The following is a 60,948-nucleotide window of genomic DNA, read 5'->3' on the forward strand; positions in this document are numbered from 1 at the left end:
TGGGAACACACACGGGATCCCTGGCACATCTGGGTGTGGTTTGTACTACATTGCCTAAGCTTGGCCATGACAGAAGGTGGGTTACATCACTCGCTAAAGCTCCCATCAGCACGTGACATCCCCATGAAATATGATTAATATACGTCACTGGTCTCTGAGCCAGCACTAATCCCCTTGAGAAAGTGTATGTGTGTCACCATTGACTTTCTTCAACAAGCAGTACATTTTCTTCAACGAGTCATGATCTAGGAAGCACACTGAATCATCTTTGTCGTCCTCATCAAAAGGCAATGGAGAAAAACACACAATCAAAATTGGATCCAACTACAGGCTTATGTAGCTAAACAAATGTTGCATGCGTGCATTTGGGTGTGTGCAGTAAGCTATCTTTATTCCTGCAAATATATACATCTTTGAATACGTACACTAATGTGTACAGTAGAGCGTGTGTTTATAAGTATCATTTAAGTGTTGTGTGTGCATGTGGGTTTATCTGTGCAAGCGTATGGTATATCCTAATTTCTCACACACACATGGTGATTGAATAGTACACCACTGGCGGGATAGTACACCACTGGCGGGATAGTACACCACTGGCGGGATAGTACAGCACTGGCGGGATAGTACAGCACTGGTGGGATAGTACACCACTGGCGGGATAGTACACCACTGGCGGGATAGTACACCACTGGCATAGTACAGCACTGGCGGGATAGTACAGCACTGGTGGGATAGTACACCACTGGGGGATAGTACACCACTGGTGGGACAGTACACCACTGGCGGGATAGTACAGCACTGGCGGGATGGTACACCACTGGCAGGATAGTACACCACTGGTGGGATAGTACACCACTGGCGGGATAGTACACCACTGGCAGGATAGTACACCACTGGTGGGATAGTACACCACTGGCGGGATAGTACACCACTGGCAGGATAGTACACCACTGGTGGGATAGTACACCACTGGCGGGATAGTACACCACTGGCAGGATAGTACACCACTGGCGGGATAGTACACCACTGGCGGGATAGTACACCACTGGCGGGATAGTACACCACTGGCGGGATAGTACACCACTGGCGGGATAGTACACCACTGGCGGGATAGTACACCACTGGCGGGATAGTACACCACTGGCGGGATAGTACACCACTGGCGCTCTGCTCTAGGCAGAGTTTACTGATAATGCTTTTCTTCTCAACTGGCCCAAAATAAATGGAGCAAAAAGTCAATGCTGATGTTGAGTGATTTCATGTAAATAGCAATAAGATTCCCTGTAAGACATTTGTATGTAGTGACATCAAGACATTTTGCTGCTTTTGTATCGGTGATGAATGCTGTTCAAAAATCAATATTATGAAGGTGAATTATTTTTCCTCTATTGTATTTGGAACAAAGCCATGTGTTGGCTTGGAATAATGCCAACATGGTCTGTAATAAGCACTTGTCACCTGTGCATTGTTCCCTCTATTGACAGAAGTAATAGATGATCTGACTACTAACCACTGTGTGTTGTTCTCTGTATTGACAAAAGGAATGGCTGTGTCTGAACTGCCAGACACAGAGAGCTCTGTCGGGTCAGCTGGGAGACATGGGGATGATGGCCCAGCCACAACTCACAATGACTGGTGCCCAGCCCACACCAGAGCCTGTAGCCACATCCACCAGGACAGAGCCCCTGTTTCCAGCAGCAACCACAACCGAGGACCCGGCTGTTCCTCCCATGTCAGAGCCCATTCCACCTACACTAACACCTGCTCTTGCACAAAAGGAGCTGGAGCCAACGGTGAAAGTCTCTGAGGCTGAAGCTCCCAATGCGGTCGCAAAGGCTGAGGCTCCAAAGACAGAAGTTCTCAAGGTGAAGATCGCCAAGACAGAGGCACCAAAAATGGAGTCTTCTGTGGCAGAAGTTCCTACAAATGAGCTGCCTAAACCAGTGCCACCTAAATCTGAACCACCCAAGACTCCAGTGGTAGCTGCTCCTGTTGTCTCTGTCCCAATGACTGAGGCCATGACTGCTCCTGCTCCTCTACCCACCACAGTCGCTACTGCCATTGCTGTCACTCCAGCCACTGTGAAGGCTAAGGCTCAACCAGCAGAGCTACGTAAACCAGCAGAGGAGAAGGTTGAGAAGCCATCAGAGAAGGTTGAGAAGCCACTGAAGCAACAGAAACCAGTACCTGTCACAGTGCCTGAGAGGGTAACTCCACAACCAGTCCCAACAGCTGATACTATCAAGAAAGAGGCCGCTCCATTGGTTGAAAAGGTGGATGATGTCCTTCCTGAACCTCAGCAGATTCTCACTGAGAAGGAGACTGTGGAGGCAAGCATTTGTTGAACAGTTTGAATCAATGTATTGTTGTTTGTGTTTGTTGTTAACATAATTCCTATAATCTTTAGTCAAGGTTGTGATTCCATACAAATACAGATTGCTGCCATAGTTCTTAACTGTTCACACATTTAGAATTTGCTCCAGGAGCCATAAACTAAAACAGATAGCAAAGTGTGTGAGACATGTGTTTTTATTTGTCCATTCATAGGGCAAGCACATTTTAATGTGATGCTTTTTTTTCATTTTCAGGAGGAGAAAGAGTCAACTGCAGACTCCCTCCTAGCAGACCAGGTAGTAGTTGAGGTACCGTCCAGCCCAGCCAGTCCATTTGAGGCTGACACCAAGACTGAGGACCATAGTATCAAGTCCCAGGATGGACCAGATATACTTCCTATCTCACAGGGCTCCTACAGCTCAGAGGAAGAGCTGAAGGAGTTGCAGACAGACAGAAATGTCCCTATGATTGACACGACCGCTGACACAGCCATGCCTTCCAAGGAAGAGGTGAATGTGGAGAAGAGGCGTCTGAATTATGTACAGATGGAGGAGAGCAGTGGGAACGAACCCTCTCCCTCGCCCCAGGTCCAGAGACGGAGGTTAAGTGCGATAGCAGTCAGCACGGCAGCCTCATCCAGTAGCGAGGACTACAAAGCAGACAGCCCAGACTCATCTGTGGATGAGGAGGAGTTCATCCGCAGGCAGATCATGGGGATGACAGGAGAGGAGGAGATGTTTCTCTCAGAGGAGGAAAAAGATGAGAAAGAGAGCAGAGAGGAGGAGACCAAGGCGGCTGAGGTGGATAACGAATCAGGCAAATCCAAACTTCTGCTAAAGAAAGGCATTATGGATAATGAAGACAGCCCAGCCAGGAGACCATCTCTTCCAGGATCTGAGGCTAAAACCACTGCAGATAGGTCTGAGCTCACCACCACTGTGTTTAAGAAAGACATGACGTTACAGAGAACAAAGAGCACAGATGATGGAGCTGCTGAGGTGGAGAGCATCACAGAGTCTCTGGAGGACAAATCCAAAGGTGAGGGGTCATCCAGTGTCCAGGTGTCCAGCTTCACCCCTGGAACCTCCCCCACCTCAGCCTCTTCTCTGGAGGAGGACAGCGACAGCAGCCCCAGCCACAAGAGGAGTGGGGAGGGGAAACAGCACCGCAAGGCCAAGCACAGGCAGGCAGGCCAGTCCCTTCCCACCATCGAGGACTCGTCAGAAGAGGAGGAACTCAGGGAGGAAGAAGATCACCCCAGGGAGCAGGAGAAACAGGAGTCGGACCAGCAGCAGGGGAAGAGGAGCTCCAAGAAGTCCAAGAGGGATAAAGACGAACTACAGACTCAGAGGAAATGGGATAAGCCTGTAACCTCGCCCAGTAACCTGTCTCCTATTGAAAACGCCTCGCCCACTGTGGAGATGAGGCAGGCTAGAGAGATGGAAGTGTTTCACAAGTCCTCAGGCTCTGACTATTCTCCTAGCATGGAGTCTGATTCAGAGGCGTTTCACACAGAGGCCAAGATAGCTGTCCCAAAAGGACAGAAGTTCAGTACTGCAGAGAAAATGAAGAATGCAGAGGATGTATATGAGGAGATGCTTCAGAAAGCTAGATCTCCTAAAGGAGAGACAGAGCCAGTCCCTGAGATAGAGCCACTCTACGGAGGCATGGCCATAGAGGACTACCTCTATGAGTCCCTAGTGGAGGAGCCTGAAGCTAAACCTAGTTCAGCCCTACCGGAGCAGCCCAGTAAAGACCATGCTAAAGAGCCAGGGAAGAAAAGTTTAAGATCTCCTGAAGAGGTGTATGAGGAGATGATGCTGAAGAAGAATGAACTGATGTTGATAGAGCAGGAGTTTCAGAGGGCTCAGTCAGCGATGGACACTCCAACTCCAGAAATACATGTGACTGCACCATCCAGTGCTGCAGCTGAGAGCTGCAAAGTTGGTGAGGCAGAGGGAGAAAAGCCTATGTTAGATGCGGATTCTACCTACGTTAAGAGGAAGAAACGTCCTGCTCCACCACGACCCTCTGAACCTCCTAAACGGCCCGAGGTCTACGTTGCCAAGCCAACAGTTCCTCAGGATATGACTATGAGGAGGGCTCTTTTCCCCATACCGGATTTGAAGATCACCCAGTGTTCCTCTGGAGAGGATGAGACGGATGATAGTATAATAGAGGAGTATGGAGTGGGAGTGTCCTCTGATATTACCCCTAGCGATGAGTCTGAGACTAAAGAACAGGTAGAGTCCCCTCCAATTTCAGAACATACACCAATAACAGAGGCAGCTGAGATTGAACCCATCATTTTAGTGTGTGAGATTCCCCAGGCGAAAGCTACTCCAGCTCCTGCCCCTGAGACAGTTCTAGCCACCAGTACAACCACCACAACATCACCAATCTCTCCAGTATCACCTCCCACCTCACCAGCAACTCCAGACTCAAGTCTAGCCTCCAATGCTACTTCCTCCTCCTCTTTCCAAGCTCCAAGTCCTCTCTCCTCTGACTCTACTCCAGTGTCCACTCCAACACCAGACCTGGCCAAAGCTGCAGCTCCCTTCGCAGCTCAGCTGCCTGCTGATATCTCCCCTCCTTCTATTGCTCCCATTATGGCTGTTTCTCCAACAACAGTTTTGGTCACAATTCCAGATGTGGTGACAGATCCAACCCAAGCACCAACACCAGCTACAACTACAGTTCATGCTTCTGCTCCACTAGCCCAACCCCAAGCCTCAGTCCCTGCCTCAGTGGTGGTGCACATACCTGATCCGGTTGTAATCCAAATGCCAGACCTGGTTACATCTCCATCCCAGATGTCTGTTCAGGGTCCACCTTCTGTACAGGTCACAGCACCAACTCCAGTACCAAGCCCAGTACCTTCTGAAGCCACATCTCCGGTCCCAGCTGCTCCCAGTGCAATGTCAACTCCGGCTACAGTCTCTGCTCCAACTCCAGCCCCAGCTCCAGTTGTAGTCCAAATGCCAGACCTGGTTACCATCACCTCTTCAGTTTCACCCCAAGCCCCACTACCTGTGAAATCCTCGGCTCCTGCCCAGGCTACAGTGGTGCATTCAATCCCTGTCCAGACTGCTGCCCCACCTCCAAACCCAGTAGTAGTCCCAGCCATAGGGACACGCCGAATTCAGAGACAAGCCTCCACCAAAAAAGCCCCACCTCCTCCTCCACCTAGGTCTACATCTGTCTCCCTGCCCCAGACCTCAGCAGAGCCTACCTCTATCAGGGCCATCCATAATGTCTCCCCGACCGTGACTACCACTATAGCCATGGGAGCAGCTCTGCCTGTGGTGGTGAATGTGCAGTCGCTAGTGGAGGATGTCCGGCCAGAAGGTATTGCTGGCTCTCAGGTTATGATGACCCCAACCAGACAGGGGCATGTGGTCATCATAGTTCCCAATGTGGAGAACATGTTAGTGCTCAGCAAGACAACCCAAGACCTTGTGGCAAACTCAGTGGCAATAACTACCACCTCTGATGTGGTTGATGGCAGTAGTCAGATAGCAGCAAGGCCTGTGATTGTCAGTGTTGCTCCTTTCTATACTGCTCCCTCTGTTCCTGCTGTACACAGCTCAGACACATATATACCTTTGGCAGATACCCCAACACCTCCTTTGCCCCCTCCACCACCCCCTGCCACCTTACTAAAGCCAGCTGTTAATCCCAAAAAGCCTTCCATTTCCATCCCACCTTCAGTCCCAACATCAGTGCCAGTCTCAGCTGCTTTGACAATGGCACAGGCAACTGTAACACCCCCAGACCCCAGTCCAGTACACAAGGCCCCTGCACCCCCTCCAGTCCCCCCCAAGCCTGTGTCCATCCCTGCAGGGCTGGTGTTCAGCCACCGACCAGGGGAGAGTGTCAAACCTCCAGTGTATCCCACTGCCAGCCACACACTTCCCACGACCAGAGAACTGCTTCCGAAAGTCAGCTCAGCAGAGCCATTCACAGCCACAACACTGCCCAGGACCAGAGAACCTCCCAATGCCCTGTCTCTGAGTCTGACCACCCCAGTGGAATCCAAGATGAGTGCTACCTCACCCAGGTCCCCTCTTTCTCCAAGGAACGCCAAGTGTCTGGAGACATATGTTGTGATAACTCTGCCCTCAGAGCCTGGCACACCCACAGAGGGAATCACTGTCCAAGCCCCCATCAGAAGAGGGTCCATCCTCCCCTCTAAGCAGACAGGCCCGGGGGTTAGGACCACACCGTCAGAACAGCAGTCACCCATTGAGGCCTTCTCAGCCCAGGACAATGTCAGGAGAGCATCAGTTCCCTCATTGAGGCAGCCACCACCACCACCAGCAGCAATAGGACCAGTCGAAGTAGCAGCACCCCTAGAGGGAGTCACTGTTCTAGCAACAGCAAGACAGCCTTCCATACCATCAGCTATGCAGCCTCCATACGGTATGGCTGAGGTGGTGACAGTTTCAGCTGGGTCTGAGATGCCTATTCAGGTACACAATGTCCCAGCTCCAATCAAGAAACCGTATAAACCTCCAACAGCCAAGCCACCGCAGACAGTGTCTGTGGTTATGATGATGCCATCAGAGCCACGGGTTCCTGTAGAAGTGTCTGCAACTCAAGCCTCTGGTAGAAGGGCATCAATACCTGCTGTACCTCAGCAGCCACAATATGTGGCTGAAGTAATGGCTTTACCAGCAGAGCTGGACATACCTACAGAGGTAATTTCAATTGAGGCCATGTCTGGAAGAGCAACAATACCATCAGAAATGCAGCAACCACAAACCATGGCAGAGGTAATGCCATTACAGCAGGAAATACCAACGGGTGCTATGGCCACCCAAATCCATGTAGAAGCTACACCCTCAACCATGCATCAGTCACCATCACTGATAGAGGTGGTTTCAACTGAGGCTATCTTTAGAAGAGCATCAATACCATTGGAAATGCTGCAACCACAAACCATGGCAGAGGTAATGCCATTACAGCAGGACACACCATCAATACGATCATCTGCACCACAACCACAAGGAATGGCTGAAGGAATTACTTTTCCTTCAGAGTATGAAATGCCTACGGAGGTTATAACAACTGAGGCCACTACCACTAGAAGGACATCCACATCCTCTGTAGCACAACAACCATACACATTTGCTGAAGTAATGACTTACCCATCAGAGTATGAAACACCCACCCAAGTGGTTACAACTGAGGCTATTTCCACTACAAAAAGAGCGTCTATAACCATGCAGCAGCTTCTAACTGTGGCCCAGGTTATCACAATGCCTGCAGAGGCAGAGGTACCTCTAGAGGCATATGCTGCCCAAGTTCAATACAGTAGAGAATCCATCCCATCAGCAGTGCAAACACCACAGGCAGTATCAGAGGTCCTGAGTTACTCATCAGAGTATGAGACCCCCCTGGAGGTCATTACAACTGAAGCCTACACCAGGAGAATGTCAGTTCCCTCTGGCCAGGAGGTTCCCCAGACTGTCCCCGTGGCTCCAGTCACCATCACCAGGAAGTTTCACCAGGAGTCGATAGAGAGCCAGGAAATCCGTGGGCCTGAGAAGGTGGTGTCCAGCCTGAGCCACGTGTACTCTTCCTCTATCTCCACCTCAGCCCAGCCCCCAGAGAGACTGCCCAGCTTGGTCACTCAGGTGGTCACCACCGAGGTTCAGAGAACCACTGTGTCTGTGGTTCATGAGAGGCTGCCCCAGGCTCTTGCGTCAGACGCATTGGCCATCCTTATCCAGCCAGACCTGGCTAAAGTCCAGCCCTCTCCCAAACAGAATGGGAAGATCTACTCCGGTGATGCCATTGACCTCCGCACCATTAAGGTCGGTGTAAAGATGACCGATTCAGGGATGGACTTGACGCCTCAGGAATCGAGTCGCCAGTCTGTCTGTAGCAACTCTAGTGGCCGACATACGGCAGTGCAGCCAGAGATAGTGAACTTGAGTGCTGAGATCACCCCTTCCACCACGTTGGCTGTTGTCACTGATAGCATCACTATTGTCACCTGTTCAGCCACCATTGCCTCCTACACCAGCGAGCCAGAAGAAAAGCCTTTAGATCTGCAGGGTTATGTTGCCTCCATGCCTCTCCCTCTTACCACATACAAACCATTCGAGCCTCTGGCACAGATAGTGTATAGGCGTGTAGACTGTCCACCTATCGTCAGCACGGTGATAGCCAGAGACACAGAGACACCAATTAACCTGTCCTATGGAGCCTCCACAGTAGATAGCAGGCTTCCAGTGACCATGCTCTCAGAGCTGGCTGGGGCCGTGGACCTGTCCACCTCCAGACCCCTTAGGGCCATGGTGGCTCTGTCCGGCATCAGCCCAGGTGTGGTGACCACGGTTGTAGAGGATGATGGGACGCCCATAGATCTGACAGCTGGGAAAAATGTGTGCTGTGACGTCATCTACAAGCTACCCTTCACAGGGAGCTGTAGGACCCAGCCACCAGTTATTACCCAGCCTGACAACCACTTCGGCTACAGAGACGACCACTACCAGTATGATCATGCTGGGGTCTATGGAATCAAGGTCTTGAACGGCAAGGCCTTGTCTGAGACCAATCTGGCTGATGCAGGACTCTTCCTCTATAATGGAAAGACCGAATATGACTATAAAGTCTTGGACAGTGCGGTAGACCTGACAGCTGGTAATATATCCGCAGGTTGGTGTGTTTGCTTTTTTACCTTTCTGAATGTAAAATTATTTCAGTTATCATTGTTTTCCATTATGATTTGAATGAGCATTTACTGTACTTTTGCATGATTTATGAAATGATCTAGATTTCCATCAATGTTCTGTTCCTTTTGTCTTTTCTTTCTTTTTACACAGATGCATGCGTATGCCTGCGTGTTCTCCCACGATATTTTGGCTTTGCATCGTGCTAGCTGGAATGACTGGAGATGCTTGCATGCTTAGTGCTATGATCTCCCCAAATCAAATCTGCATGGCCTTTATTTTGTACAGAACATGTATATACAGTATGATGTTTTACTCATTGACTAAAACCTACATTTCTGGACCCGTCATGACAGGTGAAGCTCTAGACTACACTAGTAAAGCTGCTGGGGCCTACACTGGGATATCCACTGCTCCATATTCCCAGGTCCCTGCTTATAGTGTCCTTAGATCCTCAGACGGAATGGTATACTCCTCCATAGCAGCCCCTGTTCCTTCTACATATGCCATTACCACCCAGCCAGGGTCCATCTTCAGCACCACCCTACCCCCTACCACCACCCTCCAGGAGCAGCCAGCCCAAGCTCCATACCCCTATGGCTTCATCCCCACCACCGACCCTGGCAACCAGATCATCAGCCTGGGAACTGGCCTGCCCAAGGACCTGCTGCCCAGCGCTCTGGCTGACATCATGACTGGCTTCCCTGCCCTGTACTCTGACCAGACCCTGGAGGCCATCGCAGCCTCTCTGGAGGCCCTGGCCTCGTTGCCCATGTTCCCCGGCCTGGATGACAGCAAGATCACCCAGTACCAGATGGAGAGGGAGTTCCTGCAGCTGGAGAAGCTGAAGCAGCTGTGTCTGGCAGAGGAGCTGGAGTGGGAGAGGCAGGAGATCCAACGCTACCGCGAGCAGGAGCAGATCATGGTGCAGAGGGAGCTGGAGGAGCTGCAGGTATGAATGTGTGTGTATATGTCTCCTGTGCTAATGTATCTGTTACTGGACAATTGGCTGGACAACAATCTTATTCTAATCTATTCTAGTCTATTCTATTCTACAGGCTCTGAAACAGAAGTTGTTAGTTCAACAGGAAGAGGAGCACCAGGCACACCTTGTAGCACAGCAGGAGACCTACAACCAGCAGAGGGAACAGCTAGAGCAGATCCAACAGCTCCAGGTGCAGCTACAGCACCAGCTAGAGGAGCACTACGGTACCACAGGAACCTCAGATAACCTGCTAGAGGCACAGTATGCTGGGGTGGGGGATAACGGTCAGTACTGGCCTGTTAGGGATGAGTCCACCACCTCATCCACTGTCATCCAGCTAGAAGGTGGGGTGCAGTATGTGACCGGTGAGGGTCAGAGAGAGGTTGGAGGTCAGGACCAGCTGCAATTCAGTAGGAAACAGTCGTCAGGGTCTAAGCAGCCTGGTGACCAGGGGTATGGTACAGGGGTGGTAGGGAAGAGGATAGTGGACAGTGGGGTCCAGACAGACGATGAGGACTCGGTAGACAGAACGTATGTGGGGAGGAGGAAGAGGAACAACAGGGGGAGGGGTGTAGACAGCAGTGTTCAGACTGATGATGAGGAGGACCAAGAGGATGAGTGGGACATGCCAACCAGGTCGCGGCGGCGCTCCCGCTCCAGCAAGCACAGCGGCGAGGGAAAACACAGTGGCTCTAAGGTCTCCAGCATTGCCATCCAGACTGTGGCAGAGATCTCTGTCCAGACCGACCACTCTGGCAGCATCAAATGCCCCAGCATCCAGATGGACACTAAGGTGGAGATCGTCAAACACATCTCAGCCCCAGAGAACTCTCAGAGAGGAGGTAGCCTCAGCTGCCAGACAGACACAGACCGCAGGCGCCACTTGCCCGTAGAGGTGGGCTACAGCGCCTACCTGAAGGCAGACCTCGCCCCCAAGTCCCCCAAAGTGCTTTACTCTCCCGTGTCCCCCCTCTCCCCGAGTAAGGCCATGGAGGAAGGGCAGAAGAGGCTGACCACTGACCCGTCCAGGTTTTCCAACGGCCCTAGGATGCTGAAGCCTGGACCGAAGTCTCTGCCTGACCCCAAGTCTCTCAGCCCCACCACCGAGGACAGGATAGGCTACCACTACACAGAAACCTACTCTGTAAGTCACTGTAGTAAGAATAATGGTAACATAAGATGCACTTTCATCGCATGCTGTTGACATTTTTGTTGAAAATAAAATAGTATTAAGTATTCTGTCTTATCTCGTATCTTATTGCTTTTCCCTCTGTCCTACGGCCAGGGCTCTCCATCAGGCACTGGAAAGAAGGTGAAGAGGACCCTACCCAACCCTCCCCCGGAGGATGACCCTCTGACTGGCCCATCAGGCTACAGCGCCAACTCAGCGCGCCGACGTCTCGGCCGTCACACCACCATGGCCCGGGCCAAGATCTTACAGGACATCGACAAGGAGCTGGACCTGGTGGAGAGAGAGTCATCCAAGCTCCGCAGAAAACAGGCCGAGCTAGACGAGGAGGAGAAAGAGATTGATGCCAAGCTGAGGTAATTTATTAATTTAACCATTTGCTAACCAGGCAAGTCAATATAGAACCAGTTCTGATTTACAATACAATAACATGCTTTAGATGAGTAGAACACATTGGTGTGTATGAAGTGATACCACATTTTTAGCACTTGGAAAGCACTTGTATAAATCCAATCCCATCTTCTCCTTCTAACAGGTACCTGGAGATGGGCATCAACCGTCGTAAGGATGCGCTGCTGCAGGAGAGGGAGAAGAGGGAGAGGGCCTACCTGCAGGGTGTGGCTGAGGAGAGAGACTACATGTCGGACAGTGAGGTCAGCAACATCAGGGAGACCAGAGGGAACAGCCACGGCCTGGAGAGACCCAGGACAGCTCCACAGTCAGAGTTCGATCAGTTCATTCCCCCTGAAACTGAGGCTGACTCCCAGTACTCCACTCTTACCAGTCCCTACTCCCACTACACCCAGTATGTCCCCCAGACCCAGACCATCAGCCACTACCCCCAGCAGACCCTGTACCAGCAGCAGGCCCTCTACCAGCAGCACCCCTACCAAAGTCAGTCAGTCTACTCCTCTGTGCCAAGCCTGTCCTACCCCCAGGCCTCCCACTCCCACCAGCAGGCCCAGCCCTCAGGCTACCAGTCCAAGAACACCACCAACTACGAGGTGATCCGGAACCAGCCCATGATCATCGTACCCTCCTCCAGCGAGGGGGGGTATGGGGTGGGGAAGTACGGCAGCCTGGAACTGAGGATGGGCCTGGAGGAGAGGAGCATGGCCTCCAGCCCCATGTCTAGTATATCTGCTGAGTCTTTCTACGCTGACATCGACCACCACAATGCCAGGAACTATGTTCTGATAGAGGACATAGAGCAGCTGACTAAAGGCTCTACAGCGCTGGGCTCTGCAGGGCTGGGGTCAGGGTTCAGTCTGCCAGATAAGGACCTGTCTAAGGCTGACAGGCTGCTCCGGGCCGCTGAGGCCAGGCGCACTGCAGAGGTAACTGATATGTAAATAGTAGATGTTCTTCTGTGGAATGGGGATGTTGTTACATATTGTATGTCAGTGTGTTTTACTCAGGTTTTTTTGCTGGTATTTTGCTATACCGCATTTGCCTGTTCACTTGGGTGTTGTGATGATGATAAATTATTGTATTGTCTTGGTTTAGGTTGCGGAGTTCCTTGGTAACTCACGTCTGCACAGCTACGGTAAAGGAGAGGAGGACTCTATGGAGGAGCCTTATGAGCTGAAGCTCCTGAAGCAACAGATAAAGCAGGAGTTTAGACGAGGGACGGAGGGTCTGGAGCACCTCTCAGGCCTGGGCATGCCCCAGTACCTCCCCACTGACCCCAGCTACAGACACTTCCCTAAGGCTGACAAGTACAGCATCAGCCGGCTGACCTTGGAGAAACAAGCTGCCAAGCAGCTCCCTGCCGCCGTGCTCTACCAGAAACAGATCAAGAACCAGAAGAAGGCAACCCTGATGGACCCCAAGATAACCAAGTTCTCCTCCATCCAGGAGAGCAGAGACCTGGAGCCAGACTACAGCAGCTTCCTGTGCTCTGGAGCCTCGTCTGTCACCAACCTGTCCACGCGAGCCAGACTGCTCCAGGATGAGATCACCTTTGGCCTGAGGAAGAACCTGTCTGAGCAGCAGAAGTACCTGGACTCCTCCCTGGGATCTAACCTGGCTGGCTCTCTGGGCCAGAACCTGGGCCAGTCCCTTGGCCTGGGGGGACCCACCATGAGGACTACCCTACAGGACGACACCACCTACCCCAGCGGCACGCGCTCTCGCCCCTCCTCCCGACCCAACTCCCGCCCCAACTCCCGTCCCACTTCCGTCTATGGCCTGGATCTGTCCATCAAACGGGACCTTTCCAGCTCCTCTCTCAGGCTGAAGATTGAGGGAGAAGCATTAGATGCAGCGTTCGGCACGGGGGTGGCCAGGACCAAGCCCACCAGCCTGCCTATAAGCCAGAGCCGCGGGCGCATCCCCATCGTGGCTCAGAACTCAGAGGAGGAGAGCCCTCTGAGTCCTGTGGGAGAGCCCATGGGCATGGCCAGAGCCTCAGCCGGCCCTCTACCACCCATCTCAGCTGACTCCAGAGACCAGTTTGGCTCTAGCCACTCCCTGCCGGAGGTCCAGCAGCACATGAGGGAGGAGTCCAGGGCTACACTGGGACATAGTGGGGTCTACGACAGAGACATAGCCTTCATCATGGACGACCTGGGAGGAGCCATGTCTGACAGCGAAGGTAAATGGCTCCTGAGGCTGTCACAGCACCCTGACTCTCTGGACATGCAGCTACCGCATGCTCCTGACTGTGTTTATGTCTGCCTGAGAAGGCTCCTGATCACCTATTATTTCTCATATTTTGTGGCTTTTGTCACGTAACTGTGTTTGTGTTTTGTTCTGGTTTCTGTTTTGTTTGATGTCTGCATGCAACACTATTTATTTTCTTCACTGATACATAATACTGTTGATGTTATGTATGAGACAGCATGTCTGTGTTGTTAACTCCATCTATGATGTTATTAGCATGTTCCAGTTCTCTTCTCTTCTTTTACATGTTGGTTTTCTGCTTTCATCACTGACCAAATGTCTATGATGGGATACAGGGCTTCTTTAAACCATACAGAACAGTGAAATATATAGTGTATATAGTGGATAATAGGTGATCATAAATAACACACACTTTAAGTGCCTCTGCGTACTGCTTTTGAAGAGAAAGAAAAGAGAGTGATAATATATTTGAATGAGCGGGAGACGAATGAATATCTAACAGTATGTCACTGCCATCTGGGTGCTGTCTATAGCCTATAGGCACCTTCATCTACACCACTCCTTCCCTCTCCTCCTTTTTCTTCTCCTTTCCCCTCTTCTTCTCCATACATAAAATGTTATCTGGCTCTTGCAGGAAGTATGTCAGGCCTTTAGATAGACATACAGTATATTTACTTTTCCAAGCACCCTTGAAGCTATTGTGGAGCTTGGCCCCCTGGTAGCAGCCATTTTAAAGGCCTAATGGCCACACTATGTGTGGGTCTGGGTCTACTTACTGTAATTGTTCAGACGATGCAGACAGCCATTTATATAGAGCACCTGCCTCCCTCACTTCGTCTCCTGGCCAGCAATACACACATTTACTATTACAGCAGTAATAATACAGAGAGCATTATACTCACAGTCATATTGCAATGCAATTACATTTTTTCCCTAAGGATTATGGAGTTGTAGATTATTTGTTTGTGTATATGAGTTTTAGATTTGAACCCATGTTGATAGTAGACATACAGTATATTTCATGATACTCACACCACACATAGTTATTTATAGCATATTCATCCCTGTCCATCTTGGGTATTTTGGATTTTGTATTCATGCATGTTGCTCTGAGATTAAATGTGTTTGAGTTTCCATTTCAATAAAGCTTTAAAGCATCTTTTGCATGATGTTGGTTGCTATGAATGTTGGTTGCTGTGAATGTTTCTAGGGGATTGTAAATGTGCATGCTCTCTTCTGATTGGCAGCATATGAATGTGTTCTCTCCCCATCTCCTCCTGGGGAGTAAGTGTGAAATTACAGCTGTCCTTGCTTCTATCTTAAAGGAATACTTTGGGATTTTGACAATGAAGCCCTTTAACAACTTCCCTAGTCTCAGCATCCAGTATGAAGTTAGATGTTGTTTCGCAAGCCAATGCTAACTAGCGTTAGCACAATGACTGGAAACATGCTAGCAGTTACCATAGACGTCCAGTCATTGCGCTAACGCTAGTTAGCAACTTCCTTAAATCTGCATGAAAATACATGAAAATGGTATCCACGCGTTCATCTGACTCGTAGTAGATAAAGGGCCTCATTGCCAAAATCCTGAAGCATCCATTTTAGTGTTTACTAACCAGGACAACACTCCTGAAATATGTCCCTATGCTTCTGTTCCTGTGTTTCTATCGGCCTGGCTTAGTGTAGTCAGTTTCAGAATGACCATAATTTAATTTACATATTTAAAAAAAACAAAAAAACATTAACAAGCAGAAATACAAACCAATAAACATTCATATGCAAGTGGATTCATTTTAGATAGCATAGATAGCATAGATAGCATAGACAGCATAGATAGCATAGACATGAAGATAGTACCGTTTTAAATGTACTTCAAAACTGACTCCAATGACAGACTGGTGAGTAGTTGATCAGCAGCAGACATAAATATGACCCCACATAAATAAGAGTGTCTATCTGCCTTGGTTCCAGCCCTAACTGACTCCATGCTGACTCTGAACAGAGATGATCCCAGAATCTTTCATGAGAGTATCAGACACGGTAGAGTATTCTAGTTTAGAATGCTGCCTGCCCTCCACTAATACAGCAGCACCATGTTAAAGGGACACTCCGCAATATGATACCCAGCCATGCGTCAAGGAAAGGCGCCAATTGGCAAGAGCAAATACGTCGCCACACTGTGATGTCATATAGCTGAGTTTACCTTTAATATTTAGACTGCTTTAGTCCCCATGTGTCTTTACAGTATCTAACGCGATGATATAGTAGTAAATACCCATGCATTTGTGATAGATCATTTTACAATTATTCACAATTGCTCTATTATGACATACATCTTTCATGCACTTCGCTTCAGAAATGCAAACTCCCTGATGGACTATAACGTTATAAGATGTATTTATTTGCTTACAAAGCATGTGCTGACTTAGATTTAGTCCAGTGCATGTGATATACAGTGTAAGTGGATGGAGACATAGCCCACTGAGAAAAAGTCTCAGATTCATTGACGTTGTGTTGTAGCCGTTTCTAAAACATATAACTTTACACCCCAGCCGGAGGCCCCAACTGGAACATAGAAGGTGAGAGCTGCAGCGTGAAGTCCAGACCACATCCCAACCCCATGTAGCCTAGACAATGTCTGCCTCCACCCCACAACACCCCACACCCCATTGTGCTCAATGACCAGATGTAGATGGTATCATACACACAAACATATCAAACCCATTTCTGGAATGACCCATATTTGGATGGTACTTTACATATATCAAACTCATCATGGAATGACCCATATGTCGATGCCAATGTACTGTAAACGTATCATATTGTAGTGGTTAAGCAATCCATATCTGGAATGACCCACATTTAAATGGGTCTGTACATACACTACATGATCAAAGTATGTGGACACCTAGTCGTTGAAAATCTAGCCCAGAATCATGGACATTAATATGGACTTGGTCCCCCCTTTCCAGCTATAACACCCTCCACTCTTCTGGGAAGAGTTTCCACTAGATGGAACATTGCTGCGAGGACTTGCTTCCATTCAGCCACAAAAGCATTAGTGAGGTCGTGCACTGATCAAATTGTATTTGTCACATGCGCCAAATAGAACAGGTAGACCTTACAGTGAAACGTGTACTTACAAGCCCTTAACCAACAATGCAGTTCAAGAAATAGTGTTAAGAAAATGTTTACTAAATAAACTAAAGTTTAAAAAAATTATAATAATTACATAACAATAGCAAGGCTATATACAGCGGGTACCGGTACCGAGTCAATATGCGGGGGTACAGGTTAGTCGAGGTCATTAGTAAAGTGACTATGCATAGATAATAAACAGGGAGTGGTGGGAGTGTAAAAACAAAGGGGGGTGTCAATGTAAACAGTCTGGGAGGCCATTTGAATAATTGTTCAGTAGTCTAATGGATTGGCGGTAGAAGCTGTTAAGGAGCCTTTTGGTCCTAAACTTGGTGCTCCTGTACCTCTTGTCGTGCGGTAGCAGAGAGAACAGTCTATGACTTGGGTGACTGGAGTCTTTAACATTTCTTGGGCCTTCCTCTGACAGCACCTAGTATATAGGTCCTGGATGTCAGAAAGCTTGGCCCCAGTGATGTACTGGGCTGTACACACTACCCTCTGTAGCGCCTTACCGTCAGATGCTGAGCAGTTGCCCTACCAAGTGGTGATGCAACCTGACAGGATGCTCTCGATGGTGCAGATGTTGAACGTTTTGATCATCTGGGGACTCATGACAAATCTTTTCAGTCTCCTGAGAGGAAAAAGGTGTTGTCATGCCCTCTTCACAACTGTCTTGGTGTGTTTGGACCATGATAGTTTATTGGTGAAGTGGACACCAAGGAACATGAAATTCTCGAACTCTCCACTTCGGCCCCATCGATGTTAATGAGGGCCTGTTCGGCCCTCCTTTTCCTATAATCTAAGATCAGCTCATTTGTCTTGCTCACATTGAGGGAAAGTTTGTTGTCCTGACACCACACTACCAGGTCTCTGACCTCCCTATGGGCTGTCTCATCAATGTCGGTAATGTCTGTTACCACTGTTATGTCGTCAGCAAACTTAATGATGGTGTTGGAGTCGTGCTTGGCCACACTGTCATGGGGTGAACAGGGAGTACAGGAGGAGACTAAGCACGCACCCCTGAGGGGCCCCAGTGTTGCGGATCAGTGTGGCAGATGTGTTGTTGCCTACCCTTACCACCTGGGGGCGGCCCGTCAGGAAGTCCAGGATCCAGTTGCAGAGGGAGGTATTAAGTCCCAGGGTCCTTAGCTTAGTGATGAGCTTTGTGGATACTATGGTGTTGAACACTGAGCTGTAGTCAATGAACAGCATTCTCACATTTTGTATGTTTTATTCTATTTAACCTTTATTTAACTAGGCAAGTCAGTTAAGAACAAATTCTTATTTACAATGACGGCCTACCCCGGCCAAACCCTAACCCAAATGATTCTGTGCGATTGAGATTGTGTTATCTGTGGATCTGTTGGGGTGCTTCATTGCTACCAATGTGAGTGCTACGGGGTGGTAATTATTTAGGGTGGTTACCTTTGCTTTCTTGGGCACATGGATTATGGTGGTCTGTTTGAAACCTATAGGTGTTACAGACTTGGTCAGGGAGAGGTTGAAAATGTCAGTGAAAACGCTTGCCAGTTCATCCGTTTGAGTACAGGTCCTGGTAATCTGTCTGACCCCGCGGCTTTGTGAATGTTGACCTGTTTAAAGGCCTTACTCACATTGGCTATGGAGAGTGTGATCACACAGTCGTCCGGAACAGCTGGTGCTCTCATGCATGCTTCAGTGTTGCCTCGAAGCTAGCATAAAAGTAATTTAGCTCATCTGGTAGGCTCGCGTCACTGGGCAGCTTACAGCTGAGTTTCCCTTTTTAGTCCATAACCGTTTTCAAGCCCTGCTACATCTGACAAGCGTAGTAGAATTCAATCTTAGTCCTGTATTGATGCTTTGCCTGTTTGATGGTTCATCTGAAGTCATAGCGGGTTTTCTTATAAGCTTTTGGATTAGTGTCCCGCTCCTTGAAAGCGGCAGCTCTAGCCTTTAGCTCGGTGTGGATGTTGCCTGTAATACATGGATTCTGGTTGGGATATGTACGTACGGTCACTGTGGGGATGACGTCCTCGATGCACTTATTGATGAAGCCAGTGACTGAGGTGGTATACTTCTCAATGCCATTGGACATATTCAAGTCTGTGCTAGCATAATAGTCCTGCAGCGTAGCATCCTTGTCATCTGAACACTTCCGTATTGAGCGAGTCACTGGTACTTCCTGCTTTAGTTTTTGCTTGTATGCAGGAATTAGGAGGATAGAATTATGGTCAGATTTGTTCAATGGAGGGCCGAGGGAGAGCTTTGTATACGTCTCTGTGTGTGGAGTAAAGGTGGTCTAGAGATTTCTTTCTCCTCTGGTTGCACATGTGACATGCTGTTAGAAATTAGGTAAAATGGATTTAAGTTTGCCTGTATTAAAGTCGCCGGCCACTAGGAGCACCGCTTCTGGCTGAACATTTTCTTGTTTGCTTATGACCTTATACAGCTCGTTGAGTGCGGTCTTAGTGCCAGCATCGGTTTGTGGTGGTAAATAGACGGCTGCGAATAAAATCGATGAGAACTCTCTTGGTAGATAGTGTGGTCTACAGCTTATCATAAGGTATTCTACCTCAGGTGAGCAATACCTCAAGGCTTCTATAATATTAGACATCACGCACCAGCAGTTATTTACAAATAGACACACACCCCCGCCCCTCGTGCTACCAGACATATCTCCTCTGTCCTGCCGATGTACGGAGAAGCCAGCCAGCACAATATTATCCATGTCGTCATTTAGCCACATCTCGGTGAAACATGAGGTATTACAGTTTTTAATGTCCCGTTGGCAGGATAGTCTTAATCATAGATCGTCCAGTTTGTTTTCTAATGATTGCACATTGGCCAATAATATGGAGGGTTGTGGTGGTTTACCTACTCGGCTAATTATTTTAAGGCACCCCACTCTCCCCTCCCTTTTTCTCCATATGCGGATGACGGCCTATTTGGGCCTTGTCGCGACAAAGCAGTATATTCTTCTCGTCAGACTCATTAAATAAAACATCTTTGTCCAGTTCGAGGTGACTAATAGTTGTTTTGATGTCCAGAAGCTATTTTCGGTCAAAAGAGACGGTAACAGCAACATCATCTATCATATGTTACAAACAATGAGAAAAAAAAGCAATTAGGCGATTATGCCTGGCTTGCACTCGGCATTCCAATTCATCCCAAATGTGTTCGATGGGTTTGAGGTCAGGGCTCAGGCCAGTCAAGTTCTTCCACACTGATCTCGACAAACCATTTATGTATGGACCTCGCTTTGTGCACGGGTGCATTGTCATGCTGAAACAGGAAAGGGTCTCCCCCAAACTGTTGCCACAAAGTTCACAGAATTGTCTGGAAAATGATTGTATGCTGTAGCGTTAAGATTTACCTTCGTTGGAACTAAGGGGCCTATCCCGAACAATGAAAAACAGCCCCAGACCATTATTCCTTCTCGACCAAACTTTACAGTTGGCACTATGCATTGGGGCAGGTAGCATTCTCCTGGCATCTGCCAGATGTGTCTATTGGAATGCCAGATGGTGAAACATGATTCATCACTCAAGAAAACGCATTTCCACTGCTCCAGAGTCCAACAACAGTGAGGTTTACACCACTCGAGGAGACGCTTGGCATTGCGTATGGTGATCTTAGGCTTGTGTGTGGCTGCTTGGCCATGGAAACCCATTTCATGAAGCTCCCGATGAACAGTTCTTGTGCTGACATTGCTTCCAATGGCAGTTTAGAACTCGGTAGTGTGTGTTGCAACTGCAGACAGACGAGTTTTACACGCTATGCGCTTCAGCACTCATTCTGTGAGCTTGAGTGGACTATGACTTCACGGCTGAGCTGTTGTTGCTCCTAGACGTTTCCACTTAACAATATCAGCACTTACAGTTAACTGGGGCAGCTTTAGCAGAGGAGAATTTTGACGAACTGACTTATTAGAAAGGTGGCATCCTATGACGGTGCCACATTGAAAGTCACTGAGCTCTTCAGTAAGGCCATTCTACTGCCAACGTTTGTCTATGGCGATTGCATGGCTGTGTGTTCGAAACAGCCAAATCCACTAATTTGAAGGGTGTCCATATACTTTTGTATATATAGTGTATATCAATGCCATTTCTGGAATTCATGTTCATGCACTATTGCAAGGTCACTCAGATACGGCTCACATTTGCATTACATACATGTGTTACCACAACAGTGGTATGTCGGAATACTAGGTAAGTATGTGTCTAGGGTCCATCACACAATTATAGATGTAACACTGATCATGCTGTTGGATCACCCTGATGACACCATGTACTACCTCACTGTCTCAGGGCAAAGGGAACTGTACTGTGACTGTGGAAGACACTCTTCCACTTCCACCTAAAATCTGTCTACTGTGTCCTTGACCCACTGTGGAGATGTTTCACTCTCTCTATGCATGACCTAATCTGCACACACACACACACACACACACACACACACACACACACACACACACACACACACACACACACACACACACACACACACACACACACACACACACACACACACACACACACACACACACACACACACACACACACACACACAAACACAAACACAAACACATACACATACAAACAAACACACACACACACCGGGGACCTCTGCATGCCAATGTGCGCATGACATACCTAGTTCAAATACATCCATCCCCATCCAGTCTCTTAAATGTTCACTGATCTGATAGTACTGCGGATGGGACAGTAGCTGGTTATCTACCATGCTGCCTTCACCTCTCCAGACAGCTCTGATCACTGATCACTTACGAGCAGTAAACATGGAGCAAAGGATGTGTTTATAAAGTATTGTAAGGGGCTGCTACTTATACCCAATTTCACATTGCCATCTTGCTCCCACCCCAAGACACCTGCGTAGATCTGATCATCCACATTACGTAGACTCCGCCAAGCCTACCAGAGAGTGATTTGGAGTTATTAAAATTGCAATGAGTTATTAAAATTGCAAATACCTTTAGATCTACAATAAGTGCATATATGGTCCATGGCTGGAGGCTAGTGGTTTATTTGGAGTTGGGCATCCATCCTGCTTATATTGTGTTTGACAATTGAGTATCCCCTCTCTGTCTGTGTCCCTGTCCCCTCCACCCCTGTGTCCCCCTGCCCCCATCTCTGTCCCTGTGTAGCGTACCACCTGAGGAGGGAGGACACTGACTGGTTTGATAAGCCTGCAGAGAGACAACATCAGGAAAATGGACAGCCTCTGGACAGGAGACAGGTGAGAGGAGCTGGATAGGATAAGTCTAAATTAGTGAACTATATTTAATAAATAAACTAACATACATCTTCCCCCTCATTAAATATACATTGATAGTGCCTGTTTTGTTCATGTTGTCTTTAGCAGAGTTGTACTCAAACTGTAACCAGTGCCTGCAACCTGGTTCAGGTTATCAGTCAAATTACCAGGTTAGTTACAAACAGCACAGGAATGAAATTATCAACATGTATTGATTTGACTAATGTTGCAGAAATGTGCTTTAAAGCAGTATCCAAATCCATAGGATGTAGCAATCACAATATTAACCATATCTAGGAAAACCAAAGTTCCAAAGGCTGGGCCTAATATAGTGTATAAGAGGTCATACAATAAGTTGTATAGGGATTTTTATGTTGATGATGTAAATAATATTTGCTGGTCTATGGTGTGTAATGAGGAGCAACCAGACGCTACACTTGACACATTTATGAAATTGCTTATTCCAGTTACTAATTATCGCGCACCCAGTAAGAAAATAACTGTAAAAACTGTTGAATCCCCTTGGATTGTGGGATATTGAAAAATGTTATGATTGAGAGGGATGAGGCAAAAGGAATGGGACATACGTCTGGCAGCACAACCGATTGAAATCATGTGAATAAACTAACTAAAAATTAAAATAAACAATACTATGAAACAAAAATAAATAATTCAAAGAATGCCAATAATAAGCTTTGGAGTACCTTAAATGAAACTTTGGGGGGAAAAAGTTAAACTCGGCCATTATTCATTGAATCAGATGGCTCATTCATCACAAAACCCACTGATATTGCCAACTCCTTTAATTATTTTTTCATTGGCAAGATTAGAAAATTTAGGCATAACATGCCAGCAACAAACGCTGGCACTACACATCAAAGTATATCTGACCAAATTATGAAAGAAAGGCATTGTACTTATGAATTCTGTAATGTGAGTGTGGAGGAGGTGAAAAAATTATTGTTGTCTATCAACAATGACAAGCCATCAGGGTCTGACAACCTAGATGGAAAATAACTGAGGATAATAGTGGACAATATTTGCCATATCATCAATTTAAGCCTACTAAAAGGGTGTGCCCTCTGGCCAGGAGGGAAGCAAAAGTCATTGCGCTACCCAAGAATAGTACAGCCCCCTTTACTGGCTCAAATGTGATGACCGCCTTGATTTGTCTTATGTCTTTGTATTATTGTCTTATGTATCAACATTTGAAATGGTGTTTTTTAGATTGGTTAAAAGCAGAGATACAGAGTTACAAACTGGTATATCATACACTGTATTTGAGGAACAATGCGAAAGTAATTCTGCTTTGAAAGTTGATAAACTTTTGAGAAAATGGTCCTTGAATTTTTGGTACACCTACTGGAGAGCTTTTCATTGTCTACACCCATTCAGAATTGTTCACACCCTTTTAAGCCAGCCCCACCCATCTCTTTAAGGATTCACATGTGAGGTCATGTGCTAAACAGTGAGTAGTGTAGTAAAGATTTAGACAAAAAGTTATAACCAACAATAAGTAAAAATTCCAGGTAAACAGAAAGTGTCCAAATAAAAATAATTTATAAATATTCGATGATGCTTACCCAGACACACTTTTCTAAATTGATGGGTCATGTGGAAGAAATGCTATAACCCCCAGCCACATCTTGTTAAGTGGATGGGTCTCTCCAGAAGTTGTAAACGGTACAGCGAAGTGGTTACTTGCAAAGTAGCAATATCAAAAATAGATAGTAAAATAAATATAAAGAAAAAAAGAACAAGTGTCAATGCCAGTAGAGAAAGAACAAAACAATATACATTATGTTCAAGAACAACATCAATAAGGATATCAGTGAAAGATGAGGTAGGAATATGCCATCAATCAGGGGTAAAGTGGCTGAACAGCAGGATAAAAAAAAAGTAGCATCAACGTATGTGTTAGGAGAGAGTCATGTGACAAAAGGCACTGAAGATAGTGCTGATGGCTGGGATCTCGCCCCCAGTGATTAACTGGTCCGTCCGAACCACGCATGAACAAGGGAATCTATATTCAGGGAGCCTGTTTCTGTTCTGCCCTTGACTTTGGTGCAGGGCATGTGATGTCCATAGCCTCTTCCTCGCAAAACTCCCTGATCTTTTCAAAAATATAAGTTTGTCTAGCTGTGTCCAGTCCAGGTGCTGCTGGTACAGGCAGACATCTATGGGAGGAAAGATGTCAGCTTTGCGCAGCAGCTAAAACCTGGTCCCGACTGAGTCCGAACGCTCCTTGGCGACAAAAGCACCAGACTCCAGAGCATCGAAGCTGTAAAACAGGAAAAAACTAAAAACTTGAGAAGACATTACAACTTTGCATAACATCAATTCACCTCTCAAGTTTAGATAAGAAGAATAACCTCAATAATCTTGTGTCAAGTCACTCTGGTTGAGAGCAGTAGCAACACATTTGCAGTTCTCCATGGCTAACATTATATATTTTGAAAAAACTGCATTAGAAAGGATTATCTACACTTAACGAGCAGCTCATTTTATAGACAGAAGATGCTAACGGATTTTAATGTAAAAAAATAAAAATAAACGTTCAAATGCCTCTCCTGTGAAGTCGTGACTTGCGACATACGCCTAGTTTCCTGAAACTGGTCACAAATAACCGACCAATCAGCCTGTTACCAAACCGTGCCACATAGAGGGACAATTGGCTCTGAACAGGGCAGCACAGCTGGCCCTTAAAAGTACACGGGGTATGTATGTCAATGATGTGCATGTCCATCCCTCCTGGCTCAAAGTGGAGGAGAGATTGACTTCATCACTACTTGTTTTTGTAAGAAGTGTTGATAAACTGAATGTACTGAGCTGTTTGTTTAAACTACTAGCACACAGCTCAGACACTCATGCATAACGCACAAGACATGCCACCAGAGATCTCTTCATAATCTCCAAGTCCAGAACAGACTATGGGAGGCACAAAGTACTACATAGAGCCATGACTACATGGAGCTCTATTCCACATCAGGTAACTGAATCAAGTAGAATCAGATTTAAAAAACGAGTAAAAATACACCTTATGGAACAACAGGGGCTGTGAAGAGACAAACACACAGGTACAGACACACACACGCACACAAGCACTAGCATACGCACTCTACACACACGTACATTGTAATATTGTTGTATGGTGGTATTATACATGTTGTATTGTGGACATATAGCAGTGTAATAATGTTATATGATGTACCATTTTATATTTTGCTTCACATGTAATGTAAGTGCCTTAATGTGTTTGGACTCCAGGAAGAGTAGCTGCTGCCTTGGCAATTTTTTTTTACAAACACTCCATGCTCTGTGTGCCTCCCCCAGATTAAGCTGATTCCCTATGTGTTCCCTCACACCCGGCTCAAACTACAGAGGGACCCCAAGGACACCAGTGTCTCAGGTAGAGCAGAACACAGTAAACATTCTCTAATATGTAGATATCTGCTCATTAATGATAATAATAGGATCATCTCATGGATTTCCAATATAGCCATTGATATATTGTTATACTGTATATTGTCCATTGATATACACTACCTTTCAAAAGTTTGGGTGCCACTTAGAAATGCCATTGACTTTGAAGGAAAAGCACATTTTTTGTCCTTTAAAATAACATCAAATTTATCAGATATACAGTGTAGACATTGTTAATGTTGTAAATGACTATTGTAGCTGGAGACGGCTGATTTTTAATGGAATATCTACAAAGGGGTACAGAGGCCCATTATCAGCAACCATCACTCCTATGTTCCAATGGCACGTTGTGTTAGCTAATCCAAGTTTATTAGTTTAAAAAGCTAATTGATTATTAGAAAAGCCTTTTGCAATTATGTTAGCACAGCTGAAAACTGTTGTCTGATTAAAGAAGCAATAAATCTGAGTACTTTCTCCTGAAACTCGTCAGTCTATTCTTGTTCTGAGGAATGAAGGCTATTCCATGCGAGAAATTGCCAAGAAACTGAAGATCTCGTACAATGCTGTGTACTACTCCCTTCACAGAACAGCGCAAACTGGCTCTAACCAGAATTGAAAGAGGAGTGGGAGGCCCGGTGAACAACTGAACAAGAGGACAAATACATTAGAGTGTCTAGTTTGAGAAACAGACACCTTACAAGTCCTCAACTGTCAGCTTCATTAAATAGTACCCACAAAACACCAGTCTCAACGTCAACAGTGAAGAGGCGACTCCGGGATGCTGGCCTTCTTGGCAGAGTTGCAAAGAAAAAGCGTTGTACCAGATCTTCAGTTTCTTGGCAATTTCTCACATGGAAATAGCCTTCATTTCTCAGAACAAGAATAGACTGATGAGTTTCAGAAGAAAGGTCTTTGTATCTGGTTATTTTGAGCCTGTAATCGAACCCACAAATGCTGATGCTCCAGATACTCAACTAGTCTAAAGAAGGCCAGCAGTACTGCTTCTTTAATCAGCACAACAGTTTTGAGTTGTGCTAACATAATTGCAAAATTATTTTTTGATGATCAATTAGCCTTTTAAAATGATAAACTTGGATTAGCTAACACAACATGCCATTGGAACACAGGAGTGATGGTTGCTGATAATGGGCCTCTGTACACCTATGTAGATATTCCATTAAATATCTGCTGTTTCCAGCTACAATATTAATTTACACCTTTAACAATGTTTACACTGTATTTCTGATCAATTTGATGTTATTTTAATGAACAAAAAAAACAAGGACATTTCTAAGTGACCCCAAACTTTTGAACGGTTGTGTGCGTTCCCTGCAGGGAATGGCCTGGGGATTCGTGTGGTGGGAGGAAAGGAGATTCCTGGTTGTCATGGTGAGATAGGAGCCTACATCGCTAAGGTTACACCCGGAGGAGTGGCCGAACAGACAGGGAAAGTGGTGGAAGGTAAGTGTTTGTGAACATGTACTTGTGTAAGGTATAAATGGAGCAAGGGAAGGACGAGAGAACAGGACATTAGTCATCTCTGTTCATACAGGGACAGTCTGATTTAAGGTTGAGAAAATACTGTGGGCTATAGCCGATGGGATCGTCATCATAGTGGGATTTTAATCTGTGTGGAAAGGAAATGAAAGTGACATTTGGAAAAAAACAATGATTAACAATCTTATACAGCAGTATCATAACTCATAAGCTCATGTTGTATGCATTTAAATTTGTCTGAGATAAGCTGGATGAGGTATATTGATTATTTCACACGTGTCAGATTTCAGCTCAGAGCAGATTAGCTACTGGTTTAAGCAGAAATCTATTATTATATGAATCATTTCAGGCCACTGTCAGCTCACTGTGAATATCTTTGCCAAGCTCTCTGTGCACTATAGAGAGATAAGAGGGTGTTTGTGTGTGTACAGTATGTTTGTGTTTGCGTGTGCGTCTGTCATGTCTCATTCTCTGAGACATTAGATAGCCAGAGAAAAAACTCTTTTTGCACTGCCACTTTTTGCACTGCTGTCTCTTTGCACTGCCACAAGACTAGCCATTATGCTGTATTTAGCACACACACAGTCATTCACACTCTCTCCCTGTATCTCTATCCCTCTCTCTCTCTCTCTCTCTCTCTCTCTCTCTCTCTCTCTCTCTCTCTGTCTCCCTCTCTCTCCCTCTCTCTCTTTTTCTGTCCCTCTCTCTCTGTCTCTATTTCTCTCTCTGACAAACCTACATGTTCACACACACACTGACACACACACCATATCAAATTGCATTTGTCACATGCTTGGTAAACAACAAGTGTAGACTAACAGTGAAGTGCTTACTTACGGGCCCTTCCCAACAATGTAGAGAGAAAGAAAATACAAAAATAATACAATTCAACAATAATACAAAAAAAAGTTATAATAAACACACAATTAGTAACAATAACTTGGCTATATACACGGGGTACCAGTACCGAGTCGATGCGCAGGGGTACGAGGTAATTGAGATAGCTACACTATGTACATATAACTTGGAATAAAGTGAATGATAATCAACAGAAGCAGCAGCATATGTGATGAGTCAAAAAAGGGTCAACGAGGATAGTCCAGGAAGCTATTTGGTTAACTATTTAACTAACCATTTAGCATTCTTATGACTTGGGGGTAGAAGCTGTTCAGAGTCCTGTACACACACACACACGCAGACACACACTGAAACACACGCACACACACACACAGTATTTAGCCCCCCTCCCCCTCGTTCTGCTTCCATTCATCATATTACTGTAAAACCCTCCTTTCTGAAGCACATAGATTAGTACAGGCTACAGGCAGTATACAACAAAGTAGAAGAGACTTCAGAACACACCACTTTATTTACCAGACCTCCTGAACAATGTGTAGGACAGTAGCTTTCTCCTACTGATATATTTCAGGGACTTACTGTCACATGTAGGATGTGTCTCTGCATCCAGCCCTCCTGGGTTAAACCTGAAGGAAAGCCTGGTTCTTTATAGTTCTATAGCGTAATCCACTGCAGTTAGGGATGTTTCTGACAATGAGATAGTGTTCATCTACTCCCGCTTGCTGTCATACTCACTTCAGACGCTGTGACGTCACACCCTGGTGGTGACACTTGCGACATGGAACAGCCTGGACTTTTCTGAGAGAGGAGTTTGAAGGACAAATAGACACACACACTTTCTCTCTCTGCATATGCCATCTCCCTAAAATCCCCTACAGTTTATAATAGTATTGAGCTTATACAGATTGTGAAAATTATTATGTAGCTAGAGTAAGTATCTCAGTGTATCCTAATTTTGACAGAATGTTTAGTTGTTTGTGTTTCTCTAACATATACAGTACCAGTCAAAAGTTTGGACACACCTACTCATTCTTTATTTTCTTTATTTTGACTATTCTCTACATTGTAGAATAATAGTGAAGACATCGAAATTATGAAATAACACATATGGAATCATGTAGTAACCAAAAATGTGTTAAACAAATCAAAATATATTTTAGATTTTAGATTCTTCAAAGTAGCCACCCTTTGCCTTCATGACAGCTTTGCACACTCTTGGCATTCTCTCAACCAGCTTCATGAGGTGGAATGCATTTCAATTAACAGGTGTGCCTTGTTAAAAGTTCATTTGTGGAATGTTGTTCCTTCTTAATACGTTTGAGCCAATCAGTTGTGCTGTGACAAGGTAGGTGTTGTATACAGAAGATAGCCCTATTTGGTAAAAGACCAAGTCCATATTATGGCAAGAACAGCTGAAATAAGCAAAGAGAAACGACAGTCCATCATTACTTTAAGACATGAAGGTCAGTCAATGCGGAACATTTCAAGAACTTTGAAAGTTTCTTCAAGTGCAGTCGCAAAAACCATCAAGCGCTATGATGAAACTGTCTTTCATGAGGGCTGCCACAGGAAAGGAAGACCCAGAGTTACCTCTGCTGCAGAGGATAAGTTCTTGCAGCCCAAATAAATGCTTCACAGAGTTTAAGTAACAGACACATCTCATCATCAACTGTTCAGAGGAGACTGTGTGAGACTGTGTGAATCAGGCAGAATTCATGGTTGAGTTGCTGCAAAGAAACCACTACTAAAGGACACCAATAAGAAGAAGAGACTTGCTTTGGCCAAGAAACACGAGCAATGGACATTAGTCCTGTGGAAATCTGTCCTTTGGTCTGATGAGTCCAAACTTGAGATTTTCGGCTCCAACCGCGGTGTCTTTGTGAGACACAGAGTAGGTGAACAGATGATCTCCGCATGTATGGAGGAGGAGGTGTGACGGTGTGGGGTTGTTTTGCTGGTGACACTGTCAAGATTTATTTAGAATTCAAGTCTCACTTGACCAGCATGGCTACCACAGCGATATGTCATCCCATCTTGTTTGCCCTTAGTAGTGTAGTGGAGCAGGTTGAGAGCTTCAAGTTCTTTGGTGTCCACATCACCAACAAACTACAATGGTCCAAACACACCAAGACAGTTGTGAAGAGGGCACGACAAAGCCTATTCCACCTCAGGAAACTAAAAAGAATTGGCAAGGGTCCTGAGATCCTCAAAAGGTTCTACAGCTGCAACATCGAGAGCATCCTGACTGGTACGGCCTGGTATGGCAGTTGCTCTACAGAGGGTAGTGCGTACGGCCCAGTACATCACTGGGGCTAAGCTGCCTGCCATGCAGGACCTCTACACCAGGCGGTGTCAGAGGAAGGCCCTAAAAATGGTTAAATACCCCAGCCACCCCAGTCATAGACTGTTCTCTCTACTACCACATGGCACGTGGTACCGGAGTGCCAAGTCTAGGACAAAAAGGCTTCTCAATAGTTTTTACCCCCAAGCCATAAGACTCCTGAACAGGTAATCAATTGGCTACCCGGACTATTTGCATTGTGTGTCCCCCCCAACACATCTTTTACGCTGCTGCTACTCTGTGTTCATCATATATGCATAGTCACTTTAACCATATATGCATAGTCACTTTTACATATGTACATACTACCTCAATTGGCCCGACCAACCAGTGCTCCAGCACATTGGCTAACTGGCTTATCAGCATTGTGTCCCACCACCCACCAACCCCTCTTTTACGTTACTGCTACTCTCTGTTCATCATATATTCATAGTCACTTTAACCATATGTACATGTAAATACTACCTCAATCAGCCTGACTAACCGGTGTGTGTATGTAGCCTCGCTACTGTTGTAGCCTTGCTTCTGTATATAGCCTCCCTACTGTTACAGCCTCGCTACTGTTTTTCACTGTCTTTTTACTGTTGTTTTTATTTCTTTACTTACCTATTGTTCACCTAATACCTTTTTGCACTATTGGTTAGAGCCTGTAAGTAAGCATTTCACTGTAACCTGTTGTATTCTGCGCACATGACAAATACACTTTGATTTGATTTGAAGCTGTCATCAAGGCAAAGCGTGGCTACTTTGAATCTCAAATATAAAATATATTTTGATTTGCTTACTTCATTATCCTTTGTGTTTTTTCACAATGTTGATGTCGTCACTATTATTCTACAATGTAGAAAAATAGTCAAAATAAGGAAAAACCCTGGAATGAGTTAGTGTGTCCAAACTTTTGACTGGTACTGTATTTATATGGTTTATTGTCACATACACCAGATAGGTGCAGTGAAATGTGTTGTTTTACAGGGTCAGCCATGTAGTCCAACACCCCTGGAGCAAATGTGGGTTAATTGTCTTGCTTAAGTGCACAGATTTTCACCTTGTCGGCTCGAGTATTCGAAGCAGCAACCTTTCGGTTGATGGCCCAATGCTCTAACCACTAGGCAACCAGCCACCCTATTACACAGTAACCCTCCTAGGAATGGAAGCAGTCATAGGACCATTGTGTTGTTGTGGTCTTATGTTGTGCTTTTATCTGACTCTCTTCAGAGGAGTAAATTACCTTAATGCAAATTCTGTGTTTAGACTTTAGTTGAAAGAGACCATGGAACTGAACACTTGTACCCTGAGATGCAAAGAGAGAGAGAATGAGAGAGGGGGTGATGAGAGACAGAGAGGAGAGAGAGAGAGATAAATAGATGAGAGAATGAGAGACAGAGAGGAGAGAGAAAGAAAGAGAGATAAAATAGAGAAAGAAAGGGAGAGATGAGAGAAAGAAAGGGAGAGATGAGGAGTGGGGGAATGAGAGACGGAGAGAGAGAGAGAGAGAGAGAGAGAGAGAGATAAATAGAGAAAGGGAGAGATGAGGAGAATGAGAGAGAGAGAGAGAGAGAGAGAGAGAGAGAGAGATAAATAGAGAAAGAAAGGGAGAGATGATTGAGAGACGGAGAGAGAGAGAGAGAGAGAGAGAGAGAGAGAGAGAGAGAGAGAGAGTATTCTAAATGTTGCTGTGGCCTTGACTCTCTAACATACAAAGAGAGAGATATGTTAATAAAATCTTTTGTTGTCACAGCAGCTGGCGAGTTACTTCGTAAGCAAAAGTCTTATCTGAAGACGAGGTTTCATTTGTGTAAGTGCAGCCACAGCACCGATGCTGGCATGGGTTTGAGTTTACTGTGCACTTTCTCCCTTTCAGTATCCATCATACAGCTCTTACTGCTATATACTCTGTCATGCTCTCTGAGTCTTGTCTGCTGTGTGAACCAGAACCTGAAAAATATATACTCTAGTCTAGTGGTTCCCAACCAGGGGTACTAGGACCCCCTGGGGGTACTTGGCCTATCCACAGGGGGTACTTAAGAAGACCCATGAGACCACACAGTTACTGGTAAAATGCACTATGGGGGTACTTATTGGGTACTCCGGGCTGAGCCAAATGAAGTAGTCGGTACAGTAAACAAAAAACGTTGGGAACCACTGTTCTAGTCAATGAAATGAAAGGCAGTGGTGTTTTTAAAAGATGTAGCGCCTACTCTTGAGAAGGAGTAAGACATTTCTCCCTGAGCTAAACTTGTTTGGGTTGCGTTTTGTGTTCTGAGATGCATTGAGACCAAGGTGTCTCTAGTCTGAGATTGTCTCAAGACCCTGACTGCAGGATCGAGAATCAATCTGTGGTGCCATAGCAGTTTGAATCATGTGTCATAAACATACATAAACCAAACAGAGATAAGTGTGATATTATGAAGGGTTATGTGTTGTTACGTTATCTTACTGGCGTCAAAGTGCTCTCTCGCTCTCTGTCTCTCTCTGTAGGAATGCAGGTGTTGGAGTTGAACGGGGTTCCTCTGATGGGGAAGACTTACGAGGAGGTGCAGTGCATTATGGGTCAGCCGTCTGCAGAGACTGAGCTCTGTGTGAGACTGTGAGTCAAATATCTTATTCCTCATCGCTCTCTATCCTTTCTCATCCCTCTCTCCTCTTATCCCCACTTAATTTAGATGAGACCTAAATTGGACCTTTCTGTCTGTCTCTCTCAGTGACCTGAACATGCTGTCTGACCCTGAGCATCCCCAGGCCCTGGAGAACCATGACCAGCTGAAGCCTGGTACACCGCTACATTGTTATAATGCTTCATCATGACTTTTGCACTATTGTTATAATGTATCATAATGTTTATGTAACTTTACAATGCTTCATTGTGAATGTTACTGTGTGTGTGTGTCTGTGTGTGTGTGTGTGTAGGTGACAGGCAGTGTTCTCCAGGAGTGGACCCTAAGCAGCTGGCTGCAGAGCTGCAGAAGTTTTCCCAACAGCAGGCCCCTGGGATGGGGGTAGGAATGGGGGTGGGGGGGCCAGGAGGTGTAGGGGTCCTCTCTGCCCTTGACCGCTCAGCTCTGTTACACTCAGGCAATGCATCGGCTAGCTCTAGTGCCGTCCCCAGCCCCGGTCAGCCTGCCTCCCCAGCCATCAACAAGAAACAACGCCACAGCGCCAAGGTAATGCCTTCACTAGTAGTACATTATGATATTGAGAGCCCGTAGCTCCCTGTAGAGTATGTTAGTACATCCATATGGCTGGTGAGTTCATAATTAATAATTCACAAATACTGTGCATGTGTACGTTTGTTTGTGTGGTAGAGGTCAAGGTCAACTGCTGTGGCTGCATTGTGGATCACAGAAACATGACAGGCTAATTATAGAGAAACATGCATGGTATATGTGTGTAGGGTATCAGGAATCAAGCTAAAAACCCAGAGGTGGACACGTCAAATTAACAATGGTTTAATAATCGAACGGAGGCAGGCAATAGACAGTTCAAGGCAGGCAATAGACAGTTCAAGGCAGGCAATAGACAGTTCAAGGCAGGCAATAGACAGTTCAAGGCAGGCAATAGACAGTTCAAGGCAGGCAATAGACAGTTCAAGGCAGGCAATAGACAGTTCAAGGCAGGCAATAGACAGTTCAAGTCAGGCAGTTCAAGGCAGGCAATAGACAGTTCAAGGCAGGCAATAGACAGTTCAAGGCAGGCAATAGACAGTTCAAGGCAGGCAATAGACAGTTCAAGGCAGGCAATAGACAGTTCAAGGCAGGCAATAGACAGTTCAAGGCAGGCAATAGACAGTTCAAGGCAGGCAATAGACAGTTCAAGGCAGGCAATAGACAGTTCAAGACAGGCAATAGACAGTTCAAGGCAGGCAGGGGTCAGAAAACCAGAGGTGGGGCAACGGTACCGGACAGCAGACAGGCTCAAGGTCAGGGTAGGCAGAGTGGTCAATAGTCCAGAGGTGGGGCAAAGGTGCAGGTCGGCAGGCTCAGGGTCAGGGTCAGGCAGAGTGGTCAGGCAGGCAGGATCAGAGTCAGGACAGGCAAGGGTCAAAACCAGGATGGTGAGAAAATGAGAGACTGGGAAAAGCAGGAGCTGAGAACAAAAACGCTGGTTGACTCGACAAACTGGCAACGGACAAACAGAGAACACAGGTATAAATACACAGGTGATATAGAAAGAGAGAGATGCATGCATGGGTGTGAGTGTGAGTGTGTAAATACACATTGTATTAACTACTTTCTACTTTGTATGTATTAACTACTTTCTATGGTAGGTAGATTATGTAATATACTGAATATACTGAATTAACCTTCTCTGACTGTACAGAATGATTTTTTGAGGTTTGTTAATCCTCTTCTAGTAAGTTTTCACCTGGGTCTTATAGAGTCCATTCAGAAAGCGCTACTCAGCTTCTCCAGGACAAGGACAGGTCCTTGATATGTCATCTGACCATAACTATCCTACACAGGGGCTCTAGCCAACCTATTGCTAATTAAAACCATAATATGATGGACACAGTAACTGAACTTTTCAGGCAGACCAGAGGCCACACTATAAGCAGGGCTTCTCATGGCAGTGTGTGTGTGTGTGTGTATGTGTGTGTGTGTGTGTGTGTGTGTGTGTGTGTGTGTGTGTGTGTGTGTGTGTGTGTGTGTGTGTGTGTGTGTGTGTGTGTGTGTGTGTGTGTGTGTGTGTTAATGTAGAGTGTGTGAACATGTATCAGTGAGACTGATATCGGCATAAACAGAGTGTATAATCGATGCTTGTGTTTGTTTTTCAGTCGGCAGCGGATGTGCAGGTGCTAAAGTCTCAGCCTCACCCTATAACAGGAGAAATACAGGTAGGCCTGCTCAGGGGCAGCACCAGAGTAGGGGCATGTGGTGGCACCAGCCACACCTCAAATATGATTGGCCACCCTTAGTACCCCTCTATTCTCATTGGATAAGAGAGCTGTCAATATGGCTCAGATTGGAGAGAAAAGACAATGCTTTTGTTCAGGCAAGTCATTGTGGCTGGCTTTAGGACCATGCGGATACCTTGGAGTGGGCGCAAAGGCTGTGATTGGCTGGTTGTCTTTAGGATTATGGAGAGCATGGCTACAGTGAGGGAACACTGAACAGTGCAATCTCTCTCAATTGATATGTGGAAAGCAGAGCAGGAAGGTGGCTAAGGAACTGCTGGTTGAGTTGACAGGAAACTCAACTAGTGTTTAGCTAGTGTGTAGCAGCTATCAGGCCGACAGCCTCATAGCATCAATACTGTAATAAATTCTGCAGTCAAACTTTTTTCATTATGTAATCCAACATTTTAGTGAATATGTGTGCAACAAAAGTTCAACAGTCACCTTTTGCCACTATTTCTGTCAAGTCTATGCATACAGTTTGATGCATACATTTCATAAATCCAATGTATGAGGAGCACAGAGCGCACTGCAACAGCCTCTGCAATGTAATGCTGCAAGGCAAACACAGCGTTCCATTGGAAATGAATGTACTTCTGGTGTAGCAAAACGCATTGATGCTGTCGTTCTGATCGAGGTGTCATTGCTCTATGGCATGTGTTTGTCCTTTATCGACTAAGGTGAAATGAAGCTACAGCAGCCAAGGTGAGAATGGCTGAAGTCAGTTTTGCTTCTTTTTTTAATGTTCTCCAAATATATTTAGAGCTTTTAAATTGTGTAGTAATAGAGTAGACCTAAATCAGCTTTAAAAAATATATATATATTCCTTGTAGGGGGTTACCACTAAACGTGTATCTAACGTGAATATTTTCCCAATGTTAATATTCAAATGGGTTTATTTAAATAAATTAGGGCAGTTACAAATAAACAGTTATTCAATACAATGCATCTAAGTTTAAGCCAATTTGCAATGCTATTTGTGATACATTTGACTGGTTCTTGGTCCCCCCTTGGCAAACCCCAGTCTCACACCTACTCTGTTTGCTACTGACTCCTCCAGTCTGGAGTCTGTAGAGTGTGCCTTATATTCCTGAATTCCTCCACTTGATTGATCCACCTGTCAAGAGTTTGATGATTAGTCAGAATCAGGTTGTCTACTGTTGAGAAACACTGGTCTACATGCCTGTAGAACCTAGTTGAACATACTGCATGTCTCTCTCTGTCCACTCTGCCCCCTGCAGCTCCAGATCAACTATGACAGGAATCTGGGGAACCTGATAGTGCATGTGCTCCAGGCCAGGAACCTGGCTCAGAGAGACCCCAACAGATACTCTGACCCCTTTGTCAAGGTTTACCTCCTACCAGGGAGAGGGTGAGATACTTCACAATGCTTTTAACTCCTTCTGGACTGCTTTTTAATATCTATCTCTGCCTTGCATTATCTCTCTCTCTCTGCCTTGAATTATCTCTCTCTCTATGCCTTGCATTCTCTCTCTCTCTGCCTTGCATTATCTCTCTCTCTGCCTTGCATTATCTCTCTCTCTCTGCCTTGCATTATCTCTCTCTCTGCCTTGCATTATCTCTCTCTCTGCCTTGCATTATCTTCTCTGCCTTGCATTATCTCTCTCTCTGCCTTGCATTCTCTCTCTCTCTGCATTGCATTCTTTCTCACTATCTCTCTCTCTTTCTGCCTTGCATTCTCTCTCTCTATCTCTCTCTCTGCCTTGCATTCTCTCTCGCTCTCTCTCTGCCTTGCATTCTCTCTCTCTCTATCTCTCTCTCTCTCTCTGCCTTGCATTCTCTCTCTCTCTCTCGTTCTATCCCTCCCGCTCTTTCTCGCTGCCTTGCATTCTCTCTCTCTCTCCCTGTCTCTCTCTCTCGTTCTATCTCTCTCTCTCTCCCTCTCTCTTTCTGTACTCTAATGAGTATTGACTGTTACTCTGATGTGCCTTTATTAATCTGTGTTAGATTTACTGTGAGCTTTCTGTGAAAGATTGATTGTAAGTAGAAGCCTAGGAGTTCATAAAACATGATAGTGACACATCCAACTGTGGGCTACTTTCATTTCTTATCTCCATGGCTTCTAACTGGCCTCAGTTGGCATATTGAGTGTACATGTATTGGTATTGTGGCTAGTCAGATTAATATAATAATTTGATTCAAATGTTTGCATGCTTTGCAAGAAGAACGATTTCCATATTAACCCTGTTTACATCAGGCTAGCTGATGGCTCTCTGATAACCGCAGAAAATCGCCAATCAAAATAAATGTTCAACCACAGTGACCAAGTTATTTTTGGGAAGTATATTTGATTCTGAGTTGGGACATATGAAGTCTGTTTGTGGAAACTACTTCTAAGACACATACATTCAGTTGATTCAAACTCACTTCACTCATGCTAAAAAGGGAGGCTCTCGGCTGGTGCTAGCACAAGCGCAGATCAAATACACCACTGGAGCGCCGATTAAGGTGTTTACATGTCCTAATAATTCAAAAGATTGCTCCAAAAACCAGGTGTTTTAATCGGTGGATATTTACTTAGATTTTGACCTCACGCCGATTAAGATAAGCAGAGTAAAGTGTTTACATGACTATTGCATAATCTGACTACTGCCACAGCCTAGTGGTTAGAGCATTGGGCCAGTAACCGCAAAGGTTGCTGGATTGAATCCCTGAGCTGACAAGGTAAAAATCTGTTTTACTGCCACTGAGCAAGGCAGTTAACCCACTCTTCCCTGGGCGCTGTGGATGTCGATTAAGGCAGCACCTCTCTGATTCAGAGGGGTTGGGTTAAATGCGGAAGACACATTTCAGTTGAATGCATTCAGTTGTACAACTAACTAGGTATACCCATTTTCCTAATCAATTTAATATCAAATTATGAACCTTTATTTAACTCGGAAAGTCAGTTAAGAACAAATTCTTATTTACAATGAGGGCCTGCCCCGGCCAAACCCGGACGACGCTGGGCCAATTGTGCGCCGCCCTATTGGACTATCACCGGAGGTGATACAGCCTTGATTCGAACACGGTGCATGTAAACGTACTCATGGACAGATACTACAACTTGATATGAAACACTGTTTGGTCACTGTATCAAAGCATTCTATATTTACTCTAAGATATTCTCTTTAATGCTGATTGTGTGTGTGTGTGTGTGTGTGTGTGTGTGTGTGTGTGTGTGTGTGTGTGTGTGTGTGTGTGTGTGTGTGTGTGTGTGTGTGTGTGTGTGTGTGTGTGTGTGTGTGTGTGTGTGTGTGTGTGTGTGTGGTCTCTAGATTGGCTGCAGTGTTCTCTCTCTGAGTGCTCTGATGTGATAGTGTAGTAAGGTTCAACCCTCCCACGGGACAGCGATTATCAGTTTATCAGCATCAGCTTAGCGTATCCCTCTCTCCTTCCCTGCCCCATCATTGTCTCCATCCCTCTCTTCCTGTGAAAAGGCAGAGAGATCAATAGTCTTAATCTGACCTATAACACTATCTGCTTTCTACTAATGGCTCTAACAGCCATGTTCATAGGATTTTACAGTACAGTGCCAAAGACTCGACCCTGATTTCGGATTGGATCAAAGATTCAGAGACTGTATCCAGATTGAATAGAAACTGCCAGCACACACACACGCACACTGTCCTTTAGCTCAGTATATAGGGACTGCTTGATATGTGTTTAAACAGTAGACAGTAGTAAATAAACCATGTCTTCATGTTTCTATGTTGTCGTTCTTTATCTCCTTCCCTTTATGTCTCTGTTTCTCTGACGATTTCTTTCTTTTTGCTGTTCTTGTTGTTTGTTGTCTGTTGTCTCTACCCTCCTCTCCCTCCCCTGGACTCTCAGACAAGTCATGGTAGTCCAGAACGCAAGGTAGTGTAGTGCTTCTCTGCTTCTCTCCTTCTCTCCTTCTCTTCTTCTTTTCTTCTCTGATTCTGTTCTTATCTGCTTCTATCCTTCTCTGCTTCTATCCTTCTCTAATATTTTCCTTCTCTGTTTCTCTCCTTCTCTGCTCTCTTCTTCTCTGCTGCTATCCTTCTCTGCTCTCTTCTTCTCTGCTGCTATCCTTCGCTGCTCTCTTCCTTCTCTGCTGCTATCCTCTGCTCTCTTCTTCTCTGCTGCTATCCTTCTCTGCTCTCTTCCTTCTCTGCTTCTATCCTCTGCTCTCTTCTTCTCTGCTGCTATCCTTCTCTGCTCTCTTCCTTCTCTGCTTCTATCCTCTGCTCTCTTCTTCTCTGCTGCTATCCTTCTCTGCTCTCTTCCTTCTCTGCTTCTATCCGCTGCTCTCTTCTTCTCTGCTGCTATCCTTCTCTGCTCTCTTCCTTCTCTGCTGCTATCCTTCTCTGCTCTCTTCCTTCTCTGCTGCTATCCTTCTCTGCTCTCTTCCTTCTCTGCTTCTATCCTCTGCTCTCTTCTTCTCTGCTGCTATCCTTCTCTGCTCTCTTCTTCTCTGCTGCTATCCTTCTCTGCTCTCTTCTTCTCTGCTGCTATCCTTCTCTGCTCTCTTCCTTCTCTGCTTCTATCCTCTGCTCTCTTCTTCTCTGCTGCTATCCTTCTCTGCTCTCTTCCTTCTCTGCTTCTATCCGCTGCTCTCTTCTTCTCTGCTGCTATCCTTCTCTGCTCTCTTCCTTCTCTGCTGCTATCCTTCTCTGCTCTCTTCCTTCTCTGCTGCTATCCTTCTCTGCTCTCTTCCTTCTCTGCTTCTATCCGCTGCTCTCTTTTTCTCTGCTGCTATCCTTCTCTGCTCTCTTCCTTCTCTGCTGCTATCCTTCTCTGCTCTCCTTCTTCTCTGCTGCTATCCTTCTCTGCTCTCTTCTTCTCTGCTTCTATCCGCTGCTCTCTTCTTCTCTGCTGCTATCCTTCTCTGCTCTCTTCCTTCTCTGCTTCTATCCGCTGCTCTCTTCTTCTCTGCTGCTATCCTTCTCTGCTCTCTTCCTTCTCTGCTGCTATCCTTCTCTGCTCTCTTCCTTCTCTGCTGCTATCCTTCTCTGCTCTCTTCCTTCTCTGCTGCTATCCTTCTCTGCTCTCCTTCTTCTCTGCTGCTATCCTTCTCTGCTCTCTTCCTTCTCTGCTGCTATCCTTCTCTGCTCTCTTCCTTCTCTGCTGCTATCCTTCTCTGCTCTCTTCCTTCTCTGCTGCTATCCTTCTCTGCTCTCTTCCTTCTCTGCTGCTATCCTTCTCTGCTCTCCTTCTTCTCTGCTGCTATCCTTCTCTGCTCTCTTCCTTCTCTGCTGCTATCCTTCTCTGCTCTCCTTCTTCTCTGCTGCTATCCTTCTCTGCTCTCTTCCTTCTCTGCTGCTATCCTTCTCTGCTCTCCTTCTTCTCTGCTGCTATCCTTCTCTGCTCTCTTCCTTCTCTGCTGCTATCCTTCTCTGCTCTCCTTCTTCTCTGCTGCTATCCTTCTCTGCTCTCTTCCTTCTCTGCTGCTATCCTTCTCTGCTCTCCTTCTTCTCTGCTGCTATCCTTCTCTGCTCTCCTTCTTCTCTGCTGCTATCCTTCTCTGCTCTCTTCCTTCTCTGCTGCTATCCTTCTCTGCTCTCCTTCTTCTCTGCTTCTATCCTCTGCTCTCTTCCTTCTCTGCTGCTATCCTTCTCTGCTCTCCTTCTCTGCTTCTATCCTCTGCTCTCTTCCTTCTCTGCTGCTATCCTTCTCTGCTCTCCTTCTCTGCTTCTATCCTCTGCTCTCTTCCTTCTCTGCTGCTCTCCTTCTCTGCTCTCCTTCTTCTCTGCTTCTATCCTCTGCTCTCTTCCTTCTCTGCTGCTATCCTTCTCTGCTCTCCTTCTTCTCTGCTGCTATCCTTCTCTGCTCTCTTCCTTCTCTGCTGCTATCCTTCTCTGCTCTCCTTCTTCTCTGCTGCTATCCTTCTCTGCTCTCTTCCTTCTCTGCTTCTATCCTCTGCTCTCTTCCTTCTCTGCTGCTATCCTTCTCTGCTCTCTTCCTTCTCTGCTGCTATCCTTCTCTGCTCTCTTCCTTCTCTGCTGCTATCCTTCTCTGCTCTCCTTCTTCTCTGCTTCTATCCTCTGCTCTCTTCCTTCTCTGCTGCTATCCTTCACTGCTCTCTTCCTTCTCTGTTTCTCTTCTTCTCTGCACTCTTCCTGCTCTCCTTCTGTGCTTCTCTCCTTCTCTGCCTCTCTCCTTCTTTGCATTCTGTCTCTGTTTCTCTGCCCCTCTGTCTCCTACTTTCCTTCCCTCCCTCTTTTTCTATCATTCTTACCTTCTCTGGCTCTCTAATTATCTGCCTCTCTGCTTTCAGTCTGTTTCCCCCCTGCTTCAATGTGCAATGTGATTATCTGATTGTGCAGATGTAGCCAAGAACATTGCCGTGTTGAAATCAAAGTTGAAATGTGAAATCATTTCATGAGTCAGATGTGTTTTTCACCTCACCTTTATGCTCTCTGCTACAGGAGTGGAGCTGTACCTTACAGTCAAATATTGATTCAACCAGACAAACATACATACATCACTATTTCTTTGACTTTATTCTTGTTTCATGTTGTTATCCTGTCTAGCCAGTGTGTCTATACACTACTGTTCAAAGGTTTGGGGTCACTTAGAAATGTCCTTGTTTTTGAAAGAAAAGCACATTTTTTGTCCATTAAACTAGTATCAAATTGATCAGAAATACAGTGTAGACATTGTTAATGCTGTAAATGACTATTGTAGCTGGAAACAGCAGATTTTTAATGGAATACATTAGAGTGCCTAGTTTGACAAACGGACGCCTCACAAGTCCTCAACTGGCAGCTACATTACATAGTATCCGCAAAACACCAGTCACAAGGTCAACAGTGAAGAGGCGACTCCGGGATCCTGGCCTTCTAGACAGTCACAAAGAAAATCCATATCTCAGACTGGCCAATAAAAGATTAAGATGGGAAAAAGAACACAGACACTGGACAGAGGAACTCTGCCTAGAAGGCCAGCATCCCGGAGTCGCCTCTTCACTGTTGACATAGAGACTGGTGTTTTGTGGGTACTTTTTAGGAAGCTGCCAGTTGAGGACTTGTGAGGCGTCTGTTTCTCAAACTAGACACTCTAATGTACTTGTCCTCTTGCTCAGTTGTGCACCGGGGCCTCCCAATCCTCTTTTTTCATTCTGTGAAGGGAGTAGTACACACCGTTGTTCGAGATCTTCAGTTTCTTGGCAATTTTTCGCATGGAATAGCCTTCATTTCTCAGAACAAGAATAGACTGACAAGTTTAAGAAGAAAGTTATTTGTTTCTGGCCATTTTGAGCCTGTAATCGAACCCACAAATGCTGATGCTCCAGATACTCAACTAGTCTAAAGAAGGCCAGTTTTATTGCTTCTTAAATTAGGACAACAATTTTCAGCTGTGCTAACATAATTGGAAAAGTGTTTTCTAATGATCAATTAGCCTTTTAAAATGATAAACTTGGATTAGCCTACACAATTTGCCATTGGAACACGAGTGATGGTTGCTGATAATGGGCCTCTGTACGCCGATGTAGATATTCCATAAAAAAATCTGCCGTTTCCAGCAACAATAGTCATTTACAACATTAACAGTGTCTACACTGTATTTCTGATAAATTTGATGTTATTTTAATGAACAAGAAATGTGCTATTCTTTCAAAAACAAGGACATTTCAATGTGACCCCAACCTTTTGAACGGTGGTGTACATTTGACCCTCATCCCACATTTGCAAGGCATCATGTACAATATATGATGATATAATTATATTGAATCAGATATTCAATTATTGACATCCTGCTATATCATCTTTATATCTATCATCAAATGTAATTTGGCAAAATCTACGATAATGTGGACATATTAGCATATTAACAAAGACCACATCTGAGACTAAATATGTTCCTTTGCTATGACATCATAGTGGTGAGAACAAGAGGAGGACCAAGTACGTTCAGAGGAGTCTGAACCCAGAGTGGAACCAGACCGTCATCTACAAGAACATACACCTGGAACAGGTAGGAACACACACACACACACACACACACACACACACACACACACACACACACACACACACACACACACACACACACACACACACACACACACACACACACACACACACACACACAAAGCACCTACTAACGCATCCGTCACACACAAATCCATACACATCCACATTGAACATTATTTTGAATGAATGTATTTAGTTAGTCTTATTTCAAGTTGAATTGGTTGCTCTGAATCCTTGTGGATGTTCTGACAGTCTCTCTGCAGCCTCAGTACCCATTACCAATCCCCTGAAGCCCATAACACCACTCTCCTGGCTAGGTTTAACAACCCTCTCCACCCCTCATTCTGAGCCCTTACAGAATACAAATCACCAGCAAGAGAAAGAGAGAGACAGAGACTTCTTCATTCAACCTAACAGTAGCCCTTGGCTGCAATTTGGACCACTTAAGATGAGTGAAGTCTATCCTTACAGCGCTCTCTCTCAGTGGACAGTAGCATCTCAAGTCTAGTGGCTCTTCTGTGACTCTTTTCTCTATTCTGCCCAATGAGGTTGTAAACGCTGCACTATCACTCACTCACTCGCTCACTCACTCACTCACTCACTCACTCACTCACTCACTCACTCACTCACTCACTCACTCACCCACTTCTCTGCCAAGCGTGTACACACACACACACACACACACACACACACACACACACACACACACACACACACACACACACACACACACACACACACACACACACACACACTCACAAACACACAATCACAGAGTCCCCTGACAGGCTGGTGGAATGAGATTGGTCTACGTGGGTGTTGTACTTGGCATAACTTGTTTAAATGCATTTGTAAATTTAAGTATATATCTCTCTCTGTCTCTATGTCTCTCTCTCTATCATTATCTCCCATTCCCTATTTTCTCCCATCCCTCTCACTCTCTCCCTCTCTCCTCCCTCCTATCCCACTCTCTCTCAGCTGAAGAAGAAGACTCTGGAGGTGACAGTGTGGGATTATGACAAATCTTCCTCCAATGACTTCCTGGGAGAAGTGAGTGTCTCCAGAATCAGACACACTCTGGTTGGACTGTCACATACATTCACTTGAGTCGTCCCTTTACCCTAATGTCTCCTGATGTTTTTAAGTGTTCTCCAGCCAACAGAGGCTTATAATTTCAGTTTACCCTTCCCAATAAAACTATATTCACAGGTAATTTGACGTTTTATCAGTCTGTAGAATGAATCCCATTGATCCTCTGCTAAATGGACAAGGAGCCTAATTATTTATAAAGCAGTATGATGGTATGTTTCAACATCACAGAACCCCATGTCTGAAAACTATTTACTCTATTTTCATGTATCTACAGTATAAGTATTTGCTTACACATGCCTACTCTCTACCCCTCTCTCTCTCTGGCTCTGTCTTTCTCAATCTTTATCTCTCTCTGTCTCTCGCTGTCTCTCTCTCCAGGTGTTGATAGATCTGTCTAACACAACTCAGCTGGACAACACTCCTCGCTGGCTGCCTCTGAAGGAGCAGAGTGAGAGCATTGAGCATAGCAGATCACATCACACCGCCCAGGGGCCTGGGGGGCCAGGAGCAGGGGCAGGGCCGGGACAGGGGCCCATAGCGGGGCAAGGACCAGGCAAGGACATGGGGCCAGGATTAGGACAAGGACAAGGCCTAATGCATGGACAGGGACAGGGGCAGGGGCAGGTACTGTACAGTATTCATTGTCTAACATCTATCCTTTTCATAATGGATTGTATGCTTTATTCACTCTTAGAAAAAATGGTTCCAAAAAGTTTATTTGCAGAGGAATAGTGTTCGACCACGAACCATTTTGATCAGAAGAACCCTTTTTGGAAGACAAGGATTCTTTGTAAGTCAAAGGGTTCTTCTTAGTATATAATCCTAAGATCTGTTTAGGGAAGTAAGAGTTATTTGATGATTTTGTGGAAGACAAGAAGGCAGTCAGGTCCATGTATTTGGACAGTGACACAATTTGTATAATTTTGGCTCTGTACGCCACCACAATGGATTTGAAAGGAAACAATCAAGATGTGCTTTAAGTGTAGACTTTCATCTTTAATTTAAGGGTTTTGTCAAAACTATTGTTTGAACCATGTAAGAATTATAACCCAATTTTAGAGGCTCGAGAGTAATTGGACAAGCTAACATAATCATAAATTAAATTGTGAGTTGAAATCCTTTGCAATCAATGACTGCCTGAATTCTGGAAGCAATAGACCTCACCAGATGCTGGGTTTCTTCCCTGGTGATGCTCTGCCCGGCCTTTACTGCCGCTGTCTCCAGTTCCTGCTTGTTCATTGGGCGTTTTGCCTTCAGTTTTGCCTTCAGCAAGTGAAATGCATGCTCAATTGGATTCAGGTCAGGTGATTGACTTGACGAATGCAGAACATTCCACTTCTTTGCCTTAAAAAAGTATTGGGTTGCTTTCGCAGTATGCTTCGGCTCATTGTCCATCTACACTGTGAAGCGCCGTCCAATGAGTTTTGAAGCATTTGGCTGAATCTGAGCAGATAATATAACCCTAAACACTTCAGAATTCATCATGCTGCTTTTGTCAGCAGTCACATCATCAATAAATACAAGGGAACCAGTTCCATTGGCAGCCATACATGCCCACGCCATAACACTACCTCCTCCATGCTTCACAGATGAGGTGGTATGCTCTGATCATGAGCAGTTCCTTCCCTTCTCCATAACACTACCTCCTCCATGCTTCACAGATGAGGTGGCATGCTCTGATCATGAGCAGTTCCTTCCCTTCTCCATAACACTACCTCCTCCATGCTTCACAGATGAGGTGGCATGCTCTGATCATGAGCAGTTCCTTCCGTTCTCCATACGCTTCTCTTCCCATCATTCTGGTACAGGTTGATCTTTGTCTCATCTGTCCATAGGATGTTGTTCCAGAACTGCACTGGCTTTTTCTGGCAAAGATATTTTCTGGCAAACTCTAATCTGGTCTTCCTGTTTTTGAGGCTTACCAATGGTGTACATCTTGTGGTAAACTGTCAGTATTTACTCTGGTGAAGTCTTCTCTTGATTGTTGACTTTGACACAGATACACGTACCTCCTGGAGGAGGTTCTTGATCTGGCCAACTGTTGTGAAGGGTTTTTTCTTCAACAGTGAGATAATTATTCTGTCATCCACCACAGTTAACCCACTGTTCCTAGGCCGGCATTGTAAATAATAAATTGTTCTTAACTGACTTGCCTAGTTAAATAAAGTTTAAATAAAATAAAAGTTGTTTTCTATGGCCTTTTGGTGTTCCTGAACTCACCAGTGCGTTCTTTCTTTTTAAGAATGTACCAAATAGTTGATTTGGCCACACCTAATGTTTTTGCTATCTCTCTGATGGGTTTGTTTAGATTTTTCAGCCTAATGACGACTCGTTTCACTGGCAGTGACAGCTCTTTGGACTTCATATTGCAGGTTAACAGCAACAGATTCCAAATGAAAATGCTGCATTTGAAATCAACTCTAGACCTTTTATCTACTTACTTGCAAATAAACTAATGAGGGAATAACACACACCTGGTCATGGAGCAGCTGAGCAGCTAATTGTCCAATTACTTTTAGTCCCTTAAAATGGGGGAGGGACATATACCACGTGATGTAATTCCTACACCATTCACACGACTTGGATGTAAATACCCTCAAATGAAAACTCTGCACTTTCAGCTTTTATTCATTATTTATTTTCAACTCCAATATGCTGTGGTAGATAGCTAAAATAATAATAACTTGGTCAGTGTACAAATATTTATGGAACTGCCTGTAGAACCATATACAGTATAATATCTCCCAGCAAGCTCTACTGCAGGGTAGAGATTATAAGAAATAGTTTGTTTTACTTTAATATCTGTGTTTTTGCATGTACATTGATTGGTTCATTAATTTAATTCTACAGAAAGATAAATAACATACAGTTTTGTAACCTAATCCAATCTGTTAGTAATTGCATTTATTGCACCCATTGCTGAGATGGTTTTTCCAGTATACTGTATGTGAGTGAGGTAGTCACAGTTAATGTTGTCTTCCCTACCCTGGCAGTCATTCTGAATGCAGGTTGCAGGTATCCTAACTCTGACTTCCAATAGGAATTACAGATCACTTTGCAAGTCAGCATAATGTGACTTGAATGCCTGATGTGGCCTGTAAACTAGGAGATTCCTGCCCTCAGAGAATGGCCTTGTGATATATGTATTGTCATGAATAATTCAATTTTAAAGGCTAATAAGGCTGGTGGAACTCTTCAAAGATAAAAGGGTTCGCAGTAGAACCCCATTATTAATGGTTCTAAGAAGAACCTTTAGATACAATTATTCTTGGTAGAACCATATACAGGAGGATCTTTGAACAATCCTACATAGAGGGTTCTAGATAGAACTCTCTGCAAAGGGTTCTATCCAGCACCAAAAAGAGTTTCCCTATGGGAACAAACCAAAGAACCCTTTATGGTTCTACTTAGCACATTTTCTTCTGAGAGTGTATGTGTAACGGATGTGAAATGGCTAGCTAGTTAGCGGTGTTCGCGCTAAATAGCGTTTCAATCGGTGACGTCACTTGCTCTGAGACCTTGAAGTAGTAGTTCCCCTTGCTCTGCAAGGGCCGCGGCTTTTGTGGAGCGATGGGTAACGATGCTTCGAGGTTGACTGTTGTTGATGTGTGCAGAGGGTCCCTGGTTCCCTCCCGGTTATGGGCGAGGGGACGGTCTAAAGTTATACTTTTACATATGTTTGCCTTAATCATGTAATATGATATATTATAATGCATATAAAGGACATAGAATTTAATGTAAACCTATTGACAGATGGAGGAGTGCCTTGAGTCCCCCAAGAATTCTGTGATAAAGAGCAGAAGCCACGGGATCTTCCCTGACCCAGCAAAAGGTAAGAGCCTCTTCCAGCTGCCTTATTGTGTGGTTTAGCCACCCTGTTACTTTACAGTTTTTCTTCTTGTCTGTTTTGCTGATTGCCACTCTGTTGTCATAGTGATATAACATGTAGTCATGGTGACAGTTTTAGGAATGGCTACTCAGCTGTCATAATTATACTTTTAGTGCCAGTCACTTCTTTGGCTCAGTGCCATCCATGTTGTGGAGACCTGACCACAGTACAAATGTCTAACTACTACATGGCGCTTTTAGTGACTTTTACAGTAAAGACACTTTAAAGACGTTCCCTTTCTTTCATCTATCTATCTATCTATCTAACCCCTCCCTCCCTCCCTCCCTCGCAGACATGCAGATGGTGACTCTAGAGAAATCCCACAGTAGTCCCGGCAGCTCTAAGTCATCGTCAGACGGCCAGCTTCGTTCCCACGGTCCGTCCCGCAGCCAGAGCAAGAGCAGTGTCACGCAGGCCCACCTGGAGGATGCTGGGATAGCTATAGCTGCCGCAGAGGCCGCTGTGCAACAAGCCCGCCTCCAACCGAGTAATCTACACCCCTTCCTGTGACACACTTCCTCTCCGCTCCACAACGCATGCTAGCTCATCTTCTCTCTGTTTATCTCTCCTCCTGTTCTATCACTCTGTTCTAGCCTTCTGATTGGTTCTTTTACGGAATTAGTAGGTTCCTATAATTAGGCGAACAGTTCTATGTTGTTAGGTTTTCTTGTTTGATCCAGTGGTGCAACAGAGTTCATCACTAAAACATTGCTGGGGAAAGTTGGCCAAAACACCATTTCCTTTACATACATCAGAGACACTCACAGCAGCCCAGAGTATGAACAGAAAGAATACAGGACAGAGAAGGTAACAGACACAGTTCAGCCGCTCCTGTCTCTTCTCTAGAGTGAAGATATATGTCTATATATTGCGTGGTTTTTACTCTGCCCCAGTGTGATCCCCTGTCCGTTCTCCACGTCTAGAAACCACGCTAAGGATAGCAAACACTCATTATTCAAACTATGGGCCCTTCAGTCACTTCTGGACAGAGCTTGACCCCAAGTTGTGGCATACAGTCCCCCCCCCCCTCCTGGTGTTTGTTTGGTTCTCGGGACCACTCCCCCAACAACTCACCTCTGGAGAATAGAAGAGGTCAAGCACCCATGTGTGTGTGTATGACTCCTGACCCCTGACCCCTAAGCTGGTTCAATGTAATAATACACACACCCAGAGACGTACAGTCTAGCACTACCCCTGATGAAATTTAAAAACTGACCAAACACACCAGCAAGTACAGACACAGCAGCACGGGGGTCAAAGGGCAACAGGAAACGGACTCTGCACTCACTGGCCAATTAGAGTACAGACAGGAGTCAGCTGACCTTCAGGGGAACGGCAGTGTCTAGGGAAGGTGAGACAACAGGACAGGAGTGTAGATATTTTTAATCAAAAGAAGTACATATAACCTCACTAATCAAACTAAAGGCCATTCTCTCCTCTAGAGAACCATGCTCTCAGTAAGGACCATAATACAACTTCATGATGATGTAAACCATCTAGAGCTCAGATAAATATGTGTAAATAGTCAAAAACTTCTCAATAGCTGCTTTGGTATTTGTACCCTTGCATTGAAGAACCTTACTGTATGTGCATTTTCACCACACTACACTGTCAAATATTTTGTTTATACGACATCAAGAGATATCATCACACTTCTCTATTTGCTTGTGTTTTATCTCATCCTTCTTTTCCATACTTTTTTATAAAGAGTCATGAAGTCAATCAAATGTTTTTCAAAATGCACATATATGGTTCTTCGTCTGCAGGATGAAGTCATTTAAATTCATAATAAATGTACAAATCAATTCAAGTAATTACCATAACTATTATTTTATCATCACTCTTCTCTGTTTCTGAATCATTATTATATTTCAGTTATCCGTAATTTGCTTTTACATCTCAAACTGGCTGTTTTTTAGTTGGGATTATTATGAGATTGCCACACGGATACAGAATGTACTTGCTCGGTCATCCAGTTTGGATGGATGTCCTGATCTTGGCAGGGTCTTGGTGGTGCCATACACCTTCCACTTCTGATGAATCATCTAGACCATTCTCCCAGGGATCTTCAAGGTCTTTTGAAGTATTTTCATATCCATACCTATATCTGTGCCTTTCCACAACTTTGTCACGTAATTATTTTGAAAGCTCCTTGGTGCTCATGGTTGAGTGTTGGCTTTGCAATTCACTACCCAGAAGAGGGAAGAGAGAGTAGAGTATAGTAGAGTATTAATTTAGAAATCCAAACTTGGTAAATTGTTTTATCACAGCATGCATCATGAATGATTTACAACAACAGGACATGCAGCAATGACCAACACATGATAAAAAACAAAACATATTATGACACATAAAGGCACATGCACCCTGGTGTCACGAAATGAGTAGTCTGATTCCAGTGCTGTTTTCTATCCTACTCTTGGGGAGAAAACAGGCAACATTTTCCAATAGGAAGATCTCAGTTACACTCAATCAATTACACTCTCTCGTGACAGTGGGTAAAAATGACTGTCCAAACCTCTCTGTGGAACATCTGGGCAGGATGAACCTGCTACTAAAGCTGCTCCTGTGTTGCATTAGAGTGCTGTGGAGTGGGTGTGTGTCAATGTACATAACCATATGTGTTTTTAGTTGCAGCCTTTTTATGAACATGTCCTGCATTGATTCCAGGCTGCAGCCAATTGTAGCACTGGCTTTGTTAATGATTTTGTCAAGCTTGTTAAAGTCTTCCTTAGCTAAACTGCTGAATTTATCCTGAAATCATGTTATTCACTACAATTTTACACAGGTGGAGGACTATTAACTTGGTGTGTGATTTTGAAGGTGATTGGTTACACCTGAGCTAATTTAGGATCGCTATTACAAGGGCGGTGAACACCTTGCCAAACAAGGTATTTCAGTTTCTTCATTCTTTTTTAAAGTTGTTTAGATCAATGGGGGGGTGGAGCGATATTAATTACAGGCTATAAGGCAACGAAAGGTGAAAGGGAGTGTAGAGTTTCTATAGGCACTATAATAATGGATTCTAATATATGTTATAACCGCTAACGGGGAACCAAAAATACACTTTGACCGCCAGGTGTAGCTGCACAATTTGCATATGCATCTAGTAATAACAGTGTTTATTACTATGCTTTATAGAATATTATGGACACACACACACACGCACACACACACACACACACACACACACACACGAACACACACACACACACACACACACACACACACACACACACACACACACACACAGTAATTCTATGCCCCTCCTCTCTCTCACTCTTTCTCTTTCCCCCACCCCTCTGTAGGACCAGGCCACAGGTTGGGGGATGTGTCTGGGCCGGTGGTGTCCTCAGCCCCCAATCTGCTGGAGGGGTATGGGGGTCTGGATGGAGAAGAGGGGGCTGGAACAGGGGTCGACAGCGCCATTTTCCAGGTCCCACACATGTGAGTAAATAGCCTGTTTGTGGACTGTGTGTCTGTTCCCCAGTCTGCCCTGTACTGAGATTGTGCGCGCCTGGTATCCAAACATGTATGGCTTGAGATGTGGTCATTGGTCGAATGTGTGTAGGAAGCTACCTAGTTTAAATATTAACAGTAGTGACACAGCAGCTGCAGCATAACATTTGATTTACATCATCATCAATATGATTGGTTGGATAATAGCCCATGCGTAGCAGAGAGAGGCAGAAAGACAGAGAGGAGCGGCTGCATCTACGACCCTCCAACCCAACTCCCTTCTCTAGTCTGGAGTTGCACATGTTTTTCAGTGCACCAGCAACACAGGTAGTTTAGACTGTAGTTAATCACAGTATACTGAAATATCCACACAAGCCCCGAGCCAGCCAGCTACATACTGTATCATGAGTTAGAAGAGGGTATTTTTTAATTTTGAGCACCTGCCCCCTGAAAGGTCTGTGGCACGGCCCTGGTGTAGATGATCTATCACATACCATTTTGTCGTCTGTGTTTCTAAGTGAAATGTGTGTTTACCAACAGAGGGAAGACCATCCCCAACGGCATTGACAAGTCTAGAGGACTGCCACTCTCGCTATCAGACAATGAGGGTAAGACTGTGTGTGTGTTTGTGTGTGTGTACTTGTTTTCCTACCTTATCAGAACCCCAATGTCACAACAATTCACCCAAATGTCCTGAAAAAGAATTAAAAACAATAACCTTTTTCTCAATTTGTTCAAATGCTATTTTAAGCTTAAGGTATAGGGTTTTGCTGTTAAGGTTAAGTTTAGTGTTAAGATTTTGGGGGTTAAGGTCAGGGTTAGGTTAAGGGTAGAGTTAGGTTTAGGGGTTAGGGGTTAGGGAAAATAGGATTTTTAATAGTAAAAATAGGTTACTACCACAAAAATAAAGTTGTGTATGTGTGTGACTCCTTATAAGCTTTGTCTTCATATGTATGCCATCTACTGGACAGAACAGGACATAACACCAACAGGCATAACAGGCCTACCTCTAAATGCAAACCTAGTCCCCTGGACAGAAAGTAACTGTATCTCTCTCTGTGTGTCATAACTATATCTAGGATTCAGATAACACAGGTTTCATGGTTGCTCCTCACTCAAGTAGAAACTGGAGAGAGGAGAGTCTATTGGTCTATTTTGGTGCAGGCAGTATGTCAGTGTTGAATAATTTACAGCAACAGAGAGGAAGGGTGTGTGTATCTCACCATTACTATGTCTGTCTGTCTGTCTGTCTGTCTGTCTGTCTTTCTCTCTCAATTCAATTCAATTTTAGGGGCTTTATTTGCATGGGAAACATATGTTTACAATGCCAAAGCAAGTGAAAAAGTTAATAAACAAAAAATGAATAAACAATAAAAAATTAACAGTAAACATTACACTTACAAAAGTATATACTGTGTTGTAATGTGCAAATAGTTAAAGTACAAATGGGAAAATATAGAAATATAGGTTGTATTTACAATGGTGTATGATCTTCACTGGTTGCCCTTTTCTTCTGGCAACAGGTCACAAATCTTGCTACTGTGTAGCACACTGTGGTATTTCACCCAATAGATATAGGAGTTTATCAAAATTGGATTTGTTTTCAAATTCTTTCTGGGTCTGTGCAATCTGAGGGAAATATGTGTCTCTAATACATTGGGGCAAAAAAGTATTTAGTCAGCCACCAATTGTGCAAGTTCTCCCACTTAAAAAGATGAGAGGGGCCTGTAATGTTCATCATAGGTACACTTCATAGGTACACTTCAGCTATGACTGACAAAATGAGAAAAAAAATTCCAGAAAATCACATTGTAGGATTTTTAATGAATTTATTTGCAAATTATGGTGGAAAATAAGTATTTGGTCACCTACAAACAAGCAAGATATATGGCTCTCACAGACCTGTAACTTCTTCTTTAAGAGGCTCCTCTGTCCTCCACTCGTTACCTGTATTAATGGTACCTGTTTGAACTTGTTATCAGTATAAAAGACACCTGTCCACAACCTCAAACAGTCACACTCCAAACTCCACTATGGCCAAGACCAAAGAGCTGTCAAAGGACACCAGAAACAAAATTTAGACCTGCAAAAGGCTGGGAAGACTGAATCTGCAATAGGTAAGCAGCTTGGTTTGAAGAAATCAACTGTGGGAGCAATTATTAGGAAATGGAAGACATACAAGACCACTGATAATCTCCCTCGATCTGGGGCTCCACGCAAGATCTCACCCCGTGGGGTCAAAATGATCACAAGAACGGTGAGCAAAAATCCCAGAACCACACGGGGGGACCTAGTGAATGACCTGCAGAGAGCTGGGAACAAAGTAACAAGTCTACCATCAGTAACACACTACGCCGCCAGGGACTCAAATCCTGCAGTGCCAGATGTGCCCCCCTGCTTAAGCCAGTACATGTCCAGGCCCGTCTGAAGTTTGCTAGAGAGCATTTGGATGACCCAGAAGAAGATTGGGAGAATGTCATATGGTCAGATGAAACCAAAATATAACTTTTTGGTAAAAACTCAACTCGTCGTGTTTGGAGGACAAAGAATGCTGAGTTGCATCCAAACAACACCATACCTACTGTGAAGCATGGGGTTGGAAACATCAGGCTTGGGGGCTGTTTTCCTGCAAAGGGACCAGGACGACTGATCCGTGTAAAGGAAAGAATGAATGGGGCCATGTATCGTGACATTTTGAGTGAAAACCTCCTTCCATCAGCAAGGGCATTGAAGATGAAACGTGGCTGGGTCTTTCAGCATGACAATGATCCCAAACACACCGCCTGGGTAACGAAGGAGTGGCTTCGTAAGAAGAATTTCAAGGTCCTGGAGTGGCCTAGCCAGTCTCCAGATCTCAACCCCATAGAAAATCTTTGGAGGGAGTTGAAAGTCCATGTTGCCCAGCAACAGCCCCAAAACATCACTGCTCTAGAGGAGATCTGCATGGAGGAATGGGCCAAAATCCCAGCAACAGTGTGTGGTTGTGTTTGGTTGGGTCTAGTTGTGTTGCTGTCCTGGGGCTCTGTGGCGTCTGTTTGTAAACAGAGCCCCAGGACCAGCTTGCTTAGGGGGCTCTTCTCAAGGTTCATCTCTCTGTAGGCAATGGCTTTGTTATGGAAGGTTTGGGAATTGCTTCCTTTTAGGTGATTGTAGAATTTAACAGCTCTTTTCTAGATTTGATAATTAGTGGGTATCAGCCTAATTCTGCTCTGCATGCATTATTTGGTGTTTTACCTTGTACACGGGGGATGTTTTTGCAGAATTCTGCATGCATAGTCTCAATTTGGTGTTTGTCCCATTTTGTGAATATTTGGTTGGTGAGCGGACACCAGACCTCATAACCATAAATGGCAATGGGTTCTATAACTGATTCAAGTATCTCTCTCTCTTTCTGTCTTGCCTCCCCCTCCTTCCCTTCTCTCCTCTCCTCCCCTCCTCCCCCTCTCACCCTCCTCCCCTCTTACTACCTCTCCCCCAGGGGGTGGGGGTAAGACCCAGATGATGGGGGAGATCAAGGTGGCCTTGAAGAAGGAGGTGAAACAAGAGGGAGACCAGCTGGTCCTGGAGGTTCTACAGTGTAGAAACATCACTTACAAGTTCAAGAGCCCAGACCACCTACCAGGTGTGTGTGTGTGTGTGTGTGTGTGTGTGTGTGTGTGTGTGTGTGTGTGTGTGTGTGTGTGTGTGTGTGTGTGTGTGTGTGTGTGTGTGTGTGTGTGTGTGTGTGTGTGTGTGTGTGTGTGTGTGTGTGTGTGTGTGTGCGTGTGCGTGTGTGGACAGGAATATTAAACAAACAAACACTTTACCGATAGGGGACATTTTTGCTAGTCACCACGAGGTCAAATGCTATTTTTAAGGGGTTTAGGGTTAAGGTTAGAATTTGTCTTAGGGTTAGAATTATGTTAAAGGTTGAGGTTAGGGTTAGGGTTAGTACGGGCTAGGGTTAGAGGTTAGGGAAAATAGGATTTTGAATGGGACTGAATTGTGTGTCCCCACAAGGTTAGCTGTACAAGACTGTGCACCTGTGCATGTCTGTCTGTCTGCCTCACTGACTGTCTGACCGTCTGACTCTGTCTCTCTGTAGATCTCTATGTGAAGCTGTACGTTGTTAATGTGGCGACTCAGAAGAGGATCATCAAGAAGAAGACAAGAGTGTGTCGACATGACAGAGAACCCTCCTTCAACGAGACCTTTAGGTTCAGCCTCAACCCCACCGGACACTCCCTGCAGGTAACAAACACATGTCTCTGGTTTCCTGCTTCATTCAGACTGTTACTTGTTCTAATAGGCTCGTGTGTGTGTGTGTGTGTGTGTGTGTGTGTGTGTGTGTGTGTGTGTGTGTTTAATACGTGTAATTTGTGTACTTTTCACACACACACACACACATTTTTGTTTTACTATCCCTGAGGAGACCAAATAATTGATTCCCATTCAAAATCTTAACCCTAACCATATCCCTAAACCCCTTACCCTAAACCTAACTTCAAAACCCCTTACCCTAAACCTAACTTCTAAACCCCTTACCCTAAACCTAACTTCAAAACCCTTTACCCTAAACCTAACTTCTAAACCCCTTACCCTAAACCTAACTTCTAAACCCCTTACCCTAAGCCTAACTTCTAAACCTCTTACCCTAAACCTAACTTCTAAACCCTTACCCTAAACCTAACTTCTAAACCCTAACCCTAAACATAACTTCTAAACCCTAACCCTAAACCTAACTTCTAAACCCCTTACCCTAAACCTAACTTCTAAACCCTAATCCTAATTGTAACCCTTATCCTAACTGTAACCCTAAACCAAATCCCTAAACCTAAAATAGCCTTTTTTTTCTTGAGAAATGTCCCCATTTGTCTGAGTGTTCCTTGTTTTGCTATCCTTGTGAGGACTTCTGGTCCCCACAAGGATAGTAAAACCCAACACATGCTCGCACACACACACACACAAACAAACAAACAAACAAACATAAACACACACACACACAGGATACCCACTACAAGTATGTGTATGTTCTCTCCTGTCCCTAGTTGTTCCTGGTGTCTAACGGGGGTAAGTTTATGAAGAAGACCCTGATAGGAGAGGCCTACATATGGCTGGACAAGGTGGACATGAGGAAGAGGGTGGTCAGCTGGCACAAACTGCTGGTCAATTCCACACACAACCAGTCCTGAGAGTTCAACTTGAAGTCACAGAGAGGTCAACCAGATGTCAGTGAAGGTCAATGAATAGTATTGGTCAGTGGTTGCTCGTAGAGGAGGACGAAAAAGAGGAAAAGGGATATGAGTTGCGTTACAGAGTGCCCTTCATCTCCTTTGTGTTATTGTATGAATGAATGAATGTGAATGAAGGAAGGAAGGAAGGAAGGAAGGAAGGAAGGAAGGAAGGAAGGAAGGAAGGAAGGAAGGAAGGAAGGAAGGAAGGAAGGAAGGAAGGAAGGAAGGAAGGAAGGAAGAGGGCCTATCCCCTCACCCTGCCATACATGGACTGTACCCTGATTCTTTATTGGATAGTAACAGCCAGAGACTCAATCCTGATTTCTGATTGGACCAAATATTCAGAGACTGTACCCCGGATTGGATAGAGGCTGCCAGCACACACACACACACACACACACACACACACACACACACACACACACACACACACACACACACACAGAGAGAGAGAGAGAGAGAGAGAGAGAGAGAGAGAGAGAGAGAGAGAGAGAGAAATGAAGAAGTCCCCTTATCTGCTGTAAGAGGATACACACATCTCACTATCTCCCAGCTCTCTGCTGGACATGTCGGATGCAAAACCTGACGTCAATCAGGACTGTGCAGCAATACCACAGAGTAATTACCATGCCAGAACTACTCCTTTCTGTTTTGTCTGGATCTGATGCTGTTGTCTATGGTTTATCATAGCCTCCACTTTAAGATCTTTGTGATCTGTGAATCTGTCTGTCATTCAGTCAGTCGGTGGGGTGCAAATCAATGTATTTGTTTTTTGTCCTGAGCTGCTTGACAAAGTATGGAATGTTTGTTGTATGATACTATTCATGTAATGTAAAAAAAAACACAAAAAAAACAAGGTGTATGTACATTGAAAATCTATGGTTGATATTGCAGTAACTGAAGCTGACATTATCTGAACACTTCCGTCCAGTAGGTGGCGGTAATTCCCTATTACAGTTAGTTGTCAACCGCCATAAAACTCCAACTCGACCTTACCTGGACAAGTGTTAATGTACATTCAGATGTAGATAGATATATGTCTGAATATTAAATATATCAAAGACACACTGTACAGAGAAATGTTATTTATGAACATAGAGTTTATAACTATAAAACATACAGATATTGCAGATGATGCGAGGGGTCTCCTCATGTGCAGTTTATTCTAAATTCAATTCAGTTTAAGACTAAATGTATTCTGTACAGAAGTTATGTATGGAAGGAGCACAGACAATCCAATCACTTTAGCTCTGACGTTATGCAGTTATACTGGGTGTTATTCATTGGAAAAAATAGGAAAATGCAGTTCAAATGGTGAATGTAGAACTCATTTTACAACTGAGACATTAGAGGAGAACTTCCACATGCATATCCCTCCTCTTACAGGTGGGGAGAAGATAACAGATAGAAAGGGGATGTCAGGTCCCTTCCCCTTTAAGCTATCCCCTATTATGTCCTGAATGTTACTGACTGGGGAAGATCATGTGATTTTACTGGACTCATCTGACTTGATGTTTTTGTGTTGTCTTTCACACACGTCACTGGAGGCTTAAACAATAGCTCTTGTTTGAGAGAGAAACCTGGATTGCTGGCCACTTTGCCCGACCTGCAATCGGACAGAGGGATGTGTGGCATCTCTCTGGTGAAGTGCTCTGCTCCCCAGACTGGGCCACTCACCTGTTCTATGTCAAAGCAACAGGTAAACACACCTGTCCTCTCGGTGTGTGCCATCACAGTCTGGTTCTGTATGCTGTGTGTGCCATCACAGTCTGGTTCTGTATGCTGTGTGTGTGTGTGTCTTAATGTCGTCACACATGGCCTATTTTCCTCTCAAAGATTAGCGTAAAAAGAAAGTGTGAACTGTTCTTTTAAAAATCAATGTGTGGTTTGTTTATTAACATCCAACATCATGCTGTACACAGTACACTGTAAATTGTACACTGTGCAGTCGGTGTCAGTGTAAGTGGGGGTAATGCAACAACACAGTGAACCAGCCTGTGGCACTGTCTCTGCTCAATGCTCTAAGTCATTACCTATGGCCCAGTCATCACATATGGCCGGGACATGCTGATACACACTTATATACAGTATAGGTCTATGTTACTGTCAGTCATCACGATAGTAGCCTGGTTTACTTCTCGGTTCAGCTATTACATTCCATTCCTTGTACTCTGTGTCTTTGGTAAATGACAGGAGTGGCAGGGAGGGGAATATTAGCTAGAATATTAGCTAGCTAAATATTTGTACCTAGACTATGAATATATCATAGTAAACAACATCACCAGGTGACCCAACAGACCTACTACCCTCAACCCGACTGCTAGTGTCTAGGCATATCACTGAGGAACTAGGGGTGACAGATGCAATTTCCTAATACATAAAGTCCATATCAGAGGCTCGAAATGCAGACACTGAGTCAAGATGTCAGAATGTTCATGAGTCAAGATGTCAGAATGTTCATAAAACAAAAAATAAACATGATTTTAAAGAAAGGTAAAAATGTTTTACAAAAATTAAATTGTCGTGCCAACCTTATTTTGTAAGCAAACCCATTGGTTCTGTTGAAGTAATTCTATGCAACATAGACTTTGTGTTTGAATGCATTTTCTTAACATGTAATATCAGTGAACATTGCGTCTGAAAATATGTATCTTATGAAGAGAATTTGGATTTATTTTGATTTATATATTATTAAAGAAAAATAGAAATAAATATAGATCCTTTTTTTACTACCTGTATACAATCATATACATAAAGCTTGTGCACTTTAGTATTACATTGTTGACTGATTTCCTTGTTCCGTGTAAAGTGTCATAACATGCAAGTTGAAGTGGCTGTTCCAGTTAATGTCTTTATGTTGAGATGATTTTGAGTTTGTGATGTATGAAGGAGTTCATATGACACTGTTTTTAATTTACATGGCAAAAGAAAAACTCAAATTAAATCTACAATCACAGACAATTTAAGGTACATATTGCTTCATATCTGAGGAGACACCATCAAACTGTATGGTTGATATAACCACCAACACATGTATGTATAAATCCATGATGTTCAGTCTGAGATGCATGATGAGGTCATTTTCAAAGCCCAACTCCAGGTTTGTCCCCTCCTTCATGTTCTCCTCAGATTACACTCAGCTAGATTATCAATATCCATTGTCGCTCAGTCCGTTCCTAGTAACCATGAAACCAATCAAACGTGTGTATCTGTGAGGGGTGTGAATGTGGCGTACTCATCTGATCTATGTAAATATAAAGTGTTTTTATTTTCTACAGAGATTGATTGTTCGTATTGTCTGAGGTTTGAGCATGTGAGTGTAAAACAAAAATACAAAACACTTAAAACCTGTCTGTCTGTCTGTCTCTAGTGGTGTGTGTGAGAAGGTGATTATGTGATCTGACCGTGCGTTGTCAACCCATGGGTGTCTGACTGTAAAACTATGTCAAAGATGCCCAGCCAACCAGAGGGGACAAATCTACTTAATTTCAGTTGTTTGAGACTTCCTGTTACCACACTGGATGTTGCATGTCTGTCAATATTTTGCTTCCAGATATGTTCAAAAAGAGGGAGATAATATGTATAGATTTATCGGAAGTTGTATGCCGACTGTATAAAGATTATGCTTGTAAAATGGTCTTGTTTTTCACTCAGTGTAAAATGGGGAATCTATCGTTCTGGTTTTGTGGTTGTACACAGGATGTGTTAAGATATTATTATGCAAATTGTGCTGTAAAAAAGGCTGTTTCCCTAAAATCTAAAGAAAAAATATAAAAAGAGATTTATTCCACAACCTAAATGGAGTTTTGGTTACATCTTTGAGTGTGTTCTGTATTATGCATCTATAGTATTTGCCTTCTGCTCTCATGTACATACATGTATTATTATAGCAATACTATCATTCCTGTATGTACAGACATACCGCTTCTGGACACTACACATGTTGTACACTCACATGCACGCTCTCACGCACGCAGGCACAGACATTCACACACACACACACACACACACACACACACACACACACACACACACACACACACACACACACACACACACACACACACACACACACACACACACACACACACACACACACACACACACACACACAAAGACCTGTGCTCTGCTGAGAGAGTGT

At 44.7% G+C, this 60,948-nt stretch overlaps 1 protein-coding gene across 1 annotated transcript; it reads left to right on the forward strand.

Moving 5' to 3' along the window:
• Positions 1-1,598: 1,598 nt before the first annotated feature.
• LOC112245183 (protein piccolo-like) lies at positions 1,599-60,606 on the forward strand. The gene is made up of 28 exons (XM_042322751.1): positions 1,599-2,330; positions 2,589-9,000; positions 9,371-9,966; positions 10,073-11,143; positions 11,285-11,544; positions 11,724-12,525; positions 12,695-13,784; positions 15,785-15,853; positions 16,366-16,392; positions 22,095-22,186; positions 25,538-25,613; positions 26,963-27,088; positions 32,802-32,910; positions 33,026-33,093; positions 33,231-33,484; positions 35,095-35,154; positions 36,456-36,586; positions 39,049-39,075; positions 43,062-43,155; positions 44,133-44,204; positions 44,625-44,870; positions 48,000-48,078; positions 48,428-48,622; positions 51,444-51,582; positions 52,135-52,202; positions 55,073-55,216; positions 55,679-55,824; positions 56,622-60,606. The coding sequence occupies exons 1-28, from the start codon at positions 1,599-1,601 to the stop codon at positions 56,763-56,765; spliced, it is 13,329 nt and encodes a 4,442-aa protein (XP_042178685.1). The 3' UTR covers positions 56,766-60,606.
• Positions 60,607-60,948: the final 342 nt, after the last annotated feature.

This window comes from Oncorhynchus tshawytscha, linkage group LG06 (assembly GCF_018296145.1).
Source record: "Oncorhynchus tshawytscha isolate Ot180627B linkage group LG06, Otsh_v2.0, whole genome shotgun sequence".
NCBI lineage: Eukaryota > Metazoa > Chordata > Actinopteri > Salmoniformes > Salmonidae > Oncorhynchus > Oncorhynchus tshawytscha.

Coding starts and splice junctions, on each gene's coding strand:
- LOC112245183 (XM_042322751.1), top strand. CDS start 1,599: ATGGGGATGATGGCCCAGCCACAACTCACAATGACTGGTGCCCAGCCC. Junction 9,001..9,370: donor AGCTGGTAATATATCCGCAG/GTTGGTGTGTTT, acceptor CCGTCATGACAG/GTGAAGCTCTAGACTACACT. Junction 55,825..56,621: donor CCACCGGACACTCCCTGCAG/GTAACAAACACA, acceptor TCCTGTCCCTAG/TTGTTCCTGGTGTCTAACGG.